Source organism: Vigna radiata, unplaced genomic scaffold (assembly GCF_000741045.1).
Source record: "Vigna radiata var. radiata cultivar VC1973A unplaced genomic scaffold, Vradiata_ver6 scaffold_307, whole genome shotgun sequence".
In the NCBI taxonomy this organism is placed as follows: domain Eukaryota; kingdom Viridiplantae; phylum Streptophyta; class Magnoliopsida; order Fabales; family Fabaceae; genus Vigna; species Vigna radiata.
Window position 1 is genome coordinate 143,974 of NW_014543814.1, and position 72,089 is coordinate 216,062.

Genomic DNA, 72,089 nt, shown 5'->3' on the forward strand with positions numbered 1-72,089 from the left:
CAGATTTTGTATAGTGTAATGTTTATTTGTTTTGGATTGTTAGAGAAAAAATAAAAATAAAAAGATGCTAAAGAAGCGTGAAACATGAGAGAAATATGTTGTGGAGATGATAAAAGTATTGAATGAAGAAAGTTGTGAAAAAGAAAAAAGTGTTAAGAATGTTATGTTAAAGTACAAGAAAGAGAGAAAAAGTAAAGTGAGAATGTATGGAATGATTGAAACATGAACTAACATGAGAAGACAGATTTCTTCACAAGTTCCTAACAATAAACAAAGCAATGTCTTCCATTAAAATTCATCCATTTTCAAAGTATTAGAAACATGATATACCTTCTTGGTGCTTCTCTTATGCTTATCTTTTCTTACTTTTATTTTTTCAAAATAAGATTTTAAAAAACATTATTAGATAAAAATAATTTTATTAAAAATCTCACATAAACTAATGATATAACAAAATCATAATATAAAAGGGTGGTATATATTTTACCTTATTTAATTTTATAAGATTAATTAAATATAAACTTATTTATTAAGACGATATTCAAACCTATTATATAGTCAAATAAACTAAAATTATTGTATCTTCCACTATTTGACTTCTATTGTATCACCCACAAACATTTAATTTGAAGTTGGAGATGGTCATTCCATTGTGTAAGAATATGTATTTAAAATCTCATATCAACTTATACTAAATCATAATATATATATATATATATATATATATATATATATATATATATATATATATATATAGTGCAGTGTAAATTATATTTTACGAATTAATTTTATAAGATTAAATTAAATACAAACATTATTAAATATAAGCCTTTTTAAAAAATATTAAAAAATTGTTTAAAAATATGCATGTAATATATTTATCAATATTCTTTTTGTGAGAGCAAAGAATTTTGAACTTACATAAATTTTTTTTCAAGTGAGTTTTATTTTTGTGGATTTAATTTTATTTTATTTGAAAGCAAGTCAAACATGAATTCATATCCCATATTTAAATTTAAATCATTTAAAAATAATTTCTTTTTTTTTATTTAAAACTTAAATTTGAGATTCCAAATTAATATAAAACCAAAACACTTATATTTTTGTTAGTAAGATGGTAGGGTTAAACAATGTCCATGTATTTGAAAATGTTGTGGTAATAATGGGACTTCCACCTTAGAAGGAATGAGAAAAAAAAAAGTGTGTGTGACATAAGAAAAAGCCTTACTTCCATTATTTTTCATTATTTTTTATTTTGGAGAACTATTCAAACTTAGATTCCTAAGAAAACTTTCATTTCATTGGCTTCATTTGCCCAATCTCTACCTTCCATTCCCAAATGTTTCATACACTTTGCACCAATACCTTACCATCATTTCCCACTTCATTCTCATATTTTATATATCTATATGTATTTTTCACATAATTAAATATATATAGAATAAAATAAAAAATATATATATTCTTCCATATTTTTTCTCAAATTTCTTCAAATACTTTAATTTAATAGTCACAACATATCATATATCATCAATTACTATCTAAATAACACATTTATCATAATAATTCTACACCAATCATGTCATATAACTTTATATAATAAAAATAAATAATTAACATTCAACTTAAAATTAAAAGAAGATATTTGAATTATGAGTATGCTGCTTGGATGACAACGCATATTAACTTGAGTGACAATTTCTCAATTCGAGCAATAATACTTGTTATTTAATAATTATTTGAATAATATTGCAAAGGAGGAGAGAATTCATTGGACCTCTCTCCCCACTTAAGAGACCAACAAAAGTTTAAGTATTTAAGCTTTCAATAAAAATAAAATTAATATTTATTCAATTGAGCTACGTGATCTATAAATTATATATTCTACTTTAACAATTTCTATTGCTTGACCAATTATGGAGACAATAGTTATAAAAAAGAGATAATTGATGTAATATTTCTTTTATTTAAATCTCAGACTATAGATTAAATAAGAAAAATTATACTGACCAAATAAACATTTAAATAATAATATTTTATAAACACAATAAAATTTAACCTTTGAGCATCACTGGAACAATCCTCTTAACACATCTTAACAAGTAAAATTTATTTAATAAGGGATATGACATCATCTAAAAAAGTTTAAGAAAAAATAAAATAAAATATGTTCTTGGAGTTGAGTGCATTGTGTTAAGATGATTTTCATGAACTTTTTCATTTTTTTTATGCATTAAGTGAATTTTCTTTCGTTTTTTAAGTATTTGTCCTTGATTGATAAATAAAAATGTATCTGCAAAATATACTATTTTAATGTCCACCTTAGTAAAGTGCATCAAACAGTAATTAATACGATAAAATATGAACACAAATTATTTATCTCGATAAATATATTATTTATAAAATAATTATGAGTTTGTAAGTTTTCATCTATATAGATTTAAGTGAGTCATAATTCATTTATCTCATGAGTTAGATATATGATTTAAAATACACTAAATTAAAGAATGATATTAATACATCATTAAAATATATAATTTTAAGTTAAAACGAGATAAAAAGAGGTCGACTTATATTTAAATAAATCAAATCTACTTGTGGCTAAATACCATCATCAAATCATGTATAGTACAAACAAAAAACGAAAATATAAGATTGTTTTTGAAAAATGATAAAGTAACTAAGCTTAGAAATGCATAACATTATTTTTGTGGCAATGAATGAAAAATATTATCCCATAATGTAATGCCGCCCCACACATATAGCAGAGGGTAGTGGATTTCATAATATGTGTGTAGCTTCTAGTGCCCACTCACTTATACATATAAAAACCCCATTAAAATAACACCATAAAGCTTCAAACTTTCTTCTCCATACATTTCACAAATACAAAAATCAAATTGTCCCAAAAACTTGGACTTTTCATCTTACTTTAACCACATTATTCTTTGGCTATACATTTCATTAATATCGGACTAAATATACATTATATATATATATATATATATATATATATATATATATATATATATATATATATATATATATATATATATATGTAAACATATATATAATTGAGATTCCATGATATAATACTAGATTTTCTAAAAGTAGAATATGTATTAAAAGTTGGTTAGATTGATTAAATATCCATAAACCTAAAAAAAGAGTGGATATTTGTGTATGATACTCTTTTCCTTCAATAAAAAGAAACAGAAGAAAATTAGATACTAATATAAAAAAAAAAAATATGTTTGTTATTTTAAGTTTTTTACATCTAATCTAACGTATAACTAACATAAATTTACTGTGTTAGTAACATAAATTTATGTAGGTTTAAACCATTTAGTTGTCTCTATTTTCGGGAGATTTTCTCATTTTGATCCCCGTCTTATTCGAATCCCCAATTGAGTCTCTATAAGTGCTAATTTCAATCAATTAAGCTCCTGTCGTTAAATTTAGTTAACGAGATTAACTTTTTTGTACAACTGAGAAGATGACTTGTTAATTTCTATAAATGTGGCCTATTTAGAGTTGAAAGGTGGCATGAATTGAGTCTCATAAATGCTAATTTCAATCAATTTCAACTCTAATTCATGCCACGTTTCAACTCTAAATAGGCCATGTTTACAGAAATTAACAGGTCATCCTTCCAGCTGTGCAAAAAAGTTAACCCCGTTAACTAAATTTAACGGCAGGGGCTTAATTGATTGAAATTAGCACTTATAGGGACTCAATTGGGGATTCTAATAAGACGGGGATCAAAATGGGAAAACCTCCCAAAAATAGGGACAACTAAATGGTTTAAACCATTTATGTATTATATAAGGGTCAGCCATAAAAGTTTTTCTTTACGTTTATTTTTTATAAGTTAAACATAAATATTGATTATTTATGTTTATTACTTAGATGTTAGATATAAATTAAGTAATATGAATCACTACAAAAAAAAAACGGATATTACCAACGGTCATAATCTTTTGGAAATAGTCAAAAATCGTCAGTATACCTTCATAGTTATGCACATGCCAACAACCACGAATCAACACCCCTGTCGCCGCAACAGCCTGACACGCACACTACGAACCACCACCCCACCACCCCACTGACAACCTTTCGAAGAATCCTAGCCAAACAAACAACTCAAACCACCCATTGAGGTTACACAGTCAACGATATGCCAACGGACACAAGGGACAGGGAGAGGGACAAGGAGAGGGAGAGGGAGAGGGAGATAAATGCGAAATAGAAGGAGGGGGGGAATGGGATTCGTGTTCGATGAAATTGGGACGAGAGGAAATTTCACACCAGTAGGAATTCGTGTTCGATGAAATTGGGGACAAACTCCACCAATAGGCCCAAATGCTTAATTCAGGCCATTACCGAAGACCGCACACCCTGCACACCCTTACTAATTTAAATCATCACACTTGTGGCATGACTGTCAGTAATTCTTTCCAAGACCGTCAATAATGTTGTTTTATCGAAGGCTCAAAGTCCGTCATAATACGTGATCTTGATAATTTTTTTTATAAAAGAAAATAGATTAAAAAGAGAGAAAAAAAAGAAGAAGATAGAACCTAAAAATGTGTAAACCAAAGGAAAAACACGTATTTCTATTACCAATATGAGAAAAGTAACACTATTAGCGACAAAAAGACACATTTCCTTGTAGCGTTGTCGTGGAAGAAAGGATAGACTGTGTCTAATTGTCCATACACACACGTATGACATATAAACTGCCTTTCCATATTTATTATAAATTCAAAAAGTTTTTTTTTTTTAATTTTAAAAATATAGTTAAATTTGGGTTGAGTTTAGAATTTAAAGAATAGGTTGTGCGATAGAATTGAAATTGATGAATTTTGCAAAATGAAAAAATTTGTGATTAAATGAATTAAATGAAGTTGTGTTAGCTTTGGAAATATATAATAATTGCATGAAAAAATGGTGTATGACGTATCCGGAAAACACCATGGGACTTATCAACTGTGTTTACTTCTTCAAATAAAAACAAAAGGATGAGACTGAAAAAGTTGAAACGAAGTGGCTGCAATTGTTTTTCATTTTATCGATTATTGCTGGAAAATTATGCACCATGTAAAATTATCAAAAATATTTATCTCCAAAATACAATAATAAAAAAGATAGCGAAACTTTGTCTTTGCATTTCTTCATCCACGAAATTCTGAAATTTTTATTATTAATTCATTCGTTTTTCCTACTTAATTGCATCTCAATTTGGAATTCACTAAGTTGATTCCTGTTATTAATTAAGACTGAAAAGTGTAATCAATACATTAAAACAGTAAAATGATATCTATACTTACATTTAATCACAAGTTATGATATATAATAAGTTTATCAATTTTTTTTAAAAAAAAAATAGGTTTAATAAATTGTTATTAAAAAGTTCAAATGTGAATTTAAGCTTTATATCGAGTAAGATAAATGATTTTGACATTATATAAACAAAAAAAATATATTTTAGTATTATAAAATTTTGAGTTAAAATTATCAACTTTTTATATGAATTGAAGTGATATGTTATTATTGTTTTATTTTCCGATACATCCTTTTTCAAGAGACCTATTATTACTTAGAGTTAATAATTAATTTTAGTAAGGAATTATTGTATTAAAAATTCTTGATGTAATGTTTTCTATCTCTCCAAATGAATTTAATTTTTAAATGTATTTTTATATAAAAGTCTCACATAATTACAAAGTTATATATATATATATATATATATATATATATATATATATATATGTCTATATATATACCTTTCAAAATAAAAAGTCATAAATTTCAAAATCGACACGTCTTTAATAAGTTTTTTAATTTAGTTAATTTCAGTTTGTTTTACTTTTACTTTAAAAAAAAAAAAAAAAACTTATGGATATGCTTAAGAAGATATGACCTTATCATATTTTCAAGTTGTTGTGATAAAAGTCTAAACAGAACTATTAACTTATTTGAATTAGATTATCTTAAAACTGAATACGATGAATTGATCAGGGAAAAATCATAAAAAGTTAATTTGCATTAGTAAATTAATAATATATATGAAAAACATTTTAATTAAATAATTTCGTTATTTAAATGAAATTTTAAATATTTTCAATTAATATAATTTGATTATATAAGTTTTTTTAACATTTTAAAAGCTTTGAAACGTGTTAATTTTATTTTATTTTTTTATATACCAATTAGTTTACCAAAACATTGTATTTATTATATTGTTAAAAAGAAATTTTGAGAAAACGTGTTAATTTTCCCACCCTTTATTTTAATTTCCGATGGTAAAAATCGTCGGTACGTCCGTCGGTAAAATGAGCGAGAATTTTTCTGTCCATTGTCCCTTCTGTCTGCGAGCAAAGTGCTTATATATCTCGTTTTTTTTTTCATTTCTTTCTCACATTTGTGCGAGTAACTTGGTTTTTTCCTACTTCTCCATCTTCCACTCCATCGTTTTATTCTCTTTCACTCCATTGCAGCTACAAATCAAGACTGCCTCCATCTCCGCTCAGCAAGATCGTCGCTCCTTTCAGTCAAGCTGCATCCATCTTTCTTCTTTGCAACCACTGTCAGCACCGTCCAATGTCTCTTCTCTTCCCCTTTCACGCTTCAGCTGCTGCCACCACTGTGCAACTCTCTTTTGTTCTTCCGTTTTCACGCTCAAGCACTTCCACCACTGTGCAACAATAATTTTTTCCACTATAACGGTTCTGAAAAAGAACGATTGGTAAAAATGATTTTGTCCACTTTAACGACCAAAGCCAACGTTTTAATTCACCATGCAAAGATTCTGGATCGGTAAAAATGAAATAAAGAAAGATAGGGAGAGGGAGAACGGGGAAGAAGATGATTCAAATCAGGATTTTTACCGACGAATTTATCGAAGGATTTTTCCTTCGAAAATTACCTGCGGATTTTTTCCTTCGTTAATTACCGATGAATTTTTTCATTCGGTAATTATTGACGGCTTTTTCCTTAGGTTTACCGATGGATTTACCAACGAATTTTGCCCCGGTAGTTACCGAGGGATTTATCCTTCGGTAATATCAATGTTTATTGTAGTCTCATCGTTGTCTTCTTCCCAATTCACTTTCCATTCAGTTCCATTTAGAAGCTTCATGAACATTTATTTTTCAATTTTGTTAGTCTATAACAAGAAAAAAGTTAAAAATATTACAGTTATAAGTTTATGTAATTAATTTCATATAAAAATTATTTCTATTAGTTAATTCACTTGACCTCTCTCCCCACTTAAGAGACCACCTAAAGTTTAAGTATTTAAGCTTTTTATTAGATTTAATTTATTTTTCTTTCACATCGGTGCATTTATGTTCATATACTTATATTTTATTTTTAGATTTAAATTCCATTTTTATATTGTTTCAAACAGCTGTATATATATGTATTGTACTTTCTCCTTATTATGAAATAAGAAATATAAATTTCATCCTTTCTTTTCTCATAACATGGTATCAAAGCCTGATTGATTTTCTTTGTGGAGTGGTAGTGACAGGTTCAATAGAAACAGGTTGAGAAGAAAAATAATAGGGTCTGGAACAATAGAAGGAGGAGATGTGGGTGGTAAAGAGGGTGGATCAATAACTTCTGAAAAAATATAATAACACTTCGTGTTAGGTAACCAGTAATCATAAATATAGACATACTTTACAATTTCCTTTCCTGTGTAAGACTCTTCTTATTTCTTATTCTGCACATTGCTTATTGCTTATTTATTGTTTCCATTAGAATCAAAATATTCCATCTACATTTTTGCTTCTCTTCTAAACTGTGTATGACTATGGAGAGCTAAGTTCATTTTGTTGGAGAATGATGTAAACTATGAAACTCTCTTGTAAATGCACTTTTTTTGAATGAATACAAGCTTCTTTCATTATTTGCTAGTATTTATGTCCTTTACTTAAAGCTTGTTGTGACTTGATCAACCATAGCATGATTTTAGGGTTTGCCTGATATTGGAAAATGTTGTGTGAACCTTGAATTGGACTAAACACCTAAAGGAAATAGTATCTAGGGATAGAGTTTGGACCTTTAGTTGTCTTAAACCTCTGGTCTTAATGCAGATGAACTTGTTAGGTTGCCAAGGGATTGTGATTTAATGAGTAAAGCTAGGCTCTCTCACTAAGGGATTGGGTTTGAGTAACTTAATAGGTTGACAGGAGCATGTAAGGGAAGAAGAAGTAATGTGCATTTGCATGAGAGTGTAATAGGTGAAATCATTCTCCAACATCTCTATTCCATATCATCTCTAATCATTTCATTTCCTAGTGTTTTGACCCCAAGAAGTTCAATCTTTTACTCATACATTATGTTTATTTTCATTGCACCAATTCACATTAAAAAGAATCATTCTTAAGTCTAAATTAGTTAGATAATTATACAATAGTAAAGTGTTATACGAGTCTCTTGGAATACGATATCTAATCTTTCTGGTTTATTACTTAGAACGATTTTGTACGTTTGTCAAAGAGTTAACACACATTTCTAATTATAGTACTTTAACATTGAAATTTTATTTGGACCCGAACTTTGTGACCTTGCAAGGAGAAAAACCAACCACCACCAGCCCAGCTCAATTCAATCAATTGCGGCGAATGTATCACACCAAATCTATTGCATAACCCTTTACCGTACAGGCCACAACCCTAACACCCTCAGTTGGTGCTGACTTGGATATACCAATGGACAATAATCTCGACGTAGTTGCTTTGTTGGAAGGTTACAAGGGCATTTTTGCCCGACTTGCCTCCAAGTCGAGCCCAAAACCATGTCATACCCTTGTTGCCTGGGACAGGACCAGTGAAAATCTGACCCTATCCCTACCCACACAACCAAAAAGTTCAAATAGAATAAATGATTCAGGAGATGTTACACGATGGTCTCATTATTCCAAACAACAACTCATTTTCATTACAGAAAAGAGAGGAGTGTGGAGTCTGTTGTTTTTTTCTCTCTCTGATGCTGAATGTTTTTCTATTATTGTTTATTGGTGTTTTCTGAATAGCAATACATTGGTGAAATAATATATTCCTTTCACTATTACATTTCATAATTTCTGTTAGGTGTTATACCATTCATCTACTCTTAATATCCTTTTTATTTTTGATACCATAACAACATGCTACAGGACAATTTTGCTCAGACGTATAGAATTGAAACCTTAAATTGTCTATTCACTTCAAAGTACAAATTGGATTCTTAAATATTTTAAATGTTTGCCATGAATTTCTCGAGACTTCAATTTTTTTATAATTTAGTACAGAGTACAAACTGTGAATGAATTGTCTATTTTTCTTTTGTAATTTATAGTTAAATTTAATCAATATTAAAGAGTGTATTTAAAATATTATATTTTTATAATGAAAATAAAGTAACATATTAAAAACTGGTGCAATGGTGCATACTATTGAACAGATCGAACAGAATATTGTGAAATTATTCTAACTTAATAGTTTAAAAATGTAAACTTTTGGATAAAACTGAAATTAAATATTTGGAGAATTTTTTTTTATTATTCACAATAATTTTATCTCACTAAAGAAGAATTATCTCTTAAAGAAAAGTTGGTCTTAATACTACAAGATGTCATGCAAAATATTAATGCTTAGTCAATACGTCAATGAATACAAATTTACAAAATAAAATTTTGCTCATTATTAATAAAAAGATTAAGAGTTTAATTCTCTTATTAACACTTGGGAGAGTTATAATAAGAAGGAAAAATAAGAGAGATTATGAGTTCAATTCTCTCAATTAATATATATATATATATATATATATATATATATATATATATATATATATATATATATATATATATATATATATATGAGAGGTTTGTTAACTCATGTAATTTTTTTAAAATTATTAAAATATTTCTGTATTTAAAGTATGTCTTTTTTTATAATAGGAATTTTTTCGTCAATTAAAATTTGATACGTTTTAAGAGGTTACATAAAGTTAGTATAAACACACGTCTTTTTTATTTTTTTCTCCCTCTAGAGTTTCTTTTGTTTTATATATTTTAAGGAGGTTAGGGTTTTATGATAAGTGGGTATGTATTGGATAAAAGAATATATAAGTTCATGTTTTCTATTTGTTTTGTAAATGAAAGTTCCAAAACTACATTCTAAATGTATAACACCTTTTTCATTCACAATTATAACAAAGTAATTGAACAGTTTTGATGAATGAACAAAGAAAAAGGTGATGTTTAAAGAATATAGCATATCTTGGCTTATATCTCATTTCATAGAAAATAAAAGCATTTCGATGGTGGAGACTATAATAGGTTTGTTACCTCTTTGTTTACAAAAATAAGTAAATTTAATAGTTATTAATTAATCACAAATATTAGTTTTTTTTTAAATGTTAATTTATTTGGTAATTAAAATTTTATTAAGTAATATTAATGATCAATTTAAAATTTAATTTATGAATTAATTATAATATTTTATTTGTGAGTATTTTAACCATCAATAATTTTTATTGTATAAATTAATATCTAAATTAATTTATCAGTCAATTAATTTAAATTTCTTTATAATGGATAAACAAATCTTTTAGTAGTTACTATCATGAAAAGAATAACTTGAAACTACCATATATAGTTTTAAGGACCACATAAATTAGGTATGTATAGTTTCTTGTAGTCTAGAAAGTTAGATAGAAAGATAATATGAATATCAATGAGGCATGATTCTATAACCAGATTCTAGTACTGTGAGTTGTTCATGTGCTATCAATCTTAATGTTTTATTGTTTATTAATTGATCTTCATCAAAACAACTACAATTTCAGATGAAAATGATTACTCACAAAAATAAAATAAAATTGAGTTGATCTGTTTTCCTAAACTCAAATGATAATGAAAAATAGTTTTAATTGAAATAATATAAAGTGGTAATTAAAGAATTTCAATGTGTAATCCCTATGCATACAAAAACTAATATTGACAAAAGGAATTTGGAGATTCATAATAATTTGACTAAATTAATTAAGTTTAATTTTAATATTTAATCTTCATGCAAAACTATTATAATTTATATTCTTTATAAGAAACATAACATGCACAAATGTTTGATATCTAATTTAAGAAGGTATCCATCTCATTACTAAGATGTTTTGTTTTCTATATATTCACTATGGAAATATACTTTCCAACAATGCTGTCGGAAAGATACATATCCAAATTTAGTTTAGTAATACAATGACAAGTGTCCACATAAATTTCTAAATAAAATATAAATTTTAAATGATTTTTCAATTGTTATTATTTTTCTTTCACCAGTAATTTTATTTTATCACTTATTTTTACAGCATTAGGCAAATAAAAAGCACTACCAATAACTCGAAGTTAGATACGATAATATCTATAGTTACATGTTTATATTCCAGGAAGTTCATAAGTATAATAAAATACTTATATTTAGAAATATTTATTAAATATATTATTTGGTATGATATATTTGTTCACGAATATTCATGGGCTCGTATTCTTTTATCATCTCTAAGTACGTATCATGTGAGGTGAGTTACCATTGAAAGACTTTATATTTATTTAGATAAATTGATAGTGTTTATTATGAATCCTATAGTTGTATTTGAGTATTCATATTGAAATTGATAAACAAGATTGACTTTTGATGCATGTTTTAAATTTTCAAAGCATTATATTATATTTAGATTTTATTGAATTAAGTTAACTACCCAACTGAATCTTTATATCTAATGTCATTTACAAGTCTTTTGAAAAAAAATACCAAAGAGATATAATAACAATGTGATGAATCTAAATTTATGTAAAAAAAATTAACATTACTTTTAATTCAAAATATTAAAATAATGAGATTATGAGTTTATTTTTTTCTCTTATAAGATGTTCTACCTTCTTTTTCTTTTTCTTATCCTTGCTTAGTATAAAATTTAGACTTACATTTATTCACGAAATAAATCTAAGCGATATGTTATTTATTAATCATAATGTGTGAGAATTATATTAATTGAATTATTGTAGACAATGATAATGATTTATTTGGAAGGAGAACTATTTTTGGTGAGTTTGAAATCAACTTTTAACATGTTTGAAATGTAGTACATAAAACAAGCTTTTAGTAACATTTGTTATTTTAAGTTTTTCACATCTATTCAAGATTTGACATTATAACTAGAGATAACAAATTGATGTTTATTGTTTCTTCCATTATAATATACCTTAATTTACGTTTGTTGTATTGTGGGTTTGTTTTTTTTGTTAATCTTTTGTTGATATTTTCTTTTACTAAAGTCGTGAAAAATCAATAAATAATACAATAATACATTAACAAAATTTACAGAATTTTAGAAATAGTATGGATATCTAAAATAAGAATGTAAAATATAAAAAAATTGTAAAAAAATACTAATAAAATAAAAAAATGCATTAAACTATGAATATTTGAAAATTTCATAATATTTCAGAAAAAAAAAATACCTTAAATGATGACTAGCTTAATGACAATTTAAAGTTTACGAAATTCAAAGTTAATATAATTAAAACGCAATATGTAGAGTGTATAATAATAACTAATGAATGAAAAAAACAAATTTAATGATAAATATAATAAGAAAGAATAAAAATTTCATTCCAAACGAACATTACAATATATATATATATATATATATATATATATATATATATATATATATTTTTTTTTTTTTTTTTTTTGTGAATGTTAACTCTTAATGCTAAGTTTCGAGATGTACCCTATATAAATACATACTATTATAAATAAATGAATATTTATAAAAAGCCACTTCAATGATCATGTTAACAAGAATTTCACTATATTATTAATGAATGTCGAAGAAATACGTTTTAATAATGAAGTTCGTGTTGTCTATAAAGATATTATGAATAATGAATAAGTATTAGTAATAAACATTTTAATGCTTAAATAAACTAGAATTTCCTTATAGTATGAGTGAATATAAATTTTTTTTTACTATATAAATGTAATTAGTGATGAGACGGTCTTAATTTCATACGAAAGGTGGATTTGATTTCTTGTGAAATTTTCATGAATAATAATGTCCTACTTTTATATAACAATAAGAACATTTTCTTTTTGACCAAAATATAGTTTATTATAAGCATATTTAAGATTCCTAATAAGTCCTAACATTGATTATTATTATTAAGAGTTTACCTATAAGGCAAAAATAATAACAATATAGTCTAGTAAACATATTTTCTATAGTTAACAACATAGAGAAGGAAGTAAATATCACGTACTTAACTTAATATTAATAGGAAATAATTAATGCAATATAGGTCAATCTCACTTACTTTATATTCACTATGAGATAATTAATCTAATATGTAGTAACATCTATATTAATATGTTAAATTCATAATCTTAATTTTGAAATTAATTATTGAATCAAATATACACTAAAATCTTAAATTATAATTAATAAATAAAATATAAATATTAACCTGTTTGGACTTCAATAAGATATAATTCACCTGACCTTACAATAAATCCTTATAGTATTATATCAATTCAATAATTGAATAGGAATAAATCGTTATAAATGTAGGTATCTAATAATCATTTACTAGAATTTTTCTATACATTATAACATAAATAAGAAAAGTCAAATTAGTATGGTTAAAACAGTTCATAGTTATTAATGCTCATTAAATTGGTGGATGTACTATGATTCTATTTTGGTTGACATGTAAATTAATTAGTTGTATTTTAAAATGTAATATTTATAATACTCTCGAATACCGTGTAACTAATATTAGGGTATATTCGGATGATTTTTTTTTATTAGAGAAAAAAAAATCAACTTCTACAAATTAACAAATTAGATTATATTGTAGATTAAAAATAAAAACAATAGAAAAAAACTCAATGAAATAACTTTTACAAATTAATTCATATGTAAATTAATTTCGATTGTTTTTTTTTTGAATTTATGAATAAACTTAGAAGATTAGTTAAATCACATTTTAATAAATTGGTATTAAATAAAAGTTGTGAATAATTTGATTTAGCTATAACTATGAATGTTAGACACTTTAATTCTTCATGATCAAGTGAATGAGAAGAGTAAAATGTCCAATATTTACAATATTGAGAGCTTGTTCAGTCATTCTTTCACAAAAATTAAATTTGTTGAAGAATTTTTTGTATATTAATTTGGATATATAGTGTGATTTTATTTTGTTGAGACATTTTTTTAGAAAGTGAATTTTTAAGTGTAACTCAATTCCATAAAATTTACTTGAAAGATGAAGTTTGTATCTCATTTATATATTATAAATTGATTTTATTTTTAATTGATGTAAGATTTTCAATACACATCGAGATATAAACATCTCATACATGATAGTAAAAATTGAATAATTCAATAAGAGTTTGACAACAATAGAAATGTCTAAAAAAAATAAATATTACTAAGACTTTTAACAATGAATATGATACTACTGTATTAGTATGCATTTCCAACACATTTAAAATTTGAATACCATTTTGCACGAAACATTAATACTTAAATTTGTTATGTACGATACCACAGTCTATCTACGGATTGAGTGATCTTGGATAATAAATGTGCCATGTTTTTGGGTCTAAGCATGTGCTCTGAGACCAAAGTTTCTCCCATCTAACATTATATTTTATTGTGAAGATTACTGTTAGAGGTTATATTGATATTTTTAGTTTCTTTTGCTTTATATATACAAAAATACTTGTATTATCTTAAATAATTTTATGAGTATATATGTTACTATATTCATTTAATTTGTAGATGTTGGCTAATTTTGATATCAAAATAACATATTTAAATTAAATACATCTTTAACATATAATTTTCATACGAAATTAATAAGATTTATTTATTTTTTATCAAAATGTAAACACTCTTTTTATATGCAAATAAATGGTACGAAATAATTATATCTTTTTAATTATCAATTAAAGTGATCTTTAAAATTTTTTGAAAAAAAAATCTCTAAAAGTAATAAATGTTTTTCGAAGAGATGTCTTAATTATATACAATACTTATGTTTGCACTAATATTCCATCATTCATCATGAGTAGTATTTCTTTATATTATTTTTTTTTTTGAGTTTTACTAGAGTGAGCTTAGATTGCCTATGTTATGCCTAGTTTAAACTATTTTTAGAATTTTATCATTGATTAAGTAACTCTTATCTTGTTTATCATACCAACCTTTTTAAGATGTGAATTCACGACATTATTCAAGTTTCATTATTCACAAATATTTTTAGGATTAAATATATTTTTAGTCCCTATACTTTAGGGTGATTTTGGTTTTAGTCCATTTTCAAACTAAAGTATAATTTAGTTCTTCAATTTTAGAAAACTCTTGTTTTAATCTTTTTTATCAAATTTTTTTAACTTTATTTGTTGTTTTAAACACATTTTATTATAGTATTTGGATTGTTATTATAAAGTTAAAAGAATTTGATAAAAGAAACTAAAACCAGAGTTTTCTAAAATTAAAAGACTAAATTATACTTTAGTTTGAAGATGGACTAAAACCAAAATTATTCTAAAGTACAGAGATTAAAAACATATTTAACTCTTATTTTTATAATAAAATTAGAGATCGATATATAGTATTCCATGTTATTATAAGTTCTTATTTATATTATCATATGTTAATATTTGTTATTCTAATAAGAGTTCTTATTTATTATTCAAAAATTAGTTTTAATATTTTAAAAAATCAACTATATTAAAATTAAAATTTGTACAGATAAACATCTTTATTTAGTATTGATAGGACAATGATGCATACACACTCATCAGTTTTTTCCCCCTGTATCCCACCTTATCCGGAAGCTATAAAGAACATGAATGTGAATAATCTGACAAAAAATAAAAATAAAAAATCATAGTAAGAGTGAAACCGACTTTCAAATTTCTGAAATAATATTTTGATCATAACATTCTAAGAAAAAAAAAACATGAGTTTTTTTTTTTAAATCACATAAATTAATTATTTATGTAAATAATTTTTTTACTGTACTCTTGTAACACTTACCAAAAATCTTTTGCGAAAAAATTCACCAGGCAAATTAGGTTTACCTTTCAACCCAATCCTTCTGTGGTCCCCTTCTTCTTCACCTCCACCAAATGCTACACTGCACTGCAGCTACTGTTTCCAAAAGAAAAACCCATTTTCTACATTATTCTCCAATTAATTTTCTTAAATTTCAAGAAATACCCACAAAGCAAATTGATAATTTTAATAAGAAAAAAGAAAAATTGGTAATTAATAATCTGTAATCTGCATAAGCCCAGTGCCATAAAATGCCAAATTATCTAACATTCTGACTGTTGAATCTCAGCCCTTCTTTTCTTATCATACAAACCTCTCATCTATATCTCTGCTTCTCTCTGCCATTTCTCTTCCTCTATCAATTTTCCTCCTTCTACTGGTTCAAACCTCCAATCCAAACCCTCTCTGCATAACTATTTTTTTCAGTTTGTAGTTCAATATTTCCACCACCCATCTATTTCATACTTTCACTTATATATAAATATCAACCTCACAATGCATTAAGTCTTTCTCTCTCTCTCACTCTCTCTCTCTCTATATCTATCTCTCTTTCTTCCCCTGTTATCCATTCCTACAATAAAACCATCTCTTTTGCTTTGGTAATTCTTTTGCTGCTCTCATATCACTATTCATTTCACACCTCTGCAGCAACGACTTTCTTTGCTGATGATGGATAATATATAAATATATTTGTTGCAGATGATTTTAGTAATCTATTGTGTGAATAGCCTAACCTCTGCTTCTGTGTCTGCTTGGTGCCAGAATTTATATTGTTTTCGATTTCAAAGAACTGCAAAATGGCACCAAGAAACAGTCGCGCAAAGGCCAAGGGTGAGAAGAAAAAGAAGGAAGAAAAGGGTAACCAAATTCTCTACCCGAATGAAATTTCAAATTTTTTCAACACAGAAACCATCTAAAAACACTCCCTTACACAGCTTTATATTCTAAATTCAAAATGACTCTGCTTTTTAACCTTTACTGAAACGGATAAGCTGATTTTGAAGAAAAGCTCAATTCAGTTTTTAACCTTTCTTATCTTTTTATCTACCTGCTCATGAACAAGTTTAATTTAATTTATATTATCTTCTTATTCTGTTAACAAGTTCAACTTATTTTATCTTTTTATTGTCTTTTTTCTTCTTGTAATGGAGCTTTCATAAAAGAGAGTTCATGCAGACAGAGATAAAACATATCTGAGAGCTAGGAAAGACATAATTTGAATGTTCTTTCTTTCTGATGATGTTTTTGCAGTTCTCCCAGTTGTCATAGACATCACAGTGAAGCTTCTAGATGAAACTCATGTTCTCAAGGTTTGTTTTGTTTACTTGGAGAATGAAATAAAGAAAAAAAAAAAAAAGCTTAATAATTTACTAGTCTGTTATGTTTTTGTGCATTGACTGGTTTTCTTCAACAACTTGTGTGTGTGTTCTGTTATGTTTCTCATAAGTGTCTTCACTAGATTGTTCTTCTTAGTGCTGCACTTTATCTTGTAGATTAATGATATTATCATTGTTGTTGTTGTTATTATAAGTATAAATATTATTATATTTATAAGATGTCCCTATATGTGCCAGCCATTATATCTCACTTTTGCATTTGAAAATTCTTAATCAGTTACCTTTTCTTTTGCACTCTGTCGTGTGCCTTGGCATTAACCAGTAGTTCTGTCTCTCAACATGTGCTTCATATTAATGGCTTATTTTTATTTATCACATATAGAGCTGTGTCATTTTTTTCATTATAAACAATTTTCAATGTACTTTAAATTAATTTTTCTGACTTTCTTTTACTGTTTTTGTTATGATGCAAATACAAATTTAAATAGCTTGTTTATTTATTTTTTAAAATTTTGAAACAGGGAATATCAACAGACAGAATTATAGATGTTCGTCGGCTTTTATCAGTGAATACGGACACATGTTATATCACAAATTTTTCCCTGTCACATGAGGTAATCAAAATTAAGAATTCAGAATTAATAATTTTAATTATTCAACATTTCTTTTGTACCCATTTGGAACTATATATATATATATATATATAGTTGCGTGAACTCTTTAAGCATTTTGAATCCTAAGCCAGTTTCTGGGAATAATACCCTATGAATGTCAACATGTTTGATTTTTCTTGCACAAACGTTAGACATAGTACCAATAGAAAACAACCATCATCGACTATGTAACATACAAACAAAAACGAAACCGGTAGCTTCGTATATTAGGTGAAAAAAAAAAGAAATTCAAATTGGAAATCGACCAAGTAATGTTAGGTGACAAATTCAATTCAGAAATCAAAAAATGAATAATATGACACACTTTTTAATAAAAGAAATAATGAATTATACATTATTTTTAGATAGAAGTACCGTCAAGTTTACTGGGTTTATAAATGGTTATGCAATTGAAAAAGATAATGAATGATATTTAAACAAATTTTTTATATTTGAATATCATTTACGTGTTATTTTATGATTGGTTCATGGTGGTGTTATTTTATGATTATTCATGGTGATGTTTATGATTATTATTATTAATTGTGAAATAATTTTAGACCAATTACGTAATAATATATAAATGATACTTAAATATTAAAAAAAAATTGTTTAAAAAAGTAGTTGAAAATGAATTCATCTACTTTTTGGAGTCTAAGGATGTAACATTCTTTTTCTCAGAATTGAATGGCATCATCCGTAATTTACGTAAAATAATAAAAAAATATATTTTTTGAGAAATATAAAATTTTAGATGATAAAATAATGTCATGATTCAAGAAATTTACCTGAATTTTAAAATTAAAGCATACTCATTTGAGGTAAATTAAATTGTAATTAAGTATAACTAACATTAATTAAAATATACTGAGATTCCGTCATGAATTGTTAACCAACTAAAAATGCTCAATTTTATAATAATTTCGTTAAAATTCATATTGGGAATAATTTTATAAATGAAAATTAAATTACGTCACCTACTTAGGGAACTACGAGGAATTGCGTTAGATATTACTTTTTTTTTTTTTTTTTTACTTATATTAAGTTTCGTTTACGAAACTATTTTTTAAATACAGGTAAGAGGGCCACGTCTTAAGGACATGGTGGACGTGTCCGCACTGAAGCCCTGCCTCCTGACTTTAGTTGAAGGTACATAATTGTTAATTTTTATTATTTTTTATTATTATTGCTATTATTATCGTTTCCTTTTATTTGAAATATTAACCACGACGTCGTTGCATTCATCTCGATCCTCATCTTCTGTTTCCAAAATTTTCACGTGTAGAGGAATACAATGAAGAAAGATCAGTGGAGCACGTGCGAAGACTCCTTGACATCGTTGCCTGCACCACGAGCTTTGGTCCGTCGCCGCCTCCGCCACCGAAGAACGCGGCCGGCACTGTCACGAAGTCCGGCAAGTCTGAGATCCCGCCGGCGAAAGATGCGGCGGTGACGGTTGCGGACGTGGACGGCGAGATAAGCCACTCGTGCCCTAAGCTGGAGAACTTCTACGAGTTTTTCTCTCTTTCGCACCTCACCGCACCTATACAATGTGCTACTCTTAACTCGTTCTCTTTCTTTCGCACTCTTCTGTGATTAATTGCATTACTGTGGCGGATGATGGAATTTGTGAACCGATCGATGCATGCAGATGTGAAGAAAGGTTCGAGGCGGCGTGTGGAGGAGATATCGGAGGAGGATTATCTGTTCTCGCTGGATGTGAGGATTTTGTTTGATTGTTTTGGTGTGGCGTGTGAGGGGAACGGTATTTGATTAGCTTTTGTGTGTTGTGGTGCAGGTGAAGGTGTGCAACGGGAAAGTGGTGCACGTTGAGGCTTGCAGAAAGGGTTTCTACAGCGTTGGGAAGCAGCGGATTCTGTGCCATAATCTGGTTGATTTGTTGAGACAGCTTAGCAGAGCTTTCGATACTGTAAGCCAACGTGTCCCATTCCTCTCTCTCTCTCTCTCTCTCTCTCTCTCTCTCTCTNTATATATATATATATATATATATATATATATATCGGTAAAAATGATTGTATATTATACTGATTAACTAAATCCTCTGTCAATTAAATGTCCGCACTGTTGTGTGATGAAAAGAGTTAAAAAAAGAAAGAACAAATAAAATGATGTCATTTCATTTTTAAGCGTTATTTTTGTGACGTGTTACATATTTAATATACCATCCAAAGTTAAAAAAAATACGAAAGTAAAGTTTATAAAACGATAAAATGTACAATTAAATTTTTGCTTCCTATGTTTTAGGATTTAGAATTATAGATTTTATTTATATTTTAGTATCAAGCTATAATCATTATCGTGAATTATATCACTCGAGTTTTAAGGTTCATTTTATCATCATAGTTTATTAACCCACAGTAAATATTTAACTATGTGCTATCATATCATAAAAAAAATAAAGATGTTTTTGTTCTTCTTCTTTGTGTAAAAAAACAGATAACAAAATGATGTTTTTATTGAACTTCTATTACAAACATATAATCCTGCTGTTATTAATTTAACACACCAGTAAAATGCATGGAAATTAACAATTATGATGTTAAAAATTGCTAAAAACACCTTAAGTGGTCAAATTCTAAAATTATATTAGTTTGGCCTAATTATTTTGTGCTTAATCTTGAAGTATAAATATGATTTAGAGTTTGAAAAGTATATTTAAGTACGTATTTATTTATTTATTTTAGTTTGTACAACATGTGTTGTTTACTATTAAGATTTTTATCAATTAGTTTTGCATAGTTTTAATTTTTTTTCTATGTAAAATTATTTAATTTTTATTTTCTATCTAAATATTTTAGAGTTTAAAAAAATGATATGAAATAATTTTAAAATGAAAATTTTTAATGAAGTTTTGAAGAGTTTATATAATATGAAAAATTCAGATTGAATTAGATAAAAGTTGAGAACTTTGTTTTTTTTTGGTGAAGTTAATATTTTGAGCAATTTTTATAAAAAAAATTTAATTTATTGAAATTGAGTACAAAATCGATAGAGTAAATGATCAATTTAGTCTTTAAAATTGTATCTAGCAGTCATGTTAGCTCTTGAAACTAGGAAACTTTTGAAAAAGTCTTGACTATTTTTTAGTGTTTCATATAAGTCCATGAATTAACTCATTTTTTTCATTTTGATCCTTAAATATATGACATCTTTATTTTTTTTCTTACAATTTTTGGGATCAAATTTGCCATATATTCGAAATTTTTTAAAGGTTTTACGCAGAGGAAAAACAATGAAAGATCAATTTTACTTAATTTTCAAATTAAAGAGATTTAATTGACTTTATAAATTCAAGAGACCAAATTCACACATAGTCAAACTTAAGAGAACTACAAATAATTAACTTAGAAATATTATTTGTATTTTTTAATCTGTCAATTTTTTTATTTGTACAAAAGGAAGTTTGTTAGTAGGTATTTCCTTCTCTTCAAAGCATACCTAGCATGTATGATAATTTTTTTTTCCTAATTTAAATTTTCTGAAATGAAAATAAGAGAAACGTTAAATTAAAAGATAATAGTAAACAAAATAAATTCTATAAGAGTATACAACTTTTATTCATGTACAAATTAGTTAATAAAGGGATAATATATTATAAATATTTTTTAGACTTTTGTATTCATTGTTTGGCTAAATTTATTGGGAAGAAATTTTTTATTGACTTTTAAAAGATAAAAAATTACTTTTCTAAAAACTCCAAGCATGTGTTAAGCTACACCAGTAACATAAATTATATGTATCAATGAGATCAGATAGAAAGAATATATATATATATATATATATATAATAAGATAAATTTAATATTACACTCTTTTTAATAATAAGATAGGTGCTAATAATAATACATAATCATTAGTGAGCTCATTGACTAAGAAGTGAGGCTTACAAATTTTTGTGATTTTCAATAAATTTCAATCAATACAAGAGAATGTGTCCAAAAGAGTTCGTTGTTACCATTTCTTTCTTTAACGTGAGCCTTTGAATGAACCTGGCTAGGTTATTTTTCAGCTGCCATATATAATATCACCTCTAGTTTCTTAGTGTTATGTTTATGTAATTAAATGATAAATGATTTCATATTTATTTATTTAATTGTTTACAATTTTGGTATGGTTTTTCTTAGCTAAATCTATTTTTTTACCCTGGTACACGATCGTAATATGTTACCTGTTACAACACCAGTTTTGAGGAAAATTTAGGTTAGTATAGGAAACTTGGTATTAGTTTAAGATGAATGACAGCAACAAATTCTGTGTAAATACATTTCGTTATTAGTTAAATTTATTAAAAATTACAAAATCACGAGTGAAATCATTAAACAAAAAATGACACCCCACACAATTTTCTGATTCCAGCCAATAATAGACACTAGTATGTTTAATGCATGTTTCTCATAGTTTATTGTATAATTAGAAATTGCTATTCAATGAAGTATGGGGGGATAAACTCAGATGTGTAATAAGATGAAGTTTTAAGTTCCCATTTTCAACAGTCCTATTGATGGTACTATATGTTTAACGTTATTTACGCTAGCATAAGTCATAACTTGCTAAAGCTTGCAATTTTATTCTTAATTTCAGGCTTTCGATGATCTCTTGAAGGCATTTTCAGAGCGTAACAAGGTATTGGAAAACTTTTTTGTTTCTTTTCAGCTTTTAAATTACAAAAACTTGATAACTACCGAAAAGAGACAAAAAAATGTTTGACTTCTGTTCATCCATGTGATTCATTGTCATAAACATTGTATTTATTTGTGCTCTCGCCCCATTTTCGTGTCTTCAGTTTGGGAATCTCCCATATGGCTTCAGAGCCAACACGTGGCTTGTTCCTCCGGTTGCTGCACAGTCACCCTCATCTTTTCCTCCTCTTCCTGTGGAGGATGAAACATGGGGAGGGAATGGTGGTAGTCTCGCAAAAGACGGAAAGTATGATTTGGTTCCTTGGGCCAACGAGTTTTCATTAATTGCGTCTATGCCTTGCAAGACAGCAGAAGAAAGACAAGTTCGTGATAGAAAAGCATTTCTTCTGCACAGCCTGTTTGTTGATGTTTCTATTTTCAGAGCAATAAGGGCTGTTAAACATGTTATGGAAGAGCCCAATTTTAGTTGCTCCGTTGTAGAAAATAATATTGTTTACACTGAGAGAGTAGGTGACTTGAGCCTCAAGGTCTTGGAAAATGGTTCTGTTGCCAGCTCTAAGATTGATACTAAAATTGATGGAGTTGAAGCTACTGGAGTAAATCAAAAGGATCTAATAGAGCGAAATCTACTGAAAGGCATCACTGCGGATGAAAATACTGCTGCCCATGTATGCTACTTTTATATAGTTAAGATTAATGCCATTTAGGACTGCTGCTTTTCATGGAAGGGACTAATGCTTCGCATTTTTTATGTGCAGGATATTACCACTTTAGGTGTCGTTAATGTAAGATACTGTGGTTATGTGGTCGTTGTGAAAGTTGAGGTTGGAGTTAGGGAAAATGTTGACTCTCCATCGCAACAAACTATTGAATTGTTTGATCAGCCAGAGGGTGGGGCCAATGCACTCAATATTAACAGGTGTCGTTACCCTTCCACATTATACATTTTCACCAGTTTACAACTTTACATAATATTAATATCAGCTTGTTGTGTACTCTCCCATCCTCTCCCACTCTCCAATAATATGATTGTTCCATTTTCCCGGATAATCTACTTAAAGGCTAGATAAACTTTTGAGAATAATGTTTTTGAATAAAATTTCGCCATGGTCTGGCATTGTTTCTTAGCAAGAATTTTCGCGGAGAGTGTCTTTGTTTCTTCTGATGAAGTTTTGATCTAGCATTACTTATGGATATGTATTAATTGTTTTTTTCTTTTTTCATTCCGTTAGTGTGACCCGTAATCCTAGAAGATTTTGACCATCTAAGTTTTGCTTCTAGCTTCGAAGTTATTTTTTTTTTAAACTTTGAATGAATTACTAGAGGTTCTTATTTATTTTATAGCTGCTGTTCAACTTCATTTGGTTGATCAAATTGTTTTTCATCGCCTGACATTGTCATTGTGCCTTGCAGTCTGAGATTACTTCTTCACAACACAACTCCACCAGAAAACAATAAACCAATGGTTCAGATACAAACGTTTGAGAGTGAAGAGATTGGTGCTTCTCATTCTTTTGTAGAGAAGCTGATTAAAGAAAGTCTTGCAAAGCTTGAGGAGGAAGAACCTGGTATGGACTATTTTGTAAGATGGGAACTTGGAGCTTGCTGGATGCAACATTTGCAAGACCAAAATAATAATACAGAAAAAGATAAGAAACCATCCTTGGAGAAGGCTAAGAATGAGATGAAGGTTGAGGGTCTTGGGAAACCCCTTAAAGCCCTAAAGAATTATAAAAAGAAATCTGATTCAAGCAATACTACTTCTGCATCTGAATATCCAAAATTTAGTCGGGAGTCTAAAAGCCCTCCATTGCCCTCAATTGAGTCGCAACATGAAACTACAGAAGCTGAGAATGAGCTTGTTCTGAAAAGGATGTTATCTGAGGAAGCTTTTACCCGATTTAAAGAATCGGGAACTGGACTTCACTGCAAGGTAAGCCTTATGGTTATAACGAGGTATTTTTAAGTTTTATTACAAGTGATAGTGTCTGAACCTAATCATCTCTTGTCATTAACAGTCTATGCATGATTTGATTGACTTATCTCAAAAATATTACAAAGACGTTGCACTCCCAAAATTGGTAAGTATAAAATTTTATTTGGTTGCCTGTTTACAGGGCTTTCAGTTAAGACAACTCTGGTGATTTTATTTTCATCGTAATTGTGGAATACAGGTAGCAGATTTTGGCTCATTAGAACTCTCACCAGTTGATGGACGCACTCTAACTGATTTTATGCATACTAGGGGCCTACGAATGCGTTCTCTTGGACATGTTGTGAGTGCTCTAAACTTATTTATGTTATTCATCTCTAAACATCGGTAGTGGGAATCCATTTCTCTCCTAACTGTCCTCTTTGCTTCGAATTTGTCTCCTATCGCCCTCTGAATTTGTGACATTCAACTTTAGAGTTTCAACAATATGCCTATCCTAGTGTCACTTCTGAAAATATGACTTTAGAGACAATGTGTGTTGACACCAGTCATTTTTTAACAAGTTAGATTGCTTTCTCTTTCTATTTGCATTGAAGTTTTTTTCTTTTACTTCTCAACTTTGCCGCACATCTTTTTAGAAGGTTTTGACAGGGATTTTGTGTCTCAGGTTTAGAATCATTTATGTTATGTTTTTTTGTCTGATATGCGTTTTATATTTGTTTACAGGTCAAGCTTTCAGAAAAGCTTTCACATGTGCAGTCGCTTTGTATTCATGAAATGATAGTTCGAGCTTTTAAGCACATCCTGCGTGCAGTAATTTCTTCTGTTAACAAGGAGAAAATGGCTTCATCAATTGCTGGTGCTTTGAATTTTCTGCTCGGTGTTCCTGGAAACAGAGATTCAAATAAATCACATGAAGTTCATCCCTTGGTGTGGAAATGGCTAGAGGTATTTTTGAAAAAGCGATTTGATTGGGATCTTCACAGGTTGAATTACAAAGATGTGAGGAAATTTGCAATTTTACGTGGCTTGTGTCACAAGGTAATGAAATCTAGAATTAGTCAATACAATCCAAAGTTCCTGTTCTACCTTACTCTTGCACTATAAGTTTTGGTGTCATAAAGTCATGCATTTGTATGTTTTCTATTTCCTATTTTCTGGGATTTTACTTCACTAGATTCTATGAACTGGATTCCTGCTTGAATATATGCATTGTTCACTTTTATGGAAGAACGTGTTTCAGTTTAACCTTTTCAGTGAAGTTGAATTATCCTCAAGTACCGTGGTTGAAAATTTTACATATTTATATGCTTTATGGGTGACCTTGTCAACATAATTGCATTCACTTACTCATGAAGTGGTTCATATGATTTATCACTTCAACTGCAAAGAATGTCAAATTGAAATTTTTTTGTGAACTGCTTATATGTTTTCTCCTTTTTTTTGGTAGGAAAAGAATATATTTTCTTGTACAAGTTGTATATGACTATGCATTATTCCCAATAAATTTACATATAGGTACTACACATGACGCTGATAAAAAAAAAAAAAAGATACACAAGACGGATCTACTTAAGTCAGTATTGGGTTTATTATAATGATAATTTGACACAGTAGTTGATTATTGATTTGTTTCTTATTACACTTTGTATGTTAGGTGGGAATTGAGCTTGTTCCACGGGATTTTGATATGGATTCTTCTATTCCCTTCCACAAATCTGACATTGTTAGCTTGGTCCCTGTTCACAAGGTAACAAATAAGACATGCCAATTATAGATTTCTAGATTATTGTTGATTGAATAGATCCAAACTTTATGCGTAATGTTCATGCTGAGTCTTTGCAGCAAGCTGCATGCTCATCTGCAGATGGAAGGCAGCTCCTAGAGTCATCCAAGACTGCTTTAGACAAGGGAAAGCTTGAGGACGCCGTTACCTATGGCACAAAGGTATCTGCATCCAGAACCCTTTGTTTGGAAATATTCAAACAGTTAACAATGTTTTCCACAGTCAATAAAAGGCTTTCATTCCTTAATTGTTGTGTTACATCTGCTATTATTCATTGGTGACAGGCTCTTGCTAAGCTAGTAGCAGTTTGTGGTCCCTACCATCGAATGACAGCCGGAGCATACAGCCTCCTTGCTGTAGTTTTATATCATACTGGAGACTTCAATCAGGTCTTGCTCGTCTTGTTTATGTTTTGGTATTGGTAGAGATTGTTCAATCAGAAACCAATGTCCACGTAAATTATAGTCATCTAGAAAAAAATCGTATTTTGTTGACATTTTATCAAATGGAAATAATCCAATTAAAGTAGAGGGCTAGTAAAGTTCATAGCAAACATAAGGTGAAATCTTTAAAAAGAGCTGACTAAAAATTGATTCATGTAAAATTTGGTCATTAATAGTTCCTTAATGGTCAATAATGGCATTGTTTGGTCCGTGTAATTGACACCATCAATTCGGATAAGGCTGGTTTGTTATTGCTTTATGCAATAGACATATTGATTAAATATTTTAGCCACTGTTTATTTGCACCTCAAATCTCCATTTGATTTACTAAAGTTTCAGGGTTTGATTTCTATTCATCAAGTTGTTTACCTAAATCACAGGCTACAATATATCAACAAAAAGCTTTGGATATCAATGAGAGAGAGTTAGGTCTGGATCATCCTGATACCATGAAGAGCTATGGGGATCTTGCTGTTTTCTATTACAGACTACAGCACACAGAGCTGGCTCTGAAGTATGTTTTGCTCTTGTGCAATATAGTGATATTCAAATCTTCGTGAGTGTAATTTGGTTTTGAATTAATATTATACAAACTCACTTTTTTAATTTGAAAACAGAATTTATCAAGAGAGAAATACAGTTTACGAATTTGTATTCTATCTTGTGGGAATCTAGGTTTTCTTTTTTAATCCTTAGCAGAAATTTATGTATTGATCGCCATAAATAGGGAAAGATAAGTTGTGAATTTGAAATACTAATTAGTTAATTTTAATTTTTCTTCTCATTTAGCTTTTTGTTAATTGGATCAACATTCAGGTATGTAAAGCGTGCTTTATATCTTCTGCATCTAACATGTGGCCCATCTCATCCAAACACTGCTGCTACTTACATTAATGTGGCTATGATGGAAGAAGGTCTGGGAAATGTACATGTCGCTCTCAGATATCTTCACAAAGCTTTAAAGTGCAACCAAAGATTACTTGGCGCAGATCATATTCAGGTTATTTTATTCATCTTATTTCTGGGTTTTCCAAATTATGAAGTTAGTTTATTTTGTATTTTTTTTTCATGAAAAATGTTGTATGTAAATTCTCTTCATTTTTCATATCAAGAAACTATCAACAATGAGATCCATATGAAATAATGTGCTACAGCTTTATAAATAGAGAGGTTACTTGGAAGATTATTTTAAAATTTGTCATCAAGTTAGTTGGATAAAAATTGTTCATTTGATTTAATTTTAAAGGATGATATTTTCAGTGTGTTATAATTATTGTAATGATTGGGTTCATATAAAGCTCATAATCATATCCTGAGGTTGCTAAAATAATAACAACCGATTGGATTGTACTATTTGTTTGATGAAACAACTTGTTGTCTGTGTTATAACTCTTGCATCTTTTCTTGGATGTTAATTGTCTGCAGACAGCTGCAAGTTACCATGCAATAGCAATAGCACTTTCATTGATGGAAGCATATCCATTGAGCGTGCAGCATGAGCAAACAACTTTGCAAATTCTGAGGTCAAAACTTGGTCCTGATGACTTGCGAACGCAGGTATACACATTTAGTATATTCTATGTACTGAAAATAGTCGTTGGCTTTGAATATAAGGCAATGAAAAACATACTAGAACACGACTTTGTAATTATAGTTGGTAGATTAAAGTTTCACTGGGTGTTGCGGAACAGTATTAAATGGTTTGCAACATCGTTATGGTTATATGTAATGGTGCTCTGTGTTATTACCATGTGTTAATAGTCTCTTTTTCTTAAAAAAAGGAATGAGGAATTATAACTGTACGGGTAATCTCTAGTTTTGTGATAAATTTGACAGGATGCTGCGGCTTGGCTGGAGTATTTTGAGTCCAAGGCTTTCGAACAGCAAGAAGCTGCTCGAAATGGTACTCGGAAGCCTGATGCATCAATAGCTAGCAAAGGCCATTTGAGGTACAGTACGGTAGAATTAATCTTAGCAGTGTGGTTCTGAGACTTCATTGGCTAATTTCTGCATCAGGAAGTTCTTCGATCATGCATATTTTATTTCGCCTTTTATTGTGCAACTCTGATGTTGTCGTATTCAAAATTGTGCTTTGTAATTTAAGTATATAAGGTATCCTCTGAGGTTTCTGTTCATGACTGTCTTTGATACAGTTGTCTCTGGGTATTCTTATAGCTTCTAGGAACTGCTCTATTTGGTTGACTTATAAAGAACTGTTTTCTGTACTTTGCCTATAGTCTTGGTCTTCTCATATTTTAAAGCAACAATGCTGAGAAGCATAAGAAAATATAGATGACACTGTACAAACATGGAAACTGCAACAGGAAAAAATTTAATCTGTGTGTGGGAGAAGAATAGAGTCACGAGCCTTTAGCAGATACAAGTATTTTATGTCTCTAAATGTCTATGGTTCACAGAGTGACATATTATCCTATTTTCTTGTCAATATTCGTACTTTCAATAAGAAAAATATTGATATGTTTGTACATATTCAGGAATTCATATCATACATTTTACACATTTTTTAATGATTTCCTTTTATTTTTATTGAATGTGTCAGTGTGTCAGATTTGCTTGACTATATTAATCCTGATCATGATGCTAAAGGGAGAGATGCAGCAACAAAGAGAAGGAGCCAGATAACAAAGGTATGCTGCTTGGCTACATTTACTGTCTTTTATAAATTGAATTCATTAGTTTGAGATCTAGGGGAAGCAGCTACTAAGAGTTGTCTGATTATTGATTACTGCTTCCACCAGTCGTCTTATATATCTCCTTTGATATAGTTACAAATGTTTGGCTAGTAAAATTTGAGGATTTATAAAATTGTTGGTTGCCTTTGTTGGACTTGTCCCTCTCAAGGGTATTTTATTATAGATTGACTTTTGAGAAATATTCTTAAACGGTATGATCAAGTAAATAAAAGTTTTTGTCATCTGGGTCATTAGATCTCCCATTATTCAAGCATTATTTTGGCTTTAATTTGTTAGAAGCAGGCAGCCATGCGAACAATCTTTAGTCATAAATCTGGTCAGCTGCACAGTTGTTTTGAAAAATAACGATGAACAAAAAGTGACATTGTTTTTGTTGGCAAAGCCAAATATGGTAGTCAAGAATTGGGGTTTGGACTAAGTTTTAAGAACTTATAACATAGAAAAGTTAGAAGAAAATAAGGAAATTGACCTTTCCATAAGTTAAATTTAGCTTTATGCACAAGCTAATTTGTAGCTCTCTCACAGAAATTATCTAACTTTTTATTTAACTTATGTGTAAGCTATAATTTTAAATTATGAAGAAGTCAATTTTATTTATTTTCTTCTTTATATTTTTCTCTCCTATAGATATTTTTTGGAGAAACTGATACAAACAGGCCTTTAATAATATGCAATACATAAAATAATTTCTAAGTATGGTTACAAATCTAGCTTACTTCTTCTATTTTGAAGAAGGATGACCCCCGTTAAAACTAGAGAACTGTTGTTCCTAAACATATAACTTATAAATTGTGACAAAGGTCCAGTGAAATCATGTTCTCTATTTTCATATTTTCTCCATACTATTATAAAATGTAAAATCAACCGAATATGGAATGATCTTCAAGACGAATCCAGTCTATTATAAGATGATAAAGAAATAATTGGGTGATAGAGTAAAGAAATTTCCTTATATAGGTCTGGGAAATGAGACCTAGATAAGGAAATTTTCTTGACTTGGAACGGTTGGACTTTACATTATTGTGAGAATGGGCCAGTTCTGCTCTCTTTTTCCATACATTCACATCTTATGTGATATAAATAGTGTCAATTTGACCCATGATATGGGTCAGTTCTAACTCACTTTTAAAAAAGTTCTATCTTAGAAAACTCCTCAAGTGAGAGGTCAAAAGAAAGCTTCAACTTCTAAAGTTCCTTCTCAAGTGAGTTAGAATTAGGATGAAGTGAGTTAGGATTAGAATTAAGGTGAGTTTAGTCCCACTAAAACAACTTTGAAAAACGCAAACTATTTAAGAACTCAAATTTCTATGAACTTATCTAATTTGATAATTAAAGTAAAAATGAATTTCTTCGTATAATCTTTTTAATATTCTTATTTTTTAAAAAGAGAGTCAAATTTAAAGCTTATATTTTTTAAATATTTAATTTAATATTAATCATCAACTTTTAACTTATTAAAATAAATCATAATTCAATTTTGATGTGAAAATTATCTACAAGTAGATTTTAGTTGATATACCCAATATGAATAATCTAATCATAAATTTTTCGAATAAATTCAAACAAATAAAATTCTATTTTGATCAACGACATAGTATGAGTAATAAATTTAAACAACATTATTATTATTTATTATTATTATTATTATAAAAAAATAATAATAGTTTTTTGAATTATAAATAACTTACTGTACTTATTATTATTAATCTCATAATTGGAAATATATGAAACATAATGCTAGACGGAATTTTAAGGTCTCGTTTTTTTCTTTAAAATTTCTCAATATTTATAATCATAATTTGATTATTTTCTTAATTATTTATATGTCAATGTTATTAATATTTATTTTTTTTAAAGAGGGTCTAAGTGAGTTATTATTACTTTTTCTAATATGTATTTAATAAATAAATAAATAACATTTTCAGTAAACAATATTTTTCGAAAATTGTTTTTGAACATTTTTTTGCAAAAAATAAAATAAAATGGAAGAAGGTAGAATCCAACTTTCTTCAACTGAAATATGGTTTCAGATTGTTAAGTGTTAAACTGTTTTATGTGGCGATGAATTAAGTATTTTAATAAAAAAAAATTACTTTTAGAAAACTTGTATGGATTTTTTGGCAATAACTTTGGTCTATCAAATGTAATTTGATCATTTTTAAAAATTATAATATTTAGATTTGCAATAAATTAAGATTAATTACATTTTTTCTTATATTTAAAATGAACATTTTTTTTAAACAAATATTCTATAGATTGATCCTAAGTCAGAGGACTTTTGTAGATACATTAGTTTTGTAAACCTTTTTTTATGAGATATTTTTTTTGACTGAGTTTTTCTTGACTCAACCCACGTCGTAGATCAGGATGAAACCATGTTAGGAAGCCAAATTGACGGATATAGGTATAAATATACATGGACACACACTTGGGTATATAATTAGAGTGGAGATACATATACCTCTAATTTTTTCAAACACCCCAACAACACCCTCCTATGTAGCTTTATTTATTATTTTTTAGCTTATTTTTGTTTGTTCCTACTTTTAGTCACTTATTTCTGGGTGTCAATTTATCCTTTTCCAAGTAATTAATATTTTTACATTTGGCAGGTGAGAGCGACGTCCTACCTTAACCTTGGCATGCCAAGTTTTGATGAGTCTTCAAAAGAAATTCCTAAAGAGGCTTCAGATGAAGAGGTACAAATACCTGTAGCAGAAGGTAGTGCCGATTCTGAGCAGGAAAGCAACTCTGGACCTGATTCAGAACATACTATTTTAAAACAAATACCAGATGAAAAGCCACAAAGTTATGAAGAAATCTTGTCAGAAGCACATGCTGAAGGAGAAGATGGATGGCAACCAGTTCAAAGACCAAGATCAACTGGCTCATATGGCCGGAGACTGAAGCAGAGAAGGGCGACACTTGGCAAAGTTTATAGTTATCAAAAGAATGTGGAAGTTGGCACAGAATCTCCTTTTGTAAGGAATGCCAGTCCAAATAGTAGGTATTATTTCATGAAGAAGAGGACAATTTCCCATGGAGGTTATACGGATGATCATACAGTAAACATCACCCAAGGCCCTAAATTTGGAAGGAAAGTAGTTAAAGCTGTTACATACAGGGTCAAATCCATACCCTCAACATCCAAGGCTAGTGCAAATGAGACGTTAGAAACAGGTGACAAGCTGTTTACTTCTCTTTCAGAACCTGATCCAATTGATGCTAATCCAGTTAAGAATTCTATAGTTAGTCTTGGAAAGTCTCCTTCATACAAGGAAGTGGCGTTAGCTCCTCCAGGGACAATTTCCAAGTTCCAGGTCTATAATCCTCCAAGTGAGATTTCTGTTAGCAGTGAACATGATAGTGGAAAAGCTGAAGAGGAAGATATTGAAGCTAATAGGGATGCTAATCCGACCCCGGCTGAGGCAAATGATATGAATAAAGAGAAGAATAATAATTCTGTTTCAGATTCTGTTGATGATTCACAGGATGATATTGGAGTTACTACTGAGAGGAAAGAGGAAACTCAGTTACTTGATGCTGTGCAAGATGATTGTATGAGTGCTGAGGGGAAATTAGGAGAGGTTGAAGCTCAAGGAGCAATCGATGATAGCGTATTGATTCAGGCAGTTGATGATCACGTGGATTCTTCCAAAAAAGAACTCAATGCAAGTAATTCATCTGGCAGTTTGGAACCTAGTGATAGTACAAATCCCATTTCCCAAGGTGGCGAGGATTTAAGGGTCAATGTATCATCATCAAATCAGAGTCACACTGGGAGCATCCCGTATAAGAAACTGTCTGCATCTGCAGCTCCATTCAACCCATCTCCTGCCATTGCACGTGCTCCACCGATTGCCATGAATATGACTCTTACTTCTGGTCCTAGTGCGATTCCTGCAATTGGCCCCTGGCCAGTAAACATGAATGTTCATCCTGGACCTGCTACTGTGCTACCCGCAGTTGCTCCCATGTGCTCCTCTCCTCACCATGCATATCCATCGCCTCCAACTACACCAAACATGATGCAACCACTGCCATTTATGTATCCTCCTTATACTCAACCTCAACCAGTGCCACCTTGCAATTTTCCGGTCACTAGCAGTGCCTTTCATGCGAATCATTTTACATGGCAATGTAATATGAACCCTACAGTATCTAAGTTTGGTCCCGGTGCTGTTTGGCCTGGTTGTCATCCCGTGGAATTTCCTCTTCCTTTACCTATTGTTGAACCAATCCCGGATCCCATTTCAGAGTCACAAGTTCTGTGTCATGGTTCTGAAAGTCCAAGTTCACCGTCGGTTCTTCCTGAAGACATTGATAATATTGGTGATTCTAATCAATTGGCAAAAACTTTGACATCAGACACAAGTGAAGATGAAGCAGTGAGAACTGGTTCAGAAAGCCTACAAGAAAATGGTGATACGAATTTACATGGGAGTGAAAATTCTGGGAACAAACAAAATCAAAACATTGGTTCAAATGGCAACTCTGGCAGTAGTGAAACAAACATGGATAGCGAGAAAACCTTCAGCATTTTGATTCGGGGGAGAAGAAATCGAAAGCAGACTCTGAGAATGCCAATAAGTTTGCTTACTCGACCTAATGGCTCACAGTCATTTAAGGTTATTTATAACCGCGTAGTTAGAGGAAGTCATGCTTCCAAGTCTATCAATCTCTCGTCTAGTAAAGATTGTACTGCTACCGCTTGATGCACAGTTCTATGTTGTTACTGATGAAATTTATCAGAACTATCGTGGATAAAGAAGACCTCTTGATTTCTGTGGTATTTCGACGATTTCTGGTATTCAACTACAAAATACCCTGCAGTATCAGCTTCAGTTTTATATCTTCACTATCATTTGCGAGGTTTCTGGGTAGGTTCACTTCCATATCTTTCTATTTGAAGAAACCGTAAATCCTTTTGACCTTAGAAATCATAATTGACTCGCTGAATCATTCAAATTCATGAAATATTGCAGATACCTGTCTCTCTTTGGGATGAAGGCTGAAGGCATTTCTTCATCAATAAACGGTACTATCTCACTGCCAACAAATTGAGCTATTTTATTCATTCCTTTTCCCCAGAAATCACAGTTTTTTTATTTCCATAATGCACTGAAACCCACTATTTTTGCTTAGATATGAAGTTGTCCTTGGAGAGAGCATTCATGCTAATAATCTTGCTCACGTTCGTCGGAGTCAGTTTAAGGGTGAGGCACCTTCAAGGTGAAATTTTGGTTTTCTGTAGTTAGACAATTTTGATATAATGAATTACGGGACTGATGGATCGTTCTAATTATTATTTTTTTGTTACAACATTGCCTTTGGTTTTTGATAATTAATTTTGTTCAATTGTATATTCTTTCTTAATTTCTTGATATTTTGTTAGGTAATAGCGGTTCTTTTATGTTGATTGACGTTCGTATTGAATTATTACAACTGAAATCGTGTGATGGAACACTAATACATCATAATAATGAAGATCATTATTTAACTACGTGAGTGAAAACTTTAGCTCTATTCTTTAGTTTAGTGTTCCTGTCAGTATCTTTGTTTTCAAGTTAACCGCTGCCTTCCTAATACCCTCAGTAACTTTTATGTGGAATAGTAATATATTTTGTCTACAATAAGCCTTATTTAATATAAAAAAGTTTGTGTTTTATTGTTTGTTGAAGTGCTTTTTATAAACCGAGTGTGGCATTCCTTTTAAAGATTAAATATAATTATTTTAAATAAGGCTTTTTGTGGAAACAGATTATTAAAGAGACGTGGGAATTGTCAAACGTCAATGAAAACGAAAGACTAAAGCATGTTTAGTTTTGTAACTTTACGTGTGCACGTGGGTATGTAGTACGTATACCTGATATTGCTTTACACCCCTTATACGTACGATAAAATTACCAATTAATTATTATGCTTTGTTTTAAGAATCAAAAGGGTCTTCAAGAATACAAGAAAATTTTGGTTTTAATTATTTTTTTTTCATAATGGAATAAATAACCTTTAAATTATAAGTTTGTTTTCATTTATAAAAGCTGTCAATCTTTAAAACGGGCATTCAGCGCACAAGTTCATATCAAGGTAAAGGGTAAGAGAATCACCGAACTACATTTAAAATCATTAGCAAATTGTAATACAGCTGGTAATGCAATGAACTCTGTAAGTTCCTTTCAAGTTAAATCATTTTTCGGAACATATCTCTTGAAGAGTGTATTAATGAATGTGACCTTTTGTGATTCAATAAAGAACAAAATATGATTCTTATATTCCAATACATATATTTCCAGAAGAAAAAAATGCTACGAATTATAAAATCTAACTGTAAATAGAAAGCTCTTATGAATCGTCATTTACATTCTTGACAATCTTCAAAAGAAATCCGACGAAGAATGAATAAGAAAACAGAAAGACTTCAGTCTGGTGAAATTGAGTGAGAATACCAAACAGGGATTGTCCAATTTGGCAAACTCGTAGCTGGTTATGTATGCATTTCCCCCAATATGTACATCAGGAAAAGCACAACCAGAAATGGCAACAAGGAACATGCCAAAAAGAATTCAAATGTATGGCTGCTTTAAATGGAACAACTGACAACGTTTGTGGAAGTGTAAAACTAGTAGCAATCACATTCCCCCTGCTCCATAAAAGTGGTATAACATAGTCAGTAGATAGAACTAAAAGTTCTGTTTTTTCAGCACCATTTTCACTAAACAGATTATATAAAACGATGGAAGAAAAAGGAAAGAAAGGACTTGATTACTTGGAAATGTAGATCCTCCAACAGGGTCTATTTGGAAGTTAGGAGGTAGAGAACGCATCTCTGATCTTTTCAAATAAGCTAATACTTCAAGAACAATCGCTGCAGTAACCATAATACCAAAAAGGAACCCATAGCCTATCTTCCAATCACTTCCTGCCCCAGCAGCTTGCATTCCCAGCACTATGTTAATGGCCGCAAATACGAGTGCCAACCTTCCAAACCAACTGTGGTACAAATTCCAAATTTTTCGGATCTTGGCATCCTTCTTTGGTCTTAAGATCAATGCAAATATCTGAATTTATCTTTAAAGTTAGTTAAAATTGTACTTCTCAGAGTGCTATATAAAAAGACTGGACATATCAGGGTTCAGTTTGGATAAACTTTTTAAAAATATAAGCTTTTGCATTTTAGATTCTCCAAAAGTTAATTAACTTATTTTTGTTAATTCCTTTTGCTATCATAATTTATATAGAAAATTATCTAGACAAGGTTAGATATGGATCAGAGACAAACCTGAAGAATACTCAGTACAAGGGCAAAGATGCCTATACCTCTGTGAGCTTGTATATGGGCATGCATTTTGGAATAGAGTTGTAATCCAAGAATGACTGTACTAAGCCCAAATGTGAATCCCACAAACTGAATGATTGCATGGAGATAGAGCCATAAGGGATCCTTGTGCCTGAAATATCTAGCAATAATTGCCCCTACAGGCAGGATCAGACCCCACCCTATTATGCCCAAAATTCCATGTTTCGTTCTCATCTGAGTCAATTCATGGGATACAGGACCCGTAGAACCTGTCAAAGTATAGTTTATCAAGTTTCTGGACTCAAACATCACAGAATGCCATTCTTCATCATGCAGAGTTATATATATATAAAAAAGACACCAGTTTAGATCCTTCAGATAAAATACTTTTCTGCTTCAACTGCTGAATGTGGTAATTTTGAGTTGAAATATATATAGTATTCTATTATGTGGTTCAGTGAAATGAGATTTATGTAGAAGGATCTGAGAAGAATCCTATTTGGAATTGGAAGGAAACAAATGTCACTATGTGCAACAAACTATAAAATGACATATCTACTTAAACTACTGTTAACAGTAATAGATAAATGAGTCCAGCCAGACCTGCAGAGAAATCAAACACAATTGCTGTTTTGTCTTCATGGTTTGAGAGGTGGTGGTTCTGTGGATATTTACTGCCAAAGGCCAACAAAATTGGCTGTTTCTGAAATGGGGTTGTGGTCTGCAACTGAAATGCCAAATGAATTTCAGCCCCATTAGTGGCCACAGCTGGAGGGACATTATTGAGGGGAAGTTCCCCTTTGTCTATTATCACTTCTGATTGCCTCCTTCCTCGTAGGTAAAATTGCTTTATTTTTCCATGACCATGTTTACTAATCCATCCAACCATTGCACTGGAACCAACCATCATGCCATCTCTGGAAAATCCAATTCCTACCCACCCTATAGTGTAGGGAGCAGATACTATCATAGTTGTGGTATCACCATTCATAATGTACTGAAATAAAACATCATTACTAAACTTATTAGATTCAAAACGAACAACAATCTACCTCAAATAAAATGATAGATTACTTTGGAGTATGTATCAGCCTAGCCTAACTGAGATATCAACATCATAATGAACTTATTTTGAAAAAATAACAACAACCTGGTCATCCACAAACTAACAACAAAATTTTAAGCTAGACTTTAGATTTGGCTTGGTTGTCTGAGAAACAACAGCTCATAATGTACAAAAGTTCTGTGCTTTCATAACAAATGAGGACAATCTGAACTAAATCCGAGTGAATTAGTTTCAACAAATCAAGAGAAAAAAGAATACGTGAATGGGTAGAAAGGGTAGTAGAACTATAACCCACAAGACAACAACAAAATTGAACTTACCCTCAATTCAAAGGTATGCCATACAGGTGTGCATATCATGTGGGAGATATTCTGGTACGGTGGAGGGAGGAAAGTTTGATAATTTGTGTTCTTGCAGGTGTTTTCTGTTGTAGCAGCAACAGTTCCAGTGTCATCAGCCAATGCTGTGGTTTTGAAATTCAATACAAGATTCAGAAGACATAGCCTGACAAAAGATGGCCATATCCGAGTGCAAGATCCACTCTTTGCCATTCATAGACTTTGGTTAAGTGAGATCCAAGGCTTGGAGCAACAATGGCTGCAAAATTCAGCAGGAGAGAAATGTGAACAGGAAGGCAAGCAAGGAAGATGAAAGTGAAGCAAGAGAGATATTAGTACCTTGCTTTTGAAGATTAATGCTTGGTGGTTGTTGTGGGGTTAGTGGTTGGTACTGATAGCTAATCATCACTCCCTCATATTCTTCAGAACTCAAAATCACCATAATTTCTCTCTGTCAAAACTTTTTCTGTTAATACCTCATTTCCATATTTATTCATTCTCCAATCTTATAACTTCAGCTGTTAATACTTTCAACCACAATAATGGAACATTAAACTGCAATAATCTTCCTTCTAAACAAACTCTATCAACTAACAGTCTACCCACTTTAACAAATAAAACAAAGGGTTTTTTTGACAGTTAAAAACATGTTATTTACAAGACAAATACCACATTTTCTTCACTACTTTCTGTATTGTTGGTTTAAATTTACTAAAAATTAAATCTTTACGAGTATCTTACTTTCATTAAGTAATTTTTCCTTGATTTTCAATTAATTTTATTGAATTCTAAGGTACCTGACAAAAAGATTATATATTAAAAAAATGTATTATGGCTTACCCCTGCTAAGTCAATGATTATGTTTCTGATTTTCCTTTACAAAATAAATTATGTAGCATATACAGATTTATTTGTCTGCAGACAAAACGAGTGGTCAATAATGGTACTCGTGTCAATATTCTGCAATTATCTTTTGTCGTTTTGGTTTTTTCTAAACCACGAATTGTGATATGTGTGTGAGAGGACCCCAAAACTTAAATAAGTGAAATTCATGTGCTGCTTGCTGGTAATTCATTCGTCCCTTTTAGTTTAAATAACTTGTTACAATATTTATATGAATAAAACAAAATGAATTATCTGTCTCGTATTAGTTAAAATAATATACAATTTTGCTGTCTAACTTCTTGTTAGAACTTATCATGCTAGTAATAAAAATGTATTAACTGATCCATCATGTTTGTTAATATTTCTTTATTTATTTGCTATTTTTAATAAAAAGAGCATAAAAATTAGAAAATGTCAAATGCTTCTCATGATAATAAAAGAATCAATGGACAGCAAGGGAGTCTTACTTTAATAAATGTTTCTCTCTCTCTCTCTCCATTGCTATATTTTCTCACTTTTTCCTTTTATTAATATTTGCTCTTATTCACATAATCTATATATATATATATATATATATATATATATATATATATATATATATATATATATATATATATATATATAACCCTCATTTCTGATTTTTATCAAGATTTTGTTTTTTTTTTTTTAGGTTTTATATCTTATGAGGCATGAGACTTGTAAATTAAAAGGATAAAAAAATATAAATAAATTGATAATAAAGAATAAGTAATAATTGAGTTAATGATTAACAACTTTTTGATAATGACTGTTTGATGAATTTAACATAATAATAAAACTTATATCTATATAAACTATTAATGCAAATACGAGGTCCCTTTCTAACAATAATGTATGTTTTTTTATCTTAAATTTATCAAGAGATGATAAAATATTTAGTTAAAGGGAATGAAAGTGTGGATTGTGAATTAGATCCATAACACTGAAGATTAATCTTTCGTGGAAATAAAGAATCAAGGTCATCTATAATTTTTAAATTACCAAATAGTAGTATCTTATAGAGAAAATGTGTATTTTTTTCTTTAATATATATAATCTCTAAAGTATCAAATAGTAGTATCTTATAGAAAAAAATACACATTTTTTTTCTTTAATATATATAATCTCTAAAATACCAAATAGTAGCATTTTATAGAGAAAAATACACATTTTCTCCCTTTAGAATCACTATACGATCTGTCACATTGATATATACAATATTGTCTATCTTAGGGACCAAGTACTATCTAGGTCATTTTTTTGAGGTCGTCCACCCAGGTCGTCCTTCCAGACTGTCTACCCAGGTCGTCCTCCTAGGCCGTCCACCAAGGTTATCCTTTCCAGGACGACCACCTAGGTCGAACACTTAGTTCGTGCCCAATATGATCTAACAATATGGTTAGATTATTAGTGGTAATGTTTTATTAAGCCCCTAATGCAGATTAAAGTGTGATTGAGTCATCATTATAAGCCAATGAAAAGTAAAAGTCCATCAGAAATAGTATAAATAAAGGTCTCAGGTATGATTTTAGGATCATTATCCACATTATATTACTGACTTAAGCGTCAGAGTGTTTTTGACAGGTACCCACCCACACAGCTTAGACAAGAAGGAGAGAGCAAACAATGTAACTTGGATGATGGAGGACCACTAAGAAGTCCATCCAGTTTTCAGGACAACTTAGAGTGCTTTGAGTAAAGGAACTCAATCTCATACCCAAAACAAATAATATTAACATTCTATTTGATTTTTTTTCATATTTTTTTATAAGATATTTTATGAAGAATTTAACTTTATATATTTGCAATAAAAAATATGAGACATTTTCTTATTTGTCACTATCAAATACTTTAGTGTTCGAAATTGTTGTTTAACAAAGATATCTGAATAATTTCAAATTACAGATATCATAAGCACAGGAAACATATAAGTTAAACGTTGAGAAATTATTATTGTACTTTGCTGGTAAACAGGACATGGTTCATACGGTTGCTGACTAATCCTATCTGTATGTTATTATTTCCTAGCAGCATGTCAAATACTGATACTCAACTCCAGAACCAATGAACCTGAGGTACTCTATAAATATGTTCTTCACCACTCTCCTCATCAAATTTTGCAATCCATGAACTTTTTCTTCTTTTCTTATCACTGTCATCATTCATGCAAATCCTTGAAACTTCCATGGCATTCCCAGGATGGCTTAGAGATCTTACTTGTGATTTTTCATGTTTTCCTCTTATATACCATCTTAGCCCTTTTTGATGAGAAAGCACATGCTTTGCCACTACTATTACTGATCTTTTCATACTAACATCTACCAAGTTGAGCAACCTTGAGTAGTTGTCATCCTTGCAATGAACTAGAAAGAAATCAATGTTATGATAGAAAGATAGTAGCTTTGAAGGTTCTTCTGTTCTAAATTCTACTTGCTCTTCAAGACCTGAGTTCATGATGGCTTCTTTGGATTCATCAAGGACTGACTTAGGGATAACACAGATCAATCTCCCACCAGTTTGTCTTGCAGCAACTGCTAGAGCTATGGTATATAGGGACACACAAGAACTCACTTCCACCATCAGTTTCGCTTTCATTCCCGCTGCTAATGCTGATATAAGTTCATTGCTTTCAGGATTTCCAACTCTCCATATCCCATCTTCTCTCTTTTTATTCTCGCACTGTCAAATAATCAAACATAATACCCATCAAAATCCTTTTATAAAATTTCATTTTAAGTAATTTTTCAGGAAAAATGGTATTTTGAGATATCATTTGTTCCTTTTTTTTATTGTTCATTTCCATATCAGTTTGAATCAAATATCTATAAGGGATTATGAATTACTTGCTTCTATTTGTTAATGTTCATACAAATTATATTGTTCTCATATGGATAATCTTGAGAAGAAATTTCATACCAGATTAACCAAAAATAACATTTAGAATAATCTTTTATTTTGAGTGACAGATTTGTTTTCAGATTCTTAGTAGAACTATTAAATACGATAGAAACAAACTTTAACATTATCATTTTTATTTAACGTTGAACTTTTACTTATACTTATCATTCTTAATAATTTTAAATAAGGTTTAGTTAATGTTTATTCAATGTATGTGTTCAAATGACATTAACATTATGTGTTGGGTTTCGTGTCGAAAAAAAAATAACACGTGTGTATATAAATGAATTCAAATCTCATTTTTACAATTGAAAAATGGAAAATGATATTTTGACATCAATTTTTTACACTATTTTGACACTGCACATGTGTCAAAACGTGGTTGGACGATTTCAAATTAAAAAAGCTGAAACAAGGACATATTTGGAAGAAAAAAACCAAAGTTTTTTTTTTAATTTGAAATCGTCCAACCACATTTTGACACGTGTGCAGTGTCAAAATAATGTCAAAAAATTGGTGTCAAAATATCATTTTCCTAAAAAAAAAACAATAGAAAAGATATTGCTGCAGAATTAAAAAAAAATGTTATGTAAGATTTTAGATCATAATGTCTAGTTATCTTTACACGAATCTTATTAATGATATTCATTTATCTTTCATGTGTAGATTGATCGAGATCAATAATTCCTCAGTACGTTGTTTTACACCATAAAAAGGACAAGGAAAAGAATTGTGAATAACATTGGATAGAGCAGAAGATAATAATAATAATAAAAAAAAAAAAAAAAGAAAAAAGAGAGATGAATATTTACCAGTTGAAGGGTATCAAGGTATGCCCTTGAAGCAGATTTTGAAGACCATTCCATCATGAAAACCAAAAAAGATTATTTACAAAAGAAAGTATATTGTGCAGAAAGTGCAACTTATGAATAGTTGATTAAGGTTATGAGAAAGTGAATGCAAACGAGGTCGAGAAGCTCGGAAGCTCGTTTGCTTGACGTGGTTTTGTTGTTTTTCTATTGCTTTTGTATAATGTTAATGTTATTTTTGTGGCTGTGAAAGTTAATTTATATATGGAAATAGAAGAGAAAATGTGACGTGATGTACGAAGAAAAGGTAGTCAAAGCGTGAAGTAATACAACGTAGGGAAGGGAGATTCTGTTGCAACTTCCATGCATTTTGCTAAATTTGTGAATATTAATGTTTCCCTCCTAACTAACACATTTGCACTTCTATGTCAACATTCACCTTTGACTCACTGCCTCACCATAAGTCAAACCAACATATATATATATATATATATATATATATATATATATATATATATATATATATATATATATATATATATATATATTTATGTCCTATAACTTTTGTACTCAGAAAATATAAAAAATTAGGACAGAAAAAAATATTATTATTATTATTATAAAAACTTTAATCAAACTAATCCTTAAACATTGACAAAAAAAAAAACTATTAAAAGTGGATACTGATTTTTTTGCTAAAATTTAGTTATTAGCGAAATTAACGTATATTACACCAATACCATGATAATCGTAATAGTAGTTAATATATATAAAGTAATCTCTAGTATTTTATTAAATCAATTATATTATGTGCAAAATGTACATGATTCACTTTATTACTATTATCTTATGCATTATTAAGTAGTTGGTCTATGTTATATTCTTAATTCGGTTCCCTAAAAGGATCAAATCAAGAATGCATAAGAGATAAAAGGTAGCTGAGAATAAATCAATAACGTTTACGAAGCCACTTTACTAATTTTTGATGTGTACAAATAAATCATTATATATGTAAGAAATAAGGATTGAATACCTAATAAATATACTTTACTATAAATTAAGGATAAATAAATAATAAGAAAGTTTTGAAATAAGTCATTATTAAAGAATTTTTTTTTTATTATACGAAAAATATTATTTTATTTAAAGCATAACAGTCATCAAGGGGGTGTAGCTCATATGGTAGAGCGCTCGCTTCGCATGCGAGAGGCACGGGGTTCGATTCCCCGCACCTCCACTATTTTATATTTTATCTTTAATATATATATAAGAGTCAAATGGATAATTAAAATGAAATAAATCGGAAAAAAAATGATTTTGAAAAACAAAATCCATTTACTGAACTGTTTTTAATTTTTGCTATGTAGTTCGTTTCAATCAGTCTTTTTTTTTTAATACATCTGAATGGTACAAAGAGTCTTGAACTATAACAGATTGTTACTGTTTATCTAACTATTGCTAAATGAATTGCTAATTATTATATTTCTATGATCTAATATATTGTTTTCCTTTTTATTAAAAATAATAGATATATTAAAAATAATAGATGAATAGATGATGATAAATAATAAGTAAAAAGAAAAAAACAAATATACAAAATAGATAAAGTGAAAGTTATTTAGCAAACTTGACTTCCTAATAGCTTTGTTCATGCGAAGTTGAGGTTAGTCGATATTCTTCTTCAGAATAATTAAGAATTTCTTAAAATGGAGACATGTGTTTTAAAAAAATTAGAAAAAAAAAGTAAAAGTGAATAAACTAAATGGGCCCTAGTAAATTATCATAAGGTTTGAATGAAGATGGGTGTTTAAAGCTTTATGAAGTGCTTAATAAATCATATATATTTGAAAATATTTACAATCAAATTCATTTTATTTTTAATCAAGGAAATACTTATGTATATCAAATTTTTTATCTCTAATCAACGTCAAATTTTTATATATCATTTTTTTTATGGTTAAATATGTTTTTAGTCCCTATACTTTGGGGCGATTTTGGTTTTAGTCCCTCTTTCCTAAGGTACAATTTAGTCCTTCAACTTTAGAAAACTCTGGTTTTATTTGTTGTTTCAAACACGTTTCATTATAACATTTGGATTGTTTATACTGTTTGACACATTTTTGCTTCAATGTTAACTGAGAGAAAAGCGTTTGAAACAACAAATAAAATTAAAAAAAAAAATGGTAAAAAGGACTAAAACTCGAGTTTTCTAAAGTTGAAGGACTAAATTATACCTTAGTTTGAAAGAGAGACTAAAACCAAAATCGCCTTAAAGTATAGGGACTAAAAACATATTTAACCCTTTTTTTTTAAGATTGATAAGGTTGAATACATTGACTTTTTGAGGTTAGATTTTGTGCTATTAAAGACTTGATAACAATTAAGCTGCAGCGATGGAAGGAGAATAATGATAAGGTTGAGTAGAAGAAGTAATAACCACTGAAGAATAGGGAAGGAAAAAGGTTAAAATAAAATTGAGTTACCAAAAGACGAAGAGTTGATTAAATGGATATAAATGCTTAGATTAAGCGAAAATGGGTAATTATTTATTAGTTGATAATAATCATTTTCAGTAAAATCAAAATCAAAAGGTGAATTTGATATTACTTTCAAATGGTGTCAGAAAGTATTACTATATCTAACATTTAATGTATGATTCCCTCAAGAAAATAAAAAAGGAAAATCGGAATATTAACGATATGCAAACGTTAAAAGAAATATCTTAATAAAAGCATTAAAAAATTAATTGTTTTTAAGTGTTCAAAATAATATTTCATTAATAACAAATTTCATCGAAAGCATAGTCGTCGATAAATGTAGAAAAAGATAAAGAATACGAAAGAATAACTATTATGTTAAACGTGAGGTAGATATTCGATTTTTCGTAGAAGTAATTTTAAGGTGTTGAGATTAGATTAAAATGAAATGCTTCGATGACAAAGAAAAATTAAAAAAACTCTTTAGTATTTAGAAGATTAAAAAGAGATGGTTGCATACTCGAAGATGACTTATATATTAAGATGAAATTGATTAATTAGAAAAATAAAAAAGGAGGTTATACGTTTGTATTTGATGGGAGACATTGAGATGAATGTGAAAGGTATGTTTAGTTGAAGTGGAACATTTAATATCATTATGATTAATTCATTAATGAGAGGAAGAAATAAAGGAATAGAATTGAATTACATGAGAAAAAATAAGCAAGGGAAGGAATGAAGGGTGGTTTCTACCTTTCCCATGCAACTGCCTCAATTTCTGATTGTGCACTTCTGTATAGTTCTAGCCTCTTTGCCAAGGAGGTACGGCGCTGCATGATTGCTGGGTCCTCATTTAGAAGTGAAGCTAATTGTTTTCCCTGCAAAAACAATACCCTTAATCACACCATTGGTTTCCCTATGCATGAATTCTTCAAGGAAGACAATAAGAAGCTCACCTCCCTTTTCCCCAATTCTGTAAAGAAATGATCCAGTAAGCTCCGCTTAGCCTCACGCACTTGACAATAAACTACGGATTTGGGAATGGTGTTCCTCAGTGTCCCACATACCATGTTCACATAGGACAAGACAGTAGTAGCTGTTCATATTTAATGAAATGAGGAATCTCAGTAAAGGGAAAAGGAAAACAATGCCTCTAATTTCATCAACATATAGATGTTGTGTCATATGTATGTGGTTAATGAGTTCCTTTAGTTCATTTATTAATTCAATTACTACCTAGGAATAGAATCATCAAAAGAAAATCGAAAACCACATGATTTTCTTTAACTTCCAATTCTTACCAATTCGACGAAGATAAGCATCATTATATCTGTCGAAAAGTGAATGACTTGGATTTCCACCCTTTTCTGCGTCTTGGGGAAGTTTACGGAAAAATTCGACAGTCAAATAGCCATACTCCATGTCCACCAAAAGCAGAGTTGCTCTCTTACTTTCTTCTCTCATCCTCTCCAACGAATCAACAGCTGCACTTCCGAGTTCTACCTTCAAGGTGGGATACTGCTTTAATTCCTACAACCAAAAAAACTGCTTCCATTGAAACACTTGAAAAATATACTAAACTATAATATCCAGCTAAATTACTTAAAGTCATCTTCTGGCTTAACACGTTCAGAACTATACGCCTATACACAATAATTTATATGCGACTTACCATTGTCTCACTCATAGATTTATGAATCAAATCCTTCAAAATTCCGTGAACCTGAATGCATTATAAAATTAAGGTGTTAAGTGCATAGTTCAACATAAAAATAAATGTTTCTCAGTTTTCCAAAAGTGATTATCAATTCTACATAAATATGTAGTACAGAGTATAAAAATATACGAGACCTTTTAACTCTTCCAAAGGAAAGAAATGAACTTTCGTTACGCCTAGATAATGGCAGTATCAATCTGATATTTTGGTTATTCGTGTAAAAATTTACATGGACAAAGAAATCAGCCACAATTTTCTACTATAATTTCTTTAGGAGAACATGTTACGAATCGCACCTTAAAGCAACGTATTTATAATATTTGTATAAAAATATATTATACCGCATCAACAGCTGCTTCAGCGGGCCCCCTAACTAATACCAAGCAAGATTCGATAAGGCGTCGGTATCCTTGCTCTGGAGCTATGAGATGAGGTTGATAACCATCTGCCTCAGTTATTAGTTTCCGCACATTGTCCATTGATAAATGTTTGTCAAACTGCAGCCGTTTTAAAGATGCTGGAAATTGATTATCAAATACTTGGTAAATTTTCTCTCCACCAGGACGTCTGTGGACATTCAATCATCTCCAAGGTCAAATTGGATCTGTCTGATTTCATAGTTACATGTAATTCAATACACAAACCAAATAACACGGCGAAAAAAGGACATACCCGCCATCAAGATGATCTTTAAATATCTGATCAAAAGTTCGACAGATTTCCATTATCATGTACAGCTTCCCCTGCAAACAGCGAAAGAGCATTAATTATTCCAGCATTTATAAATGAAAACGGTAGAAGGGGAGGGGGAAAAATAAGAATAACCTAATCATGAAGGCAAGTTAGTACTTATAAGAAGAGTACAGTTGTTTTACATGCATAATCTACTGTTAGGGGTGAGGTGAAGAAAGTGACATACTCCAGTATCAGCAGCAATAGGTTTGCCAATACGGTTCAATTCTGTCTCCAATTCAATGATAGTCTTGTTAATGAGTGACTGTAGGCCTGGTATCCGAGACTTGATAACAGTTTCCAAATGCTGAAAATTTAAGCACGTACTTAACGTAACATAAAAAACAATAATGAAACAGTTTGGAAACAATCATTTACACCCGAAAGCCAATTTCGTCGATTGAATTTCAATTTTCAAGTAATATGCACAGCTCAGCATACCTTCGACAGCACCTTTCCTAGATGCACAGAGCCCATTCTGGAAGCAAGATGTCTATATTCTGGGGTATTAGCAAAGTACTCGTTTTCTCTTTTCCGAGCAGCAATCATATCAACTTGTTTATTGATATCAGCTTGGGAGCGGTTAACAACACCAATCCAAGGGAAGTTTAGCTTATATGCTTTCCCTTCAAGGATCTAGAAAAATTAAAAGGGGCAAAGGAAAAAAGAAAGTTAAAAGGGAAATCCCAACTCCTAAGAAACGGTTGTTTGAATTATTCTTAAATTTTATGGAAGTTTTTGAGACAAGTGTGAATACGTATAAGCCAAAACATAACAATGACTTTATTCTGCGGGATAGATATTCAAGTATCTTTTAGGACCAAAAGGACTTTATTCGTTCCTGGGTTTATTGAATTTCCAGAAAACAAAAACAAAAAGGAGGCTACTCCTTTTACACTGGAAACTATCCATTTTGTAACCAACCAAAAGTCTCCTTCTATAAACAACTTAACCCACTAACTTAAGTCTTACTTAAATCCTGACAAATAGGTTAAAGACTGAAATGGGTTTAATTCCTAATTTTACCCTCTTCCTACAATACACTTTCAACGTCACATTGGTATCTTGTAGTTGCTGAGGTCTAACAGTATCCAACAAGGAAACAATGCCTTTGTCACAAGAAAAAATAACACTAGAAGAATAAAGGAAACGAGTCTGGTAGAAAATAATTCTATTAAAGCGAATCACCACATGTCAAGTGATATTGTGAGTGTAGACGGGTTAAAAAATTCGCAAGTGAGATGCCCACTTTATATATGCGAGATTTTGTGATGCAGCAATTAGTTATATAAAATCTTAATGGAAGATCTTGCTTCTGTAGTTGCTATAGCTGGATAGCAACACTCTTCTTTCATTGTAATGAACCCATCAATGTCATAATACATATATATAACTTAATCCATCTTATTTATTGTCATTTACATTCTTACTTGACTTGACAACTGTTACATTCTTTGAAACTAGAAAATACGTGCCAAATTCCTGGCTAAAGGATGCCAAGAGGGAAAAATTTGCCAAAGGAAAACCGTATCAAATTCTGTATTGAGAGGGTCAAGATAGTGCTTACCTCCGACGCATCAGTACCCTTATCCATAAGATCAATCTTTGTCAAAACACCGAATGTCCTTTCCCCTGAAAATTTAAACTTGTTCCATAAGCAAGCGATGTCAGACCGCATAGTAATTTCAACTCATGTAGAGGGCAAGCGACATTGAGCAATAGACAAATCAAGAAGTACAAAAGTGAGAACAAAAGGTTAAAATTTTGATGCTCGGTAATGTAGGCAACCGTAGAAACTTAAAGAAACCAAGCTACTGGATCTCTCAAACACATTAGCCAGCCTAGCTGTCTGCTTATAAGTTGTAGTTCCAAACCTTGAAAAAGAAATTATACATGCATGTACTTTATACTAGAGATATTTCTGGAGAATATCTTCATAAAATCCCAGTCAGTTAATTTGGTTTCAACAAAATTGAATTCACCTATCCAATTGACAAACATTACAAGTCAAGGAAATTTGAATCTGACATTCTGAACAAATATGAGAATTTACTGATCTAAGAAGCCTAACACAAATCACTTGATCAATCTTCTACATATTGTGTTTTGCAGCAAATATTACGAACCGTCTGGGTTTTTATTTTGAACGTCATTTTTGCTTTCAGCTTCAGCTGTTTGATTAAATTACTAGATACGGATTAGCATCAACAAACAAATTCTCACTGTTTTGTCACCGAAAAATTATGTTCAGCATCTTTACCTTTAGGATCTACTTCACGGGAAATCTTAATTGCATCTGAAGTTGCAAGGTCTTGATTGGCAGGAGATATTGCCAAGATGATGCAATTCGGCTGCAACAGGTGATCAGTTTCAGAATTACTTTGAATAACATCGTGAGGAAGTTTAGCTAATACCAGTGGAGCTCATGCATCAAAATAAATAAAGGAAAATGATATATTGACACCAATTTTTTGACACTATTTTGACATTGCACACGTGTCAAGATGTGGTTGGACGATTTCAAATTAAAAAAAAAACTTTGGTTTTTCTCTTCCAAATATGCCCTTGTCTCAGCTTTTTTAATTTGAAATCGTCCAACCACATTTTGACACGTGTACAGTGTCAAAATAGTGTCAAAAATTGGTGTCAAAATATCAATTTCCATAAATAAACTATGAAATGATGGGTTTATTTTTCATAAGGAAAATGATATTTTGACACCAATTTTTTGACACCATTTTGACACTGCACACGTGTCAAAATGTGATTGGACGATTTCAAATTTTAAAAAAAAACTTTGATTTTTTTCTTCCAAATATGTCCTTGTCTCAACTTTTTTTAATTTGAAATTATTCAACCACATTTTGACACGTGTGCAGTGTCAAAGTAGTGTCAAAAATTGGTGTCAAAATATCATTTTCCTTTTCATAAAGGAATTCATTAGGGAACAGATTATATATATGTGAGGCTTATCTCACATAAGAATTTGACATCACTTTTAACCTAAAATCTTAAAACAACAGACCCTAAAAAATGAGTCATTTTCATACGACATATTTGCCTTCAAATATATTTATGATATCACTAAGGGGCTTATTTTTAAGGAAAATGATATTTTAACACCAATTTTTGACATCATTTTGACACTGCACACGTGTCAAAATGTGGTTGGACGATTTCAAATTAAAAAAGAAACTTTGGTTTTTCTCTTCCAAATATGTCTTTATCTCAGCTTTTTTTAATTTGAAATCGTCCAACTACATTTTGACACGTGTGCAGTGTCAAAATGATGTCAAAATTTGGTCTTAAAATATCATTTTTCCCAACACATGAAGAAGCATTTAACGTCAGAGCTCAGTCAGATAGCTCATTACAGATACGGACCAGGATGGATCACTAAAGGAAAATGATATTTTAACACCATTTTTTGACACTATTTTGACATTGTAACGTGTCAAAATGTGATTGGACGATTTCAAATTAAAAAAGTTGAGGCAGGGGTATATTTTGAAGAGAAAAACCAAAGTTTGTTTTTTTAATTTGAAATCGTCCAACCACATTTTGACACGTGTGCACTGTCGAAATAATGTGAAAAAAAGGTGTTAAAATATCATTTTCCGATCACTAAATTGAATAAAGTTCATGACTATTAAATATCTAAAATGATGTTTCAATACAACCTTTAAAGATTGCATTCAAATTTTTGATCTTATAGCAAATAAATGTTCCCATATGCATCATTTCATTGTGTACAGAAATAATTACCTTTTCAATAAAAGCCCGAACCATATTTTCAATGTCTTGCACAATGCTATCTGGCTGACCCTCTGCAATATACCCCAGAAAACTTTACTGCCATTAGACTCCATATTTATAACGTAATGGTTCTTGGAAATTTACAGGTCAATCTTAGAAACTACCAACAGCGACTTTAGTAAGTCCCGGAAGATCAACCAGCGTCAGATTCACAACTGTCAAGCGAACAAATTCAAAGCATGAAATGAGTTCCTAAATAATAATATCTAAAGTAAAAAAAATAACACCCAAGAATTTGTTTTGTAGGAAAGCCAAGTAAAAAAGTCTCTGCTCTAGGCGATTGAATCTGTGCCCCTTATTTAAAAGGGGCTTTAGAACCATCTTATATGTCTCCATTCACTAAATGTTATCTCTAACAATTTTACAAATCATTCTATTTATTTACTTATCTAAGTAAGGACCTAAATTTAATTTGTAAAAAGTAATTTCTTATAATCCAGATGGAGCCTCTCTGTCACTGAGGTGGGACTGTGAGGCCACGGCGGCGACTACTGGTTAAGTTTCGGTGGCAAACCGACGCCGTATTAGATGTCGATTTCAAAGGCCAACCTGCGCTGAAACTGCCCACTGGACACCCGTCATTGGTGTCCGAGAAGAATTAGTTTGGTGGCACAGGAACTGGAAGGTAAATAACTTCAGCGGCGTAGAAGTGGATGCGGTGGCACACCAGAACTGCCTCCCATCTCCTGGAGAGGCCCGCGCAGCCACCGCCCTGCTCCTGATCATCCTCCTCCAAAGACAATCTAGTTGCACTGGAAAACTAGACCAGAACACGGTTTACAGCTGAGAATGGAGATGCTGAAGAGGGGTTTTAAGGGTGTTGGGTGCCTTCCTGAACTTGTACTCCAAATAAAGTGACATCTAAAGTATTTCCCGACACGATGATAGAAATAGCAAGTGTTCGTAAGTTATGTATAAGACAAATCAATTCTTTTTTCTTTCTTCCATCATTTTAAGTGTTTTTTAAGGTCAAAATTATCACAGAATTCCACATTTCAAAGGCGAGGATACTCGAATGTATGTATAGGGAGTGATCATTTGACTGATTTGAAATCGAGTAATATTCATCTCCTTTCAAAATACAGGATGGAAGTTATATTATTTAATATTATTAAATTATTTGATAAAAGCTAATAAATCAGTTAATAAATCACAAAATTAATGTGAAGAAATACGTAAAATTTAAAAAAATCTTATTTTAAAATTACTAGTATATTTAAATGAGATTAAGTTATTTTAATATTAAAAATTTTAAATATAAATAGAAATTTTATGAACGAATTTTATTATTTAAAAATAATTTTTTTTTAAATTCTCTCTGAATATGGAAAACCACTTTGTGACAAATTCTTAATTTTTGTTTGATCAACTTTTTTTAATTGGTAAATTTTCTATTATTTTTTTTAATAAGTGTGCATGTAGATCATTTTGATTTGTATCTAAACGCCCCGGCAACTTACAGGACTGTTGACTGCTCCCACACATCAACACGAGGCTTTCCAATGTGTTTTGTCCTCACTCACATACTTTCCAAGAAAACTTCCCGGAAGGTCACCCATCCCATAATTACTCTAGGCTAAGCACGCTTAACCATGGAGTTCTTATGAGTTAGGCTACCGAAAAGCAAATGCATTTGTTGATATGGGTAGCCAAATCAATTCCTTTAAGCTATCCTTCAACTGTATAGTCCCGTACCTATATAGTGGAAGGGACACATGTTCGATTCGTCCATGTGTCCCTTCCACTATATAGGTATGGGACTATACAGTTGAAGGATAGCTTAAAGGAATTGATTTGGCTACCCATATCAACAAATGCATTTGCTTTTCAGTAGCCTAACTCATAAGAACTCTATGGTTAAGCGTGTGACCTTCCGGAAAGTTTTCTCGGAAAGTGTGTGAGTGAGAACAAAGCACACTGGAAAGCCTCGTGTTGATGTGTGGGGGCAGTCAGCAATCCCTGTAAGTTGTCGGGGCATTACATTATAATTATACATAGGGACAAATAAAACTTCTTGTGCATCTCAAAATATTATAGGATTCTTGAACAGTTTGATTTGTCTTTTGGATAAGGAAAGTTAATTACATTGTTTTTAAGTTATAGATACATTATAATTGCTAATTGTATGGTTTTACAATGATTTCCTTGCATGACTGAGTTGTGTGATGAAACATGATAGGTTGGACCAAGATTAAGTTTTTTAATTTGGCTTGCTCTAAGTTGTAAGATGAAATTTGGTACTGTTGTTTGATTGGTATTATGAATGAGACGATTTGAGTTAGTCAGGTTATGTATTCAAATTTGGTAGGCATTTGTATGTTTGTTGTTAGATTGAATTTGTGGGGCTAGAATGTCATAAATCTACAAAATTATATTGTGTAGACTCACTGGATGAGAATATACTCGGTGAAGCCAAAGCTAGGGAGCTACCAGCTTGTTATCACTGAGCGCTAATATACTCGCTAGGAAAAGTCAAAATCAGAGAGTTACTAACTTGGTTATTGTTAGGCAAGAATGTACTCACTAGGTGAAGTCAAAGTCAGATAGTTCACTAGCTTTATAGTAGCTATGCGAGTCTCGTTGGGCATTTTGAAAAATTTAAGTCAAAGTTTCAATGATGTCTGGTCATTGGGCAAGTGGACCTTCAGGCACTACTTGTTAAGTGAGTAGATATTCTCATTGAGTGAAATTAACTGAGTAAGATACTATTTTATATGTACATTTTTGGTTTGTTTAATGTGGGATTTTAATGAGTAAGATACTATTTTATATGTACTTTTCTGGTTTGTTTAATGTGGGATTTTAATGATAGTTGGTTATGATGTTTATCTGAGAATGATTCATACTAATCAAACAAGGAATAGTTGTGGTTTCTTTAGTGTATGTCTTGATGTATCGATTCGATATTGCGAGTTATCATGTCTTTTAATAACTATCCAATCTCAAGTAGAAAAGGGTAGGATATTTGATGAGAGATGCAAGAGGTTTTACACTAGGGAGGTTACCTTGATCAAAGATATTGATGAACTAACCTTATGTAAGGTAGCTTGGGTGACTGAACTATTCCACCACTATAAGTGCATAACTCACTAGAATTTTATACCAATAAATGCATCTAAATAATTGAATCTCGGAAGAGTCTTTATGTGTATTATGTTTGTTTTTATGAATGAATTATGTGTGATGATAAATCTATGTTTATTTTATGAATATTATTTTTGCACATTAGCTTACTCTTTCATTTTTTGTTGTTTCTTTCATGTTATTATCTTTGTTTGTAATGATCACCTACACAATGCGAACAAATGATGATATAGCTGTTGATATAGTTTGAGATGATGTTGGTGTGCAATGTAGTTTTTAGGGTGAATTTGTTATGCATAAACTTTTTTTGTTTAAAATTTTTACAAAAATTTTGATATTATATTTATATTTTGGATAAATATAATGAGTTATATGTTTTTAAGTATTGACTATTTGTAATATACTATTAATTGAAATGTTACTAAATCAAAGAAAAGAAATAAAATAAAAATATTTAATTCAATGACATCTTATTTATTTTTTAAATCAACCTATAACACTTTTCATTTTCTTAATTATTCTTAATGTAAAATTGTTACTATAAACGATGAGTATATTGCTAAAATTTATTTTTTTAAGAATTTTTAAAATTGTTTTATTTTTATAATACTTTATTTCTTTAATATTATAATATGTATTATTAAAATATTATTATTATTGTCTTATTAATATTAATTCAATAAAGATTAAATAATTAAATATTAAAATTGAATGGTAGACCTGTTTTTCATTAAATCTTCAATATGGATAAAAATCTCTGCTAATATTTGTATCTCACCATGAGGGGAGTAGATACTCAGATGGATGGGCACAGACGAAATACCCTTGTTGCGTCCTGTTTCTCTATCGGTCTCGTCAGCAATCTCCTGCCTAACAGCAGCTACAGAACAACGCCAAATTAGTAACTATACCAGAAACAGAAACATAAAAATCACAACAAAATAAAAAAACTAGTAAATGCAAACTAATAGAAATGATCATATTCAACATTGGATAAGCCCCTCCCCACGAAAGAGAGCAATAGTTAACGTACGCTTCTGCGAATCGCAAGCAATATTTGCTTTTTCAAAAAATTAAGATGAAGTTGCTTGCTAATTGCTACCACACTTATATGAAAATGTTTGACGTATTAGACTACCAAAATCAGTAAATTTCTTCCTTGGAAGGTGCATAAATTCAGCATATTCTCTTCCTTCATCAATCTTGTGAAGTTGCAAAACAAGAGGACGCCGAGTAACAATTCCTGCATAAAATAGTGGTTCGATTATCCAGAAACTCCACAAAGGGAGAGAGCAAGAAATACAATCGGGAAATTCATGCTCAATTACCAGATCCACGTGGTAGAAAGTCCTTTCCGACAATACTCTCTAACACTGAAGATTTTCCAGAGCTCTGCAAATTAAAAGTATCGGAAAATTTTAAATTGCATATATTTATAACAACTACAAATATAAAATGGTAACATTAAAGTTGATCACGAATAAATAATAATCAGCCCAGATATGTAAAGAAACGTGTAATTTAATTTTCTTTTGTTTCAAGCTCCATATAAGAAATAACAGAGAACCGAACCTCGAATTTAACAGTGTTAGATTAAATGGATACAAGATACAACAAGCAACATATCAATATACAAAATCCCAAGCGTTATAGTACATTCAAAATTATACCGAAAAAGGAAACGGTAGAAGCACAAGATGTGTCAAACCCTCCAAAGGTCATAATACATTCAATATATTACAAACGAAGAATGCATCTTGAATATTGATATTTGAAGAATTAATTGCAACTTATAAAATATAAAAACGTGACATCTTAATTCAAAACAATAACAAATTGAAAAATGTGCCTTGTAAACCATTCATCCATAACAGAGGATTGCAATGTTCTGAAGTTTCCATTTTCTATTCAGGATTACCAGGGGGAGGAGATTTGTGATCCCGTTATCAAAAAGTTCTATAGAAAGTCATCTCGGTTTCGTTGAAATATAAATTAATTTATTGGGAAGAGCGTTTGCAATATTGAAACCTGTTCTGATGCGTACTTCTGTTATTTAAGATTTCTACTAAGGTGAGAGAAAATAAGTATGGAAGCATCATGTAGAGACTATAGTGCAATTTAAAACCTTAGTTTCACTTTAGCGAAGGTACATCTTACAATTATCTATTGATACACAACTACATGATGGTCTTTAAAAGATATTTTAGTAATAAGCTAAAAATAACTAATGATACGGTCATATTGATACAAAACTACAATGTCAACCATACTTACAACAAAATCAATCACGTGTTAACAATTTCCCACAACATTAAAGACTGTGAGTGTGACCTCAATTTAAAACCTTAGTTTCTCTTGAACTAAGGCATCAACATCTCTACACAATTATCATTACTTACTAGCTTTTGGTTTCAAAAAGACATTTCCACGACGAAACAAAAATCACCAATGAGATTGTTAAATAAATTTTACAAGTACAATGTAAAGGCAACTTTATTATGCAACTACCACAGTTAAATCCTTAGGTACACTTGAACATAAATATCAACATCATTATATAACTATAAATATTTACAAGTTTTATTAAAAAATCTATAATAAATTAAATTCCACCAATGAGATTATCATATAATATGCTAATTACACTGTAAGGCTTTTAGATTTTGTGCAACGACATCATCACCGCAATTACAACCATATCAGTTTACAACTTCTCATAACATCAAATATTGCAATGAAACTGCTACTACAATGTAAAATCTTAAATTACCGAGACGATTATCACAGCGTAACTATATATTTACTGTTTTCTTTTTAAAATAGATCTCCATAGTAATTAAGAAATCAGCAATGCGATATCATATTAATACGCCAAATACAAACTCAACTCCACGATTTAATACGCAAAAATCACCCTGAAAAGTGGAAATGAATGGACAAAAACATTTTATAACATTGATTTGCATGAACAAATGCAGAGTTGATAGAAACATGAAGGTAATAAAATGGCAGAATTTCAATCTCAATGCTTAACACAGAAAAAGTTAAATAAAAATATTGCAATAGAAGTACGAGTCCTGAATTAGAAAAAATAGTAATGATAACAATCAATGGCGATGAATAAGGCGTAGATCGTTAAGTGTTTTGAATTACCTGTCCTCCGACGACGGCGATGGACGGAAGGGCGTCCCAGAGAGTAGGCATGGCGCTTTCCTCGCCGTGATCACCGAGTGCAGTGCACGCTCTCTGGATTTTGTTCACCAACTGTATCAGATTCTCCATTGTAGAAGAGTGAGTTAACTCGGAGATTCTGAGTTAGATAAATGATCGAAGCGCCAAATGCAGAAAGAAGGAAGAAGTATAGGAAGTTGAAGCAACTTTCCGAATGATGGTTTTGAAAATTTCCTTAACTGATTTCTGTTATGTGTCTATTCACCGTTTTGCTCCTCTTCCGCTCTATTAACCAAGTGGATTTCATTTTCATTAACTAGCAAACATTTTTTTTATCACATTAATAGTTGTAAGCTTATAAAATAATAAATTGTAAATGATAGTGTGGTGTAAATAACGAGATTTGTTTATTTCAATATTAAAAGTTAAAGGAATTTAATTATCTAAAACATATTATCTTTCTAAAAATTATTTTTTAAGAAATTTTTACTCTTTTTTAAGCTTTTTCATTTTTAGTTCATCTCTTTAAATATTAAAGAATATCTAAATAATGATCATTGCAATGAGGTTTTTAAATCTATCCAATCAATTTTTACATAAGAGTAAATTAGTTTTTTCTTCTTTTCTCTATGTTCTCCTATGCATTTAAAGAGTTGATCATTGCATTTGTCATATGAGTCCTCCTTAGGATTATATGTTATTAATGATACTAATAATATGTTCTAATCAATATTATGTGGCTTGTAGTAACAGATAAGTTTGTCAAGAGAGTCGTTTTAGGTTCTTTAGAATAATCATATTTTTTAAAGTTGTTGATATGTTTGTCGGTTGTAATGTATGCTTGAATTAGTCTAAAATTGGTAGACTAAATGACATATTATGTGGTGACTGCTTGTTGAATGAATTTTTAGTTGTTTGAGATTATGAAATTGATGATTTACTCAGTTAAATTTGTTGCTAAATTATGGTTATTTGATATGTTGTTGATGTTTGAAATTGGTTAAAATTATAATGATATGATAAACTAAGTCTCTGGCTAGATAAACAAATTAGTATTCACTTTGAACTGAAGCATGTTTTTAGATTAAATAGAGTCAAAAATATCAATTTTTTTGTTATGAACCAAATGCGAATGGTTAGTATTCATGTTAAATAATTTAGCAACAAAAATATTCATCAATGATAGAAAGCAAAAATTGGTGATGAAACCGACCATCAAATACATTACTAACAAAAATATCTACCAATAATATAAATTCTTATTTACCAATAAATCTTACCAATGAAAATATTTATCAATAATTTAAATTCTAAAACTCATTAATATAATTTGTTGATTAATTTGGATTTACTGACAAATTTGTTAATAATTATGGAAATTCTTATAGTGTATTATCACTTAAAAATTACTAATTTTTTATCTTATAATTTTAAAAGAAAATAGTAATAATGAAATATTAATTAAAAGTATATTAAATAGCAAGAGAAATGTCCTAACTAAACTTTACAAGTTACCTCAAACTTTAATTTTGTCTTAATTAATTTTAAAACTTTTTCTTATGTATGTATAAATATTTTGATTTTAATTTGATCAATTGATCCAAACTTATTTTTTAATAAATACTTTAAAAATTTTAACTTCTTATAATTATTTCTTAAAAATTATTAGAATGACTTAGTTGTGAAGCTGGAAAGAAGGATGAGAAACGTGTGAGTTCAACTTTCTTCATTAATATTTAGTTAAAGGTTAGTTTAAAAGAAAGAATAAAAGAGATCACAGATTCAACTTCCCTATTAAAAAAATATTAACTAATATTGACAAATCAAAAAATAAAATAGTTTTCATTAAATTATTATAATTTCAACGAATTTTTGAGGATTTTTTAATATGTTACTCAATTTTTGAATTTTAGATCCAACTTATAAAACTTGTTGGATACATAGGTACTATTCATCGAAGAACTTCTAAAACAATTGAAATAATTATAAGGAATATAAGACTCGTGCATAGTAATAACAACAACAACTTATAGTTTTTTTTAAGGTTCTTTTGTTCCATATATACTCTTGTATTTCATACAATCCTATAATGATATTAGATGAAGGACGTATCTTATTCTGATTTGTCCACCTTTTATTCTCGTTTTTTAATCTGTTCCTTGACATGGTTATCACTGAAGCACATCAGCCACTTCAAGATCCTACACATACCTATCTTTACTTTCATCTTAAAGAAAATCTGGCTATATATTTTGTTTTACCTGTTCTTGACATGACAAACTATCACTTATGGAGCTGATCTATTATCACAACACTCTCTTCCAAGAACAAAGTTGAATTTGTTCTTGGATTAACACCTCAACCCACCAAAACTGGTCTTTCTGTCCCAACTTGGTTTTGATGTAACAGCACAATTATTTCTTGGCTTGTGCATTCAATTTCCCTATCTATTCATGGCAGTATCATATGGATGGATCGCAATTGACATATGGAATTACCTTAAAAATAGTTTTGCTCAAGGTGATCTTGCCAAAATTTCAAATTTATAGATGGAAGCAACAACTTAGTCTCGAGGTAAGTTTTATGTAACAGAATTCTTCACCAAGCTTCAAGTTCTTCGGGATGAAATTGATAGCTTCCGCTCAGACCCAACCTGCACATGTAAACTAAAGTGTTACCATTTTACCAATATAAAATCTCATATTCTTTTGCTTGACCCCATTTCTTCCATCTTCAAAATCTTTTCTCTTCTTATTCAATAAGAACAACAACTCATGACTGAACATGTTATTATTCAAATACATTATATTTTTATTTCTAACTCTTATTCTTAAGATACTACTCATGCTTTTATCACTTACAGACATTATAACCGAGTTGGTCAGGATAAAAATACTTGTTTAAAAACATGACTTTTTTAATCAAGAGAACCATATTATCAAATTCACTAATAACAATAATAATAAGATATGCACATATTACAATAAAACTTATTGCAACAAAACTCATGATATAGTAGCAATGTAGATAATTTCACTTTGTTTACAATATGATTTAGCTTGTACACAGGTTATATATTTTAAGTACAATTTTTAATGGGTTTGCTAAAAGTAAATAAGCTTGCATAGGAAAGCATTACTACATGATTTAACCATAACCATTTTGCATAAACCCGAGTAACTGTAATATCCAACTTTATTAAAAAAAATTGCCTTTGTACTGAACTGAATGTATTTTACCAGCATATAATGGTAGATTTTTTTTTTTTTGAAATATGTGTCTGTACTAGTATGTTCCAGAAGTTACCGTAATATTTTTTGTCAACTTTTAGAAAAAGAAATTAAAAATGGCATGTAATTTCTCGTCAAGGGTTGATGGGGATATTTCTTCGTCATAAATGTCCCAAAAGAAGGATGATATTTAAAACTAGTTAATACAAATTAATTGAAGTACTATATATGCATAGTTCATTACTCAATCTTCTTAAGGTACAATGTTAGATAGCAGAAGAAAAACTACAAATATATTTAACTAAAATCATGAATAATAAAGCAGATAATTAGAAAAAAATATAAATTTGTTGAAAATTTAAATATGTGGAAAAGAATCCATCATTGCCAAAGAAAATGTCTACTTTATTTAATGTACATTTAAATATCCTTTGCTTGTAAGACGAAGTTCTTGATATGTTTCCTTATTGCTTTTGATTCGGATGCCTTTTTTCTTTTTTTGTAGTTTATTTATTATTAAAAAATAGGTAAGGAGGTTTTTGGTACTACAACACAACTATTTTTTTATTATTAAACTGGCGTAATTTTATTTTATTATATAGGATAATTAAATATTGTTTCCATAAACTTACATTTCTATTTGAAAGAATATTTTTTCTTAATTTTCATAAAGTTACATCGATCTTTAATAGATCTTTTAAATACTATATAATCTTTTGATAAAACGGTCATTAAACGTAACATATAATATTTATAACTTTCAAATAATAAAATACTTATTCTCATCTAACTTTTTTTTAATTCTTTTATAATACACAAGCGCGTATTCTTTAATTTTTTTATAATACTATCCATTCTAAATTAATTTTAAGATAATAGATTAATTAAATGCTTGAACGATGACAACTTGTTAATTTAATGACGAAACATATTATCAACTTTGAAAATAAAAGCTTGTATTTTATAGATGATTTTATCCTAAATATTTTATCACAAGATTTATAATAAATAAAATTTTTAAATATTCATTAATTAAATTGAATTTCTGTTATACTAAAACTTATATTGACAATGTCTTAGGTATTCAAGAATTAACAATAATAAAAAATAAAATAAAATTACAAAATTTCAATATAACTAATTTCTTTTTCGTAACTTTTGAAAGTTTTATTTTTAACTAGTTAAAAAATCATTTATCCCTATCTTCAAGGTAGTATCGACCGTTAAGGAGAGGAGCGTGAGTGACATGACAGTGGTAACATGATAAACAGTAAAACATCATCCCTGTCACTGTCATCTGCTCTCACTGCTAACGTTATGAACCTTTTTAGGTTAATATTTTGTAGTTGTTTATTGTCCAAAAGTCTGTGCTGTAAGAGACAAAGCCACTTTATTCTGAATGCAACGGCTTCTCCGAAACTGCATAATCACTATTTGTGTACGAAGAACAGGGCCAAAAGAAAAATCCAAATAAAAAAGTCACCTATTTATACGTATACGTGTACGGTATAAAGTATAAATCCTTTGCTTTTGATGTTTTCTTACGCCAAAAGCTGTATACTAGTAGTTCTACACCTGACGTATACGCGTCTTTCTTGTTCTTCAATCCATTTCTCTCTCTCTTTCTATCTCCCATTTGTGTTTCTCGTTTTTGGTCAGAGTCAACAATAACATAACAACCCTTCCCTACTTTCTCGAGTATTGAATAGAAAACTCTTCCCACTACTCGCATTAAGAAAACCGCCCCAATACTTTATTTCGCATTATTCGTGTCAAAGGTTCAAACTTTCTGCTGCTTCTACTTCTGCTTCCCCAGGGTAAGAATCTGCTCTCTCTCGAGTTTATAGCAATTGATTCTGGCCCTTTTGTAATTGGATCCAAATCCTACAGCTTTTCTCTGCTGGGTACCTTGATTCTAGGTTTGGGTGGGGAAATGATGGGAAATTAGGGCTTGGGTCTAGAATTTTTCATCATTTCTAACGAAAAATTGTTCCTTGTGTGCATACGTTTTTAAAGTTTCGCTTTGAGCTTGTTTGATTATCTGGGTAGGTGGGTTGTGTGTAATCTCATACCCAGTCAGCTGTAATTGTATAAATCCTATGGCTGTGTTATTGTAAAAATTGTAGAAACTAGGGTTCAGGCTTAGGTGAAAGCCTCGACCTTTGGTTTTCATTGCCTTAATCAACATTAGAAATGTCTTCTGCTGGTGTCACCATCCTTAGCCCTGTTCCAAGGGAACTGTTACTGTCTTCAAATGGATACCATACTCCACTTCACTTGTCATTGGATCATGAGTTTATTTTCATATTTCTCTCCCATTCGGGATCCTTGACTCCGATGCGTGTCCTTCCATACGATACCATTGAGTCGTTGAAACTCAAAATCAAAAAGGTTGAGGGGCTTCCTTCATTGACAAACAAACAAAAGTTGGTTTGTGATGGACGAGAGCTAGCGCGGAGCAATTCCCTGCTGAAGGACTATGGGGTTACGGAAGGAAATGTTTTGCATTTGGTGATTAGGCTGTCGGATCTCCAGACCATCAGTGTGAGAACCTCTTCTGGAAAAGACTTTACCTTTCAGGTGGAGAAATGCAGGGATGTTGGGTATGTGAAGCAGCAGATTGCAAAAAAGGAGAAGCGCTTTGCTGATCCTGAACAGCAGGAGGTTGTGTGTAACGGGGAGCTGCTTGAGGATCAGAGGGTTATTGATGATATCTGTAGTAAATATAATGATGCAGTGATTCATCTTTTTGTTAGAGTCAAATATGCTGAAGTTAGGACAGGACAAGATGAGTTGTCGGTCAAGGCCAAGGAGTTGAATGGTACAAAAGATTACGATGCTAGTGAAAATAATTGTAGAAGAGAACGTGATGTTAGTAAAGAAGACGAGGGAAGGGAGGATGGAACCAACGAGCCAATTGTGGCAAGGAAGGCTCTTGATAGAGATCTTTTGGAGCCTGTCATTGTTAATAAGAAAATTGAATTGGCTTCAGAGGTTTGGAATATGATAAACATGACATACGAAGGACTAAACAGTGGAAATTATCCAATCAGATCAGCAGAGGGTACAGGGGGAGCCTACTTTATGCTTGATTCAACTGGGCAAAAGTATGTATCTGTTTTTAAGCCCATTGATGAAGAGCCAATGGCTGTGAATAACCCTAGAGGTTTGCCTTTCTCAGTAGATGGTGAAGGCTTAAAGAAGGGTACTAGAGTTGGTCAGGGAGCGTTCAGGGAAGTTGCAGCTTATATTTTGGACCATCCAATGAGGGGTCATCGATCAATATTTGGTGATCAGAAGGGCTTTGCTGGGGTTCCTCCAACTGTTATGGTTAAGTGCTTGCATGAAGGATTTAACCATCCTGGGGAATTGACTACTAAGCTTGGCTCCTTGCAAATGTTCATGGAGAACAATGGAAGCTGCGAGGATATGGGTCCTGGGGCTTTTCCAGTGAAGGAAGTGCATAAAATTACTGTTCTAGACATGAGGCTCGCAAATGCAGATAGACATGCCGGGAATATTTTGATCGGCAAAGAGGAGGAAAATGGCCAGGCTGTGTTGATTCCAATTGATCATGGATACTGCTTGCCCACTAGTGTAAGCACCTTATCTATGTTGTTCAGTTCAGTTGTTCTATCTTATTTTTATCCATCAGTTGTTCTCTTTTAATGCATCTTGTGGCGCTTTATAGTGTTCTTGGTGTTAAATGCTTTAAACTTGGGTCTTATCCTGCTTGTTTTTGGGTGGTATATGTTTTATTTACAGATTGCAGAATTCTGCTGCTCTTGACCCAATATGATATTCAATCAAGTTTCATTTTTAGTATAGCTTACAAAAGGTTTATTGGGTGGGGTTATTTTGAGAGTATATTGTTTTCTTTTCTTCCTTTTCTTTTTTAATGAACTGTTCTACTATACATTGTTTTCCTAGCATGTCAGCGAGGATATGCCTTTTCAGGTGCCATTCTTCTCACTACTATGTTCATTTCATAAAAAGTTGTTATTTTGAGAAGTGGGAAACATTATTTTCTGGGAGCAATTACCTGTTTTGAAAGAAGCATAATTCATGTAGCTGACTCTCCCAAGGCTCTGATGTTATACAAGTTTTTGAAAAATGTTATTATATTCTCTCTCTTGTTTTGTTAGTGATATTTTGTGGAGTCCAGATTCTCTGCTCTGAGTTTTTTGGTGTTGTCCTTTACTGAGCATTAAAAAGACAGATTAAAAGTCTTTATAATATATTTTTAAACATTAAAATCAGTGTCCAGCAGTGTATTTTGAAAGCACGACAGAGAAATAGCACAGGAAAATCCAAATTCTATTTTGTGCTGATTTTCTCCCTTGAATCTTTGTATATACTTCAAGGCAGTTACTTGATATGTTTTTGGCATTCCAACAGTTTGAAGATTGTACCTTTGAATGGCTTTATTGGCCCCAAGCACGCCAACCATACTCTCCAGAGATCATTGACTATATAAGGTCACTGAATGCCGATGAAGATATTGCCCTTTTGAAGTTTCATGGGTGGAATCTGCCAGTTGAATGTGCACGCACCCTTCAAATCTCAACCATGCTTCTGAAGAAAGGAGTGGAGAGAGGAATGACCCCTTTTGGCATTGGAAGCCTTATGTGCAGGGAATCCTTGAACAAGGAGTCTGTGATTGAGGGAATTGTAAAGGCAGCTCTGGATTCTGTTCTTCCTGGCACAAGTGAAGAAACATTTCTTGATGCTGTTTCTGAAATCATGGACCAGCACCTTGATCAGATTCTGTCATAGAAGTTGGTATATATAAGCAATGTTCTGTATAATTGTTTTTCAGTACATATCTATAGCTCAAATGGTTGTTTTTACATTATTTCAAGTATGACTTCCTAGGTCTTAACATTTAGTATTTCCAGCATTTCACAAATTCTTTCATTGAAATTTACCTCTTCACTTCTATAAATCCTTTTCCTTTTGACTTCATAGCTTCACCTTGCTTCTGCTTGGATAGAGAGTTTTATAATTTATAGAAAATTTAACTGTATTGAATTTTTCATTTCAAATTATTTAAGTTTTAAAATGTTTTATTCAGATAATTTTATTACAATTTGTTAGATTTTAACTTGAGTATTTCAATTACCTTTAAATGCAAAAATTATTACTTCAATCTTAAATACATCTACAAAAGAATAATCATTCCAAACTCCAATAAAGAAAAATATTTTGTGGACATCTACCAAAAAGCATTACCAATATTAGTCGAAAAAACTTTGACAAATATTATTCATGAAATAGTTTTAATACAAAAATAATTTCAATTATGTGAATTAGAAGATAATTTGAACAGATAATAAATAAAAAAATTGAGTGACAAAGCAAAAAATAGTTTCCATATCATAAAAAATCTCGGTTGATGTTAGCTGAAAAATAGTTTTATCTATGTAAGTCAGGAAAAATATTAGTTGAGAAATAATACTGATTTACATTTTTATTGAATATCGATTATACCAATATCAACTAAAAATAATATTAGTTTATGTCAACATCTGATATTAGCCCAAAAAAATTAATTTTTATTTTCAGTTAGAAATAATTTAATTTTAAAAAATAATTATGTTACTATCATCAATTTTTTTAATTTTAAATTCTTTATCTAAGTAATATTTATTATTTTGAAATATTTCAAATTTTTATATATAAATAAATTATCTTCTAAAAATTTCCATCTAAAGTGATTATTAATTAATATTATACTTAAGTGTTGAAATCAAAGAGAAGAAATTATATGAACCTATTGATATTATTACATTTTTCTTAATAATGCCAATTTTGCATACATCATCCAGGACTATATAAAATAGTGATGATTCATATTATATAATAATTTTTTGAAAGTGAGAGGTGTTAAAGTACAGGTCTGGATCAAAAGAAATGAAATCATTTTCTACCCTTATATCATTGAAATCCAAAACTCCCAAAAGCACATTGCAAAGATTTGCTTGAACAATTTTTCAGTAAGAACTTTAAAGAGAGAAAGTAAAAACAAAAAAGAAATTTTTCAAGAGTCAACATTAACTTATGAATAAATTAAAAAAAATTAAAAATTCATGGTAAAGAACTTTATAAATTAATTGAAGAGAAGTTTTTCAACCATAGTTCAGGTATTCCAACTTCTACAAAGCTTCAATAGCCGTGCAGGATAATCAATACCATTTTTGTGATGAAATAATGCTGAAAGTATTAATTTATGAAGGAGTGTACTATTGAAGTGGAATCTTGGCAGTGACAATGCAACAGATTAAAATATCAGAAAATTGCCTCCTCCCATCAAATTTGACTTTCTCTTTCAAGAAAGATGAGATTTTGGAGAAACCAATTCTTCAAAGTTTGTAAACTGTCTTCAAAACTTACAATGAATAGTCTTTATTTGAAATAGTGAATTTTAGTTAGATGTTCTAGTAAAATTTGTTTAAAAACTCTTAAAAAATTTTCAGTAATTTGAATTAATTAGGACATAAAGTATGCAGAAACTACATTCAGTCTAGCTTTCAAATCAGGAATATAGAACTACACCAAATGAGAAGAGACACGAGCATTGATGCCATTTTAAAAATAAATATAGTAACAATTAGAAAAATATAAATAGGCTTTTGACAGAAAACATAGCTGGCAAAGTTGACAGAGTTATTCAACTTTGACGAAATCATTTCACGGTAATCAGCATTTTTGCTTTTAAAAAGGATCCGCAGCCACCACCAGAACATTGAAAAAGTTTTATTATAACAATAAATAGTACAAGCATGAAAATAATGTAAAAGACATTATCACAAGATTTAATCAGGAGGTTTTTTTGGTGAGAATCTCAATTTGGTCATGTTCTATTTTGATTTTCTAATTGGATCTTATTTTTGTAAAAATTGTAACAATTAAACTTTTACCGTTAAATTGAATATAACGATATTAATGAATGATGACATGACCTATTAACATTGAAATTTTATTTTTTTATTAAATATTTAACTGAACCAACCCTTGACATGTCATCATCTTTCACCTCCAGAAACTTTAACATTTTTCCTAATCCATCATTAACATCGCTAGACCGCAGCACTCATTTTCCTCACCATCAATAACTAAAACGTTCAATTCCATTACAGGAATTTTTTTCCACAAAGATTTCAGGCCAAAATCCAAACTCACGATTCTGGGTTTCTTGCTTGGTTCTTTTATTGTAGTTTAAGGTTTTGCAAATTCTAGGTATGGAACTCATGGTGGCGCGATGAAAAATGGGTTTTGTGATGTTCGTGAGGAAGAATGGTTCATGGATTGCTTGAGTGCGATTTTGTGGTTTTCGGGTTTCTGCACAGGTGCACATTGGGAACGAAAATGGAGGCTGGCTTCATAGTGGTGGTTGCTCGAGGAAGATGGAGGCGTAGTTTGCACAAATTGAGGAGAGAAATTTGCGATTGGGTTCGGTGGATTCGCTCTTGAAGGAGAAGATTGGTTGCGATCTGGGTGGGTCACGGTTGTCCGATTTAGTGGGTTCGCGAGGAAGGGTTCTTGCGGTGGTCTGTTATTGGGTTTCGCAGTTGCAAAAGAGATGGTGGATTCTGTTCGTTATTGGGTTTTTCTTCTATATCTAGGTTTCTCTGTGTGCAAATGAATGCTCATGGTGGTTGTTTTCCATGGTCGTGGTGTTGTTGCGACGGATAAAATGGTTACTGGTGCGAACTAATTGCGTGGCTTGAATTCATGATGAAATTGATGGTGTTGCCATGGTTGATTTGAGAGTTTCTAGAAATTGGGGTTAATTGGGTTTTTTATTTGCTGCAGGTTTCTAGTGGAGAATTTGGGAAGCTTGTGATTAGGGTTCTTGAAGAATTGTGGCAGCACATGGTGGAGCTCGTGGTGAGATATTGATCCGATGAGGTGGTTGTTGACGGCGGCACAAGGAAGGAAAAAGAGAATTAGGATTTCTAAGTGGAAGAGACGAAGCTAATGTGGCAAGATCTGATGAGGTGGCTACCTCCTATTAGTTGATTGGGTGTGTAGCGTCACTTAAAGCCAACATTACCCTCCACATCAACTTAATTATATCGCTGTTAAGCCTAATTTAATGGAAAGAATGTAATTGTTTCAATTTTCATAAAAATAAGGACTTAATTGAGATATCAAAAAAGAACATAACTAAATTGAGATTCTCACCAAAAAAAGGACTTAGGAAATGATTAAACCTTATCAAAATCCAACATACATATATGAAGAATTATTGATTTTAAATGGTGAACAGAATGATAAACTTTCTACACTTGCATGGCTATAAAACTATATAGTAAAAAAGGTTTTTTTTTTTTTCAATGCCAAAATAAATCAAAATCCTCACTTCTTACTTTTTCTACAAGTGGAGCTCTAAGTTGGTAGCAATATGTTACTCAATATATATACAAATCAATTTCACTGTCTTCAACTGGTCTCATTGTTGAAAGTTTTACAGCCATCACCCCTTTCTGGATTTCTTCAACTTCCGCTTTAACCTTTAAGATACAAATGAAATCAATAAATATAATATACACAATCATGAAAAAAATTTAATATGATTTCCATGTTTTGTATTCATAACTGAAATGTCAAAGTTGATAATAATGTCTAACATGATCTAACATTACCTCTTGATGGAGCGGTCATTAAAACCAAAAACTCCTTTCATTAATGTGTTTATGTCCACAGACCGCTCTTTCATCATCATATCATGATACATTTTGCTGCCAATCTCTGTAATCAGTTCATCCACTTCTTCTAGTGGTTGGTCTATATTGAGTTGAAGTTCACCTTTCTTGATGACGGTAACACCAAACCCATTTGCTTTAGCCTCTCGAAAAGCATCCTATGAAATGCAATACAAGTTCAGATAACATCAAAGTATTTTACACACTTAAAGACAACATCAACAAAGCCTTGTTCCACTAGGTGAGATCTGCTCTATGGATCATACGACATCATTAAGTTTTGTTAAAAACCAAAGCTTTTGGAATAAGAAAACACTACAGTGGTTTTTCGAACAGTGTTATCAGTGTGTTATCAATGGAATACTGTGGAAGGTTAACGATTTATATGACATTGATGAGAGCACACATATACCTTAGGAGGTCGTGCAACAACGAAGGCATGACCATTTCCCAGCATTTCCATGTGAGCCTGAATTATGTAACAAAGGTTTTTACAGTCATTGGCGTCTTGGAAAGCAATCACATGATGTGGCTTAGGTTCCAATTCAAGATCTCCAGCCATCTCCAATGAATAAAGTCCTACTTTCTGCTCTCCCTCCTCAACTGTGTACAACTCGATGCACTGACAGAAAATAGTCAAATAAATTCAGCATCAATGGGCAGAAAAACAGAGCAAATATACAGCTGATATGTCATCTGTGATTTCATGTGTGCTAGTGAACAACTGGAAACTGGAAAACCAAGAACAGGATGTATACACGTACCAGAATGTGTGGAAGATCCAACCACCATAAGTAATCTTCCTCTTCGTCGTCTGCATATTCACGATATTTGCTAACCACTGCTTGCGGGCCAAACAACTCCATCTCTCTCTTAACCTTGTTGAGTTTCTTTTCCATGAAACTCTTATTCCTATCGGGGAGTTTGTCCATTAGTTCAGCTGCTTCCTTTATTTCTTTTTCAGTGATCCAGCGATCCAAATCCTTCCCCATATCCTTCATTATGGACTTTACTTCTGGGTCTGTCTCATCATTGTAACAGTCTAAAAATCCTTGGGACCATTTCTTCGTGTGCTGCCAATATTCCTTCCCTGATTTTTTGCCAGCTTTAACAGAACCATCACTTCCCTCAATAATAGTCCTAGGATTTTTCAACTTCTTGGTAGGCGCTGTAGGGCCATCAAACTTTTCTTGTGCAGAGGAATCAGACGATGTTATAGCAAAGCCACTCTCATCCTTCTTCACTGGATTCATATTTGTGGTGAAACCTGTCTTTCTTTCATCAAGGAATTCATTAAGAAACTCGGGAATTTTCTCTACAGCAGGCCCTTTCCAGTGTGGTATGATTTTCTCCAGCGGGTCATATATGCTAATGCCATCTAGAGGAATTAAAGACAACTATTAGCATCGTGTTTAAATTTATTTAGAAGAAAATGTCAGTTAATATAATTGGGGAATTTCCAGGAACATATTAATCCAAAAATGAAGCAGCTAAAATCATTTCAAGAAATTAAAAGTTGATCAAATTATCTATATCATTTCATTTCAGAAACAGGTAATTACCTGCTCCGTAATCAAGATTTTCAATGTGGGAATGGAGCCATTCATGTACGTAAGAAAGCTTTATATTCTCTTTCTCCACCTTTTTCTCAAGACCTCTGAAAAATGTGCCCTTATCTTCATCACTCATCAAATAAAATGGGTCCCTTCCAGACAACTCATTCTCGCGGACTCGAAAGACAATATCCCTAAGATGATCATCTTGCATCCAGTCAAGTTCTCCATCATCACCAACACCTCTAAGTGATTCCATCTCAGTGGGCATATCTAGAGGTTGATTGACTCTCTCTTTTGCAGCCATGTAGTTATTTCCAAATCCAACTCTAATTTGCTTTACTATGGGCTCAACTTCATGGAAGTTTTTCTCAAGCCATTTTTCAGTCTTTCCAGACACCTTTGTCTCTGTACTAATGTCATTAACCTCATCATCTAGAGTGGTACCTGAATTAAGATGGTTTCTTATTTCAGGTTCAACACCAGAAACTTCGAGGTAGTCATCCTCTGTTGTGCCTAATTCCTTATTCTTCTGATCAGAAACTTCAATAGGATTTGTGGCAGGCTTAGAATCTGATAATCCATTTAAAGTACCATTCTCTGGCATTAAAGGTAGCCTTGTCTCTGTACTGATGCTGTTGATTT

At 30.7% G+C, this 72,089-nt stretch overlaps 6 protein-coding genes and 1 non-coding gene across 9 annotated transcripts in view; 3 read left to right on the top strand and 4 right to left on the bottom strand.

The window, feature by feature from the left end:
- The first annotated feature begins 16,398 nt into the window (after positions 1-16,398).
- Positions 16,399-35,145, top strand: LOC106754953 (protein TSS). Its single transcript, XM_014637023.2, has 26 exons — positions 16,399-16,718; positions 16,882-16,977; positions 17,371-17,429; positions 17,978-18,070; positions 19,186-19,258; positions 19,395-19,661; positions 19,761-19,828; positions 19,908-20,039; positions 22,711-22,752; positions 22,913-23,437; positions 23,528-23,688; positions 24,183-24,702; positions 24,788-24,850; positions 24,944-25,045; positions 25,429-25,743; positions 26,360-26,452; positions 26,548-26,649; positions 26,773-26,877; positions 27,312-27,445; positions 27,748-27,931; positions 28,357-28,488; positions 28,768-28,880; positions 29,492-29,579; positions 32,258-34,525; positions 34,631-34,683; positions 34,791-35,145. The coding sequence occupies exons 2-24, from the start codon at positions 16,917-16,919 to the stop codon at positions 34,358-34,360; spliced, it is 5,535 nt and encodes a 1,844-aa protein (XP_014492509.1). The 5' UTR covers positions 16,399-16,718; positions 16,882-16,916; the 3' UTR covers positions 34,361-34,525; positions 34,631-34,683; positions 34,791-35,145.
- Positions 35,146-36,030: 885 nt separating this feature from the next.
- LOC106754954 (cytochrome b561 and DOMON domain-containing protein At3g61750) lies at positions 36,031-38,860 on the bottom strand. Of its 2 annotated transcripts, XM_014637025.2 has the most exons (6): positions 38,686-38,860; positions 38,329-38,605; positions 37,546-37,939; positions 36,925-37,211; positions 36,412-36,703; positions 36,031-36,285 (listed from the first exon to the last, which is right to left on the bottom strand). In XM_014637025.2, exons 2-6 carry the CDS (start codon positions 38,557-38,559, stop codon positions 36,275-36,277), a joined length of 1,215 nt encoding a protein of 404 aa, XP_014492511.1. In that variant the 5' UTR covers positions 38,560-38,605; positions 38,686-38,860; the 3' UTR covers positions 36,031-36,274. The 2 variants fall into 2 exon arrangements, with proteins under 2 accessions (XP_014492511.1, XP_014492512.1); XM_014637026.2 differs by lacking the exons at positions 36,031-36,285; positions 38,686-38,860 and having other exon boundaries at positions 36,474-36,703; positions 36,963-37,211; positions 38,329-38,678.
- A 2,438-nt stretch (positions 38,861-41,298) lies between these two features.
- LOC106754948 lies at positions 41,299-43,136 on the bottom strand. The gene is made up of 2 exons (XM_014637015.2): positions 42,960-43,136; positions 41,299-41,928 (listed from the first exon to the last, which is right to left on the bottom strand). Exons 1-2 carry the CDS (start codon positions 43,014-43,016, stop codon positions 41,299-41,301), a joined length of 687 nt encoding a protein of 228 aa, XP_014492501.1. The 5' UTR covers positions 43,017-43,136.
- A 984-nt stretch (positions 43,137-44,120) lies between these two features.
- TRNAA-CGC lies at positions 44,121-44,193 on the top strand. Its single transcript has one exon. It is a non-coding gene; the product is annotated as a tRNA-Ala (tRNA).
- A 1,819-nt stretch (positions 44,194-46,012) lies between these two features.
- Positions 46,013-58,117, bottom strand: LOC106754949 (dynamin-related protein 5A). Its single transcript, XM_014637016.2, has 16 exons — positions 57,936-58,117; positions 56,111-56,174; positions 55,921-56,025; positions 55,561-55,662; positions 51,803-51,853; positions 51,648-51,709; positions 50,143-50,233; positions 49,450-49,514; positions 48,324-48,518; positions 48,070-48,189; positions 47,823-47,893; positions 47,492-47,717; positions 47,106-47,156; positions 46,735-46,963; positions 46,390-46,529; positions 46,013-46,311 (listed from the first exon to the last, which is right to left on the bottom strand). The coding sequence occupies exons 1-16, from the start codon at positions 58,062-58,064 to the stop codon at positions 46,183-46,185; spliced, it is 1,830 nt and encodes a 609-aa protein (XP_014492502.1). The 5' UTR covers positions 58,065-58,117; the 3' UTR covers positions 46,013-46,182.
- A 4,599-nt stretch (positions 58,118-62,716) lies between these two features.
- On the top strand, positions 62,717-66,148 carry LOC106754958 (phosphatidylinositol 4-kinase gamma 4). The gene is made up of 2 exons (XM_014637031.2): positions 62,717-64,780; positions 65,582-66,148. Exons 1-2 carry the CDS (start codon positions 63,377-63,379, stop codon positions 65,957-65,959), a joined length of 1,782 nt encoding a protein of 593 aa, XP_014492517.1. The 5' UTR covers positions 62,717-63,376; the 3' UTR covers positions 65,960-66,148.
- Positions 66,149-69,555: 3,407 nt separating this feature from the next.
- Positions 69,556-72,089, bottom strand: part of LOC106754957 — a 5,146-nt gene continuing 2,612 nt past the window's right edge. For both annotated transcript variants that reach the window (XM_022778108.1, XM_014637029.2), the window contains 5 exons: positions 71,454-72,089; positions 70,656-71,269; positions 70,304-70,513; positions 69,832-70,049; positions 69,556-69,699 (listed from right to left, as the gene is read on the bottom strand). The exon at positions 71,454-72,089 is cut by the window's right edge. In XM_022778108.1, the coding sequence (XP_022633829.1) occupies positions 69,663-69,699; positions 69,832-70,049; positions 70,304-70,513; positions 70,656-71,269; positions 71,454-72,089 (1,715 nt within the window). In that variant the 3' untranslated portion in view covers positions 69,556-69,662. The remainder of the gene's footprint in view (positions 69,700-69,831; positions 70,050-70,303; positions 70,514-70,655; positions 71,270-71,453) is intronic.

Bases quoted from the DNA above. Each gene is read 5' to 3' on its own strand.
- LOC106754953 (XM_014637023.2), top strand. From the start codon at position 16,917: ATGGCACCAAGAAACAGTCGCGCAAAGGCCAAGGGTGAGAAGAAAAAG. The intron at 18,071-19,185 runs GTAATCAAAATT...TTTTAAATACAG, and splicing joins ATTTTTCCCTGTCACATGAG to GTAAGAGGGCCACGTCTTAA. The intron at 19,829-19,907 runs GTGAGGATTTTG...GTTGTGGTGCAG, and splicing joins ATTATCTGTTCTCGCTGGAT to GTGAAGGTGTGCAACGGGAA.
- LOC106754954 (XM_014637025.2), bottom strand. From the start codon at position 38,559: ATGGCAAAGAGTGGATCTTGCACTCGGATATGGCCATCTTTTGTCAGG. The intron at 37,212-37,545 runs GTCTGGCTGGAC...ATACTTTGACAG, and splicing joins TGTGTTTGATTTCTCTGCAG to GTTCTACGGGTCCTGTATCC. The intron at 36,704-36,924 runs GTTTGTCTCTGA...AGATAAATTCAG, and splicing joins TTGTACTGAGTATTCTTCAG to ATATTTGCATTGATCTTAAG.
- LOC106754948 (XM_014637015.2), bottom strand. From the start codon at position 43,016: ATGATGGAATGGTCTTCAAAATCTGCTTCAAGGGCATACCTTGATACC. The intron at 41,929-42,959 runs GTAAATATTCAT...ATTATTTGACAG, and splicing joins ACCTTGATACCCTTCAACTG to TGCGAGAATAAAAAGAGAGA.
- LOC106754949 (XM_014637016.2), bottom strand. From the start codon at position 58,064: ATGGAGAATCTGATACAGTTGGTGAACAAAATCCAGAGAGCGTGCACT. The intron at 56,026-56,110 runs GTAATTGAGCAT...TATTTTATGCAG, and splicing joins CTTTCTACCACGTGGATCTG to GAATTGTTACTCGGCGTCCT. The intron at 50,234-51,647 runs GTAATTATTTCT...CACCTGTTGCAG, and splicing joins TTCGGGCTTTTATTGAAAAG to CCGAATTGCATCATCTTGGC.
- LOC106754958 (XM_014637031.2), top strand. From the start codon at position 63,377: ATGTCTTCTGCTGGTGTCACCATCCTTAGCCCTGTTCCAAGGGAACTG. The intron at 64,781-65,581 runs GTAAGCACCTTA...GCATTCCAACAG, and splicing joins GATACTGCTTGCCCACTAGT to TTTGAAGATTGTACCTTTGA.